The 60,948-nt window shown below is 50.8% G+C and overlaps 11 protein-coding genes across 12 annotated transcripts; 5 read left to right on the top strand and 6 right to left on the bottom strand.

The window, feature by feature from the left end:
* The first annotated feature begins 1,547 nt into the window (after positions 1 to 1,547).
* Positions 1,548 to 8,762, top strand: LOC100907910 (protein 5NUC). The gene is made up of 9 exons (XM_018641458.1): positions 1,548 to 1,706; positions 5,196 to 5,389; positions 5,939 to 6,076; positions 6,530 to 6,770; positions 6,873 to 7,061; positions 7,211 to 7,414; positions 7,571 to 7,993; positions 8,144 to 8,341; positions 8,459 to 8,762. Exons 2-9 carry the CDS (start codon positions 5,201 to 5,203, stop codon positions 8,647 to 8,649), a joined length of 1,773 nt encoding a protein of 590 aa, XP_018496974.1. The 5' UTR covers positions 1,548 to 1,706; positions 5,196 to 5,200; the 3' UTR covers positions 8,650 to 8,762.
* Positions 8,763 to 15,322: 6,560 nt separating this feature from the next.
* On the bottom strand, positions 15,323 to 18,191 carry PGAP3 (Per1-like protein PGAP3). Its single transcript, XM_003748515.1, has 7 exons — positions 18,011 to 18,191; positions 17,140 to 17,272; positions 16,840 to 16,992; positions 16,614 to 16,738; positions 16,355 to 16,491; positions 16,028 to 16,229; positions 15,323 to 15,924 (listed from the first exon to the last, which is right to left on the bottom strand). The coding sequence occupies exons 1-7, from the start codon at positions 18,172 to 18,174 to the stop codon at positions 15,771 to 15,773; spliced, it is 1,068 nt and encodes a 355-aa protein (XP_003748563.1). The 5' UTR covers positions 18,175 to 18,191; the 3' UTR covers positions 15,323 to 15,770.
* Positions 18,192 to 19,897: 1,706 nt separating this feature from the next.
* On the top strand, positions 19,898 to 21,393 carry LOC100908050 (SNARE-associated protein Snapin). Of its 2 annotated transcripts, XM_003748483.1 has the most exons (4): positions 19,898 to 20,023; positions 20,611 to 20,756; positions 20,848 to 20,921; positions 21,032 to 21,393. In XM_003748483.1, the coding sequence occupies exons 2-4, from the start codon at positions 20,634 to 20,636 to the stop codon at positions 21,201 to 21,203; spliced, it is 369 nt and encodes a 122-aa protein (XP_003748531.1). In that variant the 5' UTR covers positions 19,898 to 20,023; positions 20,611 to 20,633; the 3' UTR covers positions 21,204 to 21,393. The 2 variants fall into 2 exon arrangements, with proteins under 2 accessions (XP_003748531.1, XP_018496979.1); XM_018641463.1 differs by lacking the exon at positions 19,898 to 20,023 and having other exon boundaries at positions 20,408 to 20,756.
* A 3-nt stretch (positions 21,394 to 21,396) lies between these two features.
* On the bottom strand, positions 21,397 to 24,904 carry LOC100901422 (aladin). The gene is made up of 10 exons (XM_003748516.2): positions 24,830 to 24,904; positions 24,255 to 24,421; positions 23,831 to 24,118; positions 23,507 to 23,712; positions 23,234 to 23,432; positions 22,940 to 23,108; positions 22,680 to 22,848; positions 22,451 to 22,582; positions 22,192 to 22,270; positions 21,397 to 21,760 (listed from the first exon to the last, which is right to left on the bottom strand). The coding sequence occupies exons 2-10, from the start codon at positions 24,384 to 24,386 to the stop codon at positions 21,611 to 21,613; spliced, it is 1,524 nt and encodes a 507-aa protein (XP_003748564.1). The 5' UTR covers positions 24,387 to 24,421; positions 24,830 to 24,904; the 3' UTR covers positions 21,397 to 21,610.
* A 280-nt stretch (positions 24,905 to 25,184) lies between these two features.
* On the bottom strand, positions 25,185 to 29,678 carry Gpdh1 (Glycerol-3-phosphate dehydrogenase 1). The gene is made up of 8 exons (XM_003748485.2): positions 29,504 to 29,678; positions 27,316 to 27,481; positions 27,003 to 27,159; positions 26,825 to 26,931; positions 26,609 to 26,703; positions 26,288 to 26,523; positions 26,065 to 26,186; positions 25,185 to 25,960 (listed from the first exon to the last, which is right to left on the bottom strand). The coding sequence occupies exons 1-8, from the start codon at positions 29,539 to 29,541 to the stop codon at positions 25,826 to 25,828; spliced, it is 1,056 nt and encodes a 351-aa protein (XP_003748533.1). The 5' UTR covers positions 29,542 to 29,678; the 3' UTR covers positions 25,185 to 25,825.
* Positions 29,679 to 29,981: 303 nt separating this feature from the next.
* On the top strand, positions 29,982 to 32,828 carry APP-BP1 (Nedd8-activating enzyme E1 regulatory subunit APP-BP1). Its single transcript, XM_018641439.1, has 9 exons — positions 29,982 to 30,058; positions 30,475 to 30,618; positions 30,703 to 30,826; positions 30,929 to 31,136; positions 31,249 to 31,403; positions 31,520 to 31,594; positions 31,687 to 31,836; positions 31,929 to 32,473; positions 32,601 to 32,828. Exons 1-9 carry the CDS (start codon positions 29,982 to 29,984, stop codon positions 32,758 to 32,760), a joined length of 1,638 nt encoding a protein of 545 aa, XP_018496955.1. The 3' UTR covers positions 32,761 to 32,828.
* Positions 32,829 to 33,026: 198 nt separating this feature from the next.
* LOC100908189 (putative fatty acyl-CoA reductase CG5065) lies at positions 33,027 to 37,776 on the bottom strand. Its single transcript, XM_029112914.1, has 9 exons — positions 37,674 to 37,776; positions 35,650 to 35,881; positions 35,193 to 35,519; positions 34,819 to 35,058; positions 34,332 to 34,690; positions 34,287 to 34,301; positions 34,013 to 34,165; positions 33,781 to 33,888; positions 33,027 to 33,250 (listed from the first exon to the last, which is right to left on the bottom strand). The coding sequence occupies exons 2-9, from the start codon at positions 35,878 to 35,880 to the stop codon at positions 33,079 to 33,081; spliced, it is 1,605 nt and encodes a 534-aa protein (XP_028968747.1). The 5' UTR covers position 35,881; positions 37,674 to 37,776; the 3' UTR covers positions 33,027 to 33,078.
* Positions 37,777 to 38,737: 961 nt separating this feature from the next.
* Vha13 (V-type proton ATPase subunit Vha13) lies at positions 38,738 to 40,097 on the bottom strand. Its single transcript, XM_003748487.2, has 3 exons — positions 39,895 to 40,097; positions 39,455 to 39,559; positions 38,738 to 39,177 (listed from the first exon to the last, which is right to left on the bottom strand). Exons 1-3 carry the CDS (start codon positions 39,955 to 39,957, stop codon positions 38,983 to 38,985), a joined length of 363 nt encoding a protein of 120 aa, XP_003748535.1. The 5' UTR covers positions 39,958 to 40,097; the 3' UTR covers positions 38,738 to 38,982.
* A 482-nt stretch (positions 40,098 to 40,579) lies between these two features.
* Positions 40,580 to 43,433, top strand: LOC100908476 (tyrosyl-DNA phosphodiesterase 2). Its single transcript, XM_003748486.1, has 9 exons — positions 40,580 to 40,638; positions 41,092 to 41,160; positions 41,581 to 41,772; positions 41,901 to 42,080; positions 42,166 to 42,263; positions 42,462 to 42,577; positions 42,689 to 42,862; positions 42,947 to 43,080; positions 43,228 to 43,433. Coding segments are annotated over exons 1-9 (1,122 nt in total). The 5' UTR covers positions 40,580 to 40,636; the 3' UTR covers positions 43,385 to 43,433.
* Positions 43,434 to 46,147: 2,714 nt separating this feature from the next.
* Positions 46,148 to 59,572, top strand: LOC100908756 (tyrosyl-DNA phosphodiesterase 2). The gene is made up of 8 exons (XM_003748488.2): positions 46,148 to 46,485; positions 46,644 to 46,823; positions 46,899 to 47,005; positions 47,204 to 47,319; positions 47,431 to 47,604; positions 47,682 to 47,815; positions 47,969 to 48,173; positions 59,544 to 59,572. Exons 2-7 carry the CDS (start codon positions 46,660 to 46,662, stop codon positions 48,123 to 48,125), a joined length of 852 nt encoding a protein of 283 aa, XP_003748536.1. The 5' UTR covers positions 46,148 to 46,485; positions 46,644 to 46,659; the 3' UTR covers positions 48,126 to 48,173; positions 59,544 to 59,572.
* On the bottom strand, positions 57,121 to 57,797 carry LOC108864934 (achaete-scute homolog 2-like). Its single transcript, XM_018641440.1, has 2 exons — positions 57,661 to 57,797; positions 57,121 to 57,553 (listed from the first exon to the last, which is right to left on the bottom strand). The coding sequence occupies exons 1-2, from the start codon at positions 57,795 to 57,797 to the stop codon at positions 57,121 to 57,123; spliced, it is 570 nt and encodes a 189-aa protein (XP_018496956.1).
* Positions 59,573 to 60,948: the final 1,376 nt, after the last annotated feature.

Raw genomic sequence — 60,948 nt, forward strand, 5'->3', positions numbered from 1 at the left:
AGCGTCTGAAATCGGGGTCCGTGGTCCACGTCGAGGCAGATGGCTCCTAGAGATCGGAGGACGATATTTTTCTGCGCATAGCCCCGAGCTTCACTTTTCGGGGGACTCACTGCCGGAAACTAGTACTGCCCAGAGAAGTGTGCTTGATTGTCCTTTCCCTCGAATATCTGGCTCGCGAACATCGTACAGCGGGCTTCATGAGTCAGCACTCCGATGTAATAGCCGCCGGTGATCGGTAGATAACGGTATGAAAGAACAGTGTTCCCCCGAGAGAGCGGGAGCTCATTTTTATGTTTTCGACGCGTTCCATCGACTTTCCATTTTTATCCGACAAACAGTAGTCGGGTGAAGTCACATGTGCATATACGATTTTTCGGAGAAGATTCGATGAGGTGAAGCTATTCGATCAAATGCTTGACTCATGCTCGCGCCGTTCACGGCGCCCGGGACGGTCGACGAAAATTTTGAATTTTTGGACGCGATCAATCGAAATCTCCCCCCTGTCCGAACATTTTTCTGGTGAAAAACCGGAAATGCCGCCCCTCGATAGTGCCGCCCGGGGCAGATCGCCCTCTCCGCCCCCCCCCCCGGAGCAAGCTACTGCTCGCGCCGTCGAGACCTCGTTGCCAGGGACAGAACACTAGACCGAGGGTTCAATTTGCGACCGGAATTAGCGCCAGGAAACCTCGGGAGGCCCAAGATGCAACTATGTCCTCGGGAGCTCCTCCGAGGAGCTTTGTCCTCCGAGCAGAGGACATTTCCAGGGGTACTCTGAACAGCGGACAAAACGAACAAAGAAGGACGCGTCTTCTCGTATCGCAACTCTAGTGACCGGTGATCCGGAATTTCTAGTATTGCATCAAACAAGGTGTTGACGTTAGGAGAACAGATGCCTCTCATGATCGGTGATCCGGAATCTTCGGTATTGGATCGAAGTGATTCTGAAGTTGGGAGTACAGAACTCCAGATGCCTCCGCGACCGCCAGATTCGAGAGAGAGGTCCAGCTGAGCCAATGAATGAGTGAATCTCAGCCAATCGTGATCTTGTTCCGATCGAATTCCACCGCAGTCCTGAGAAGGCCGGGGGCACTCAGATCGACGCGATTCCGACCTAACCCGTGAATTAGGTAGCATGCACGTATCCATTATTCGTCGCCAAACAACTCACAATCAGAGAGATGATTTCAGCATGGGCTGGCGTATCTTCAAGATGAGGAAAGTCCGAGCCGCTGCGAAGGACCACTCGCGAGGTAACCTTGGCGTGAATTCATTCACCATACGATGGAGCTAAAAAGGGCAGTATGCGCTATCGACCATCGGATGAAGATAGCTCACCAATTTCAGTACTGCTGATGGCTTTTTCAATCATCTGTCGGCATTAGGCAGAACAAAGAGAGTAGATTTATCAATCAAACTTATCAGGAAATTGTTTTAATTCAGTATCGGCGCTCAGCGCGAGATTCCCCTTTTCCAACAGCCCGTCTCTGCGTCCTCTCCCGCTCGGAGAGAGCGAGAGAAAAGTAAACGGCCGGCGTCAGAGCCCGGCCGGACAAAGAACTCCCGTATTTCTCGACTCGTTCGTGTGAAGACGAGACGTTCAGCCACAGCAACACACTAACCACCGACGGAGTTCGTGAATTGTTCGCTCCTCATCCAGGACACACCGCGTGAGCTGCGGATCTTTCTAGCGGACCGTGAAATCCAAGGTCAGTGCAAAAATCCGAACATCTCGTTTTCCTCGGTAGAGATGAGCCAAGATACTTTGGCTCCTTCTCGCGCGTATTCTGATCATCACTCCTAGGAGCGTGAACACCCCGCTGATCGCTTGTTTTTCGGGCATATAAGAGGCGAGCGCGGATTACGGACGATGCGCTGGGTAGGGTAATTCCCCATCAATCTCTAGATTGCGTTGCTGGAGACGGGATCAGTTTCCTCACTGGTGCGGACGTTTTGGACACAAAGGTTTTAATCTCCATCCAGGGAGGGCAGCTCGCAGGCTATAGACGGTCTTTCGAGTGCTCACCATCGAGACAAAACGCTCTCATGCCCATCCAGAGCGCTAGATTCATCCGGAGATCATCCTAACAAAGACCGAGTCTAATACATAGGGAAAGAGATTCGAACTTTGTTTCTTGCTCGGAGAAGTATCTTAACATAAGATCCATCCCGGCTCGATGCGTGAGATTGTGGAGTCAGCAGTATTTAGCAGTAGAGGGAACATTGAACTTTCTGTCTCAATCCGTACTCTTATCTACAAGAGGATATCGAGCTTGAACAGCAGGTAAATGGCGCGGCTTGAATGGCGAATAATGAGAGTGAGCTCCCAGAAGTCAGAGCGATATCCCTCCAGAAGATGCGGGCGGAGGAGCAGTTCCAATACCAAAACATCGGATTCTGGCGGATAGCCCGCGCAAGACGGGCTCGGCGAGACACGGGATCCCATAGTATTTTTCTCTATTGGCCGTCACAAACATAACCGAGGCCAAGTTTTTTGCTGAAATGTCTGCTCGGTGAATCTAGATCAGCGCTCCATATTCATACGTACTGACCCACGCCCTGGAAGACGGAGCTTCCCGGCCGTCTCTTTCTCTGGTATCATCTTCGACATGCCGACAAAGGGCTTGTGTCAAATGAGCTCCACTTCGCGAGCGTTCCGCGTTTCCTGTCAGCGCTCGCTGTCAGTCTTCGTCGAGAGACGCTTACGTTCGAGCGGGCATCGCGTCGAATCGACGGCGACTGGCTCCAAGCGGAGACTTCACATAACATTTACCAGGACTCGTGACGAGAGCCTTACTATGTATACTCCGGAGAGACGTACAGCCGCGTCCGGTCAACGGCTGGAGTACCCCCGTCTGATTAATGTCGCCCCATGTCGGGAATCGATCAGATTCGGAAAAATCCGGAGCGAAGCACTTGACTCAACGAACGAATCTCTGCTCAACTTCGACAGTATAATTCGCCTCATTGTTGGATGTTTTTCATAAATTCTCCTCTCCGCTTCATCGATGCTCCTCGGAGAAATTCAGACACGTCGGGTCGTCTTGGCTTCGGAAATTCTCTGCGTCAGATAACTCCCTCATAGCGTCCGACGACGGACCGTGTTGAGGCAGCTGCTCGCGGAAGGCTCGGCTCGTGAGTGAGTGACATCCGGTCGCGCATGTGATCGCGCTCGTCTCGAAATGAGGTTTCTCGTGTCTCTACGCTCGACTACAACGCAGCAAACAAGGCTCCAATGTGCCGCGATTATGGAAAAACCTCAGACTCTGGAGAATATCCACTATGGATATTTCAGAAGCATTCCTATTCTCGCGATTTCCGCTTTCTTTTCGTCTATGAGCTCATTCAAAATGACTGCCGGGACGCGATACTCGTCGTTTGAAACGCGGATACTGGATCTGTCTGAAGAGTGAGTGAAGGAGACATTCTCTGATTCCGCGGTATTACAGCGTGGTCGATCGACTGCTGAGCGTCTGCCAACCCGGTTGGTGTTCCCTGTACTGGTCGAGACAAGAAGAATTGTGCTCCGGAGCTAATCGTCCCAGGGTGTTGATCACGCACTTTCGACACAGGATATATGCTCGCTAAAATTGTCTCGACTCGAGCGGTTGTATCTGATCTGCACAAGGTGTTTCCTCTGGAGCTCTTCCTGTTGTAAACACCTGTGATTCCCTCCTCGACTAAAACGATGCTCTATCTTTACGACGACAGATTGCTCCTCAGTGAGTCCTTCTCAATGGAACTTGGTCTGCTGAATGACCACAGCGCCCTTACTGTCAGTCGTCTGCCGGATTTGAGTGATGGAGTCGCGTAACTCGCTCGAAAGGATTGGCGAGCGTCAAGTGTGCCCCATAAATCGGCGCCGCTTATCTAATCGAAGCGCGACTAGAGTCCGAGCTCGGAAAATTCAATTCTCGAAGCCTTCTTGATGACAGACACCTGGTTCGGAAAGTCGCGTCCTACCGAAGCGGGCGAAATCCGATTTCTGGGTCTGCAATCGGCGTCGATGTGCTCGCGAATCAATTAAATCCAGAAATCTTTCTATGACAGAAAAAATCTTGTTTGACCAGTACTTTCGATGACGGAGCCCTTGTTCATATCTTCGGTTTTTGCAGCCTTAACGTATGGTAAAACTGGAATTATTTCTGTCATTCTGACCAGCGAGCCTCTCTCGCCTGGAAGTGTAAGCGCCGTTGAACTAGCGCGCAGCGTTGCATTGAGCTGTCATCGGGAGTGTAGGAGATTGTCCAAGTCTTGCATCGCGATCCGCATCGAGGGTCAAACGATGACAGCTAAAAGCGCAGCGCTGCATTCCTCTGCTTTCTCATCCCGTCTAGCCCATTTCTTCATTGACTCGCGACTTGCGATCATTGCCTGAGGGGGTCCCTCAATGTGAATCGAAAGTATCCAAGAGACGCAGATTATTAAAAGCTATCTATTCATGCGGCAGCTATCGGAAGAAGCCTCGAGTCGAGCGGTCGCCGCGTTTCAGCTACAGCACTCCGTCTTCGGGTCTTGCACTGTGGATGCTCGACCAGCGAACAAGAGACTCAATCCCGAACGTCTGCTGTCTGAGCGTTCTGGTCCCGATTCTGGTCGACTTGCACACCGAGGGCTGTTGACAAGACTGTCCAGTCTCTTTATCTCCACTCGTTGGCCACCCGTTATCGAGTTGCTTCATTGCTGCTAACATTGAAAATGTCCTCCCCGATTCGACCAATCGTGCCAACCACTGTTGCGCCTATTGACACGAATCTGATCTTCCGCGAACAGAACGCCTTTGTTTCTTCGATTCGCTCCGGACTGTGGACGTCTGTATTCTAAGGGGAGCACGGCATCATACTCATTTCCAGAAACTGAAACCCAAGAGTCATAGCGTTAAGGTAAGGTGGGTGATGTGGGAAGTTGAATCCAGGCTGGCATGGAGATCTCAAAAATGAGGGACTCGTCCCCCCAGGTGAATTAAGATCGTTCTACTAGTCTCGCTCGATCTAGAGTTTATCCAGAGTTTCGGGGAGTTCCCGGTATCTGATTCTGAGCCCGAAATATTGTGTCCATGCAGGGCCGTACCCCATAGAAGTTCAGGTCCTCAAAAATGCATCGAATTCCAAAGCACCGTTCCGGTTACGATGTAGCACGCCTGATGTGGAAGTCATCAATAATTGACCTGCGACTGATATCAGGCAATTCAATTTCAGGCAAGATGAAGCGCTTGTGGCTCATGGCCGCACTGGTCGCGGTGTCGTCTGGAGAAGACTTCAAGTTAACGATTCTGCATACGAACGACGTCCATGCACGAATAGACGAATTCGACGCCGCTGGAAGCCGGTGTACACCAGAGGCATCCTTGAAAGGATCTTGCTACGGCGGGATCGCTCGGCAGAAGTACATGGTAGAGTAAAACTCACGTCTCAGTGATGAATGACTGAATAGAGTGCCAATAAGCCATGTCGTCTTTATGAGCATCATCATCATCAGTGAGCTAGTGTGAGCAGTGAATAGCTGGAACGCTGTTCGCTTGTCGTTGAGTCGGCTCCCCGGATCGTTCCCTGTGTCACTTGTTTCTCGAAGCGATGCTACTTGATAGTCGACGGGAGACCGAGATGGAGCGCAGAAACGAAACCACAGATGTGGAGGCGATCTGAAAAAATACGGGGTTCATGCACAGGTTGGCGAGACCGGTTTTCAATCGAACGGAGTTCGCAGCTCCTTCCGTATGAAGCTTCCGCGATTCGACGTACACGAGACTTTGTTCGGTTCACCCCGTTTCGAAATGGAGTCGTCCGATCCGCGACCCCTGATACGAACACCGCTCCGATGGCTCTCCCAGGAGTACCGGAAATGAGCGCTCGCAATGATCAGAATTATTGACATAGGCGCTTGATGGTGGTTCCCGACATTGCTCTCTGGAGATAGAGTGCTATTATTTCCTTCCTTACAGGTCGATTCAATCAAGGCAGAGAATCCGAACACACTTTTCCTGAACGCTGGTGACTACTACCAGGGGACGATGTGGTTCTACCTGATGAAAGGTGCGATAATCGCCGATACAATAAAGTTCCTAAAACACGATGCCATGGTGAGTGCATTTGGCGGCAGAATTGAATTTCGTCTCCGAGCGGAATGTTGGGAATCCTCATAAAGTAGACACCCATTAATTCGCGATCCTGATTGTTCGTCGGATTCGATGATTCGCCTCCTGAGAACATCGATCCAGACTGCCCAAACTCCCTGTCACTTTACCGATGCTGCAAAGTGGAGCCTCGACGATTCAACATTTAGACAGTCTTTTCTCATGGACTGCGATGCGAGAGGGTTCTCGAGTCAATTTCTTCGAAGTCAAATCGAATGATGTCGCCTCTGATCTCCCCTCAATGCCCTCGAGGCTATTCGATACAGAAACGGCGACTGAGAGCGAGATCTTCGCTCAATTCTCTGCACGCGATGACTCCCAGAACACGCGAACCAACGGGATTCTACTGTGGCACGCGAAAATAATAATTGAGTAACCCGGGCCCGCTCTTATTATCAGACTCTAGGCAACCACGAGTTCGATGAAGGATCCACAGGACTATATCCGTTGTTGTATCGAGCCAAGGAGATCGGGACGCCTGTTCTTGGATGTAACGTGGATTTCTCGAAGAACCCGATACTTCGCAGCTTCCAGCCGCTACCATCGTTGATTGTCGAGCGAAGCGGAGTGAAAATCGGACTTATCGGATTCCTGACGCCGGATACAAACTTCCTCTCAAATGTTGGTCAGTCAACGGAGTGTATCAGGATATTCGGGTCCGCTGTTGGAAATTTCCCGACTTGGAATGATTCCCAGTATGGGCTCCTTGAAGAGCCGAAGTTATGTTTCTGATTCCCTCCAGATAACGGGACTATTCTCACCGATGAAATCGAGTGTATCGAAAAAGAGGCCAAGAAACTCCACGACCAGGGCGTGAAGATCATCATAGCCATGGGTCACTCTGGGTACCTGAAGGATCAAGAAATCGCGGCCAAGGTGCCACTCGTCCGAATGGTTGTCGGAGGCCATTCTCATACGTACTTATCTTCAGGTACTGCGGAAAAGAGCCGCCAGTCGCGTCTTGTTTTCCCTCATAACATACCATCACTCACTGTGGGCATCTCTGTCACGTACCCATATCCCCCCATATTTTCTTCTAAGTTCTGGCTCCGTCAGAATGAGTCAATCTCCAATTTTCAGTGGACCAGAAACAACTTGAGAAAGCCAAAGGTCCGTATCCCACCGTTGTGACCAGAGACGATGGGACGGACGCTCTTGTGGTGCAAGACTTTTGGTTGGGGAAGTACTTGGGATACATCAATGTCTCTTTCGACGAAGCGACCGGAGATGTGCGAAGTTGGCAGGGGGACTCTCCTCTTCTGCTCGACTTCACTGTTCCGAAAGGTAATTCGTAGAATATTTCCCGACTCCGTTGAATGCTGCCGAGGTCCTCTCTCCAGCCCCCGCGCCTCGGGCTTCGAAGACCCCCGACGGTGGTGCTAGAGCTAGACGGAGGCAATAGGGAGGAAGTAAGACTGCAGATAATCGTTTTAATTCCAGATGAAGAAGTGGAAAACTTCCTCAGAAGCAAACGATCGAGAGTCGATGAAGAATCTCTCCTCCTCATCGGGCGGGCGATGTACCCATTATCCGGTGAAAAGGATATTTGTCGCTATGGCGAATGCGCGCTGGGCAACCTACTCGCGGACGCTTTATATGAGTTCTTCCTCGTGAACAGCCACACTCCAGAGTTGGCGGCTGTGAAACCCATCGACATCGCGGTCGTCAACGGAGGGGGCATCCGAGGAAATGTCCCAGGAGGGAACATCACTTTCGGAGACATTGTCACTGTTTATCCTTTTGCGAACGCCGTGTGGGTCCTGCCCATGAGCGGGAAGAGGGTCAAGCAGATGTACGAGAATGCGCTACGGAAATACGACCCGACTCGGATGATTAGCAATGGCGGCTTTCTCCATTCATCGGGTGAGCCTTCGCAAGGTTCCTCGAACGTTTTCAGGAGCTCTCTTCTGTCGATCTGTAACTTCAATCTTCAGTAACGTTCGCTCCGGAGGCTGATTCGTGAATATTTTGTCGATTCGAGATTCACTGATCTAGCGATATTTCGATTCCAAGGCGTTCGTCTCGTTGCTGATGGCAGCAAGCCACCATACGAACGCGTCGTTTCCGTGAGAATCCTGAACTCATCAAACGGAGAATGGGAGGATCTGGACCCTAAGCGTGAATACAGAGTGGCCATGTCATCATACATCTCTCAAGGAGGCGACAATCATGATTTCAAATTTGTGCCGAACGAAAGGATCGACAAACTGAGTGAGTGATTTAATTTTTTCAACAGTTCGAGATGATAATGTGCACTAGAAGCTATCAATACGAGCACGTTTCGAGCTATTCGAAAACTCGATCTAATTTCGCGATCGTTCCTGACAGCGACAACTGACACGGATATCGCGGTGCAATATGTAAAAAATCGATCGCCATTACATCCAGTCGTAGATGAGCGGCTGCGGATCCTCACCAAGGAGGAAGAATCCAAGAACGGGGCAGCCTCGCTTCATGGATCTCTCACCCTAATAATTCTAGTCGGGTCCGCTCTATATCGGGCGACTTCCCTCTTGTGAATAACTGCATGGAAGATATGAGCGACCTTCACGGGCCGATGAGAGTCTCGCCTCCCGAGCTCGATATATTTTGTGTATATTTTGTTCGAAAAAAGTAAAATACGGGGAATCTTATCAAGCAATTCAGAGTCTTCCGGTGATCACAGTGGACCCTCTCGACAGATTCGGCTGGTCAATGGGGCCGCTTACCCGGGCTGAATTTTTCCCTTCTTCTCGTAGGTTTCCGACTGCATTTCGTGAAGCAGCAGATTCGTAGCTAGATTCGTAGATGCTCACGAAGCGCATCAGTGATGCGCCGGAAGATCAGTAGTCGTTTCTCTATATCAGCTTTCGGAACTCACGCCTTCAAAGCGCACAGGACTCATATGAAAGGGGGAACTCCGGTGGGGGTCACACTCTCAAAACCGGAGCGCGTCGAGCCGAGACAACCGGAGCCGAATAACCCGTTGTCATTGTTCAGATGCGGGTGAAATCGACGAGCTGAGGTTCCGTCGATAATCCTACGTAGATGCGGGTCGGAACCGGATGCCGAAAACTGAGTAAGTCGAAGCTGTCGCCGGTCCGCGGATGTCAGACCGATCTGAGCCGATGGAGTCGGCGGGCGAAAATCGAAACCTTTCCGAATCCCCCGCAGGTTTTGAATCTCTCGCGAAGTCGCGACCCGTCTCGTATCCTGTTGTGACTTGCAACACTTATTCATAAATCTGAGCTATGGTTCGATGCACGGCGTACTCCGCGGTATCCTCGTTCATGACGCAATACGAATCAGCGCCAAATCACAATGCACCTCGTAAGAGGGCAAGTCAATATGCACGCTCCTGTCGGCGAGTCCTGTGGGGTCGAGGCCTTCCGGGTCGATGTGAACGTGAACCGGACCGATCGAGCCTTGTATGGTCGGGGAAGTTCCGTCGCCCTGGTCTCTGCTCGAGCCGTCAGACTTCCTCTTTCTCACTGAAGACTCAAGCGGAAATTCACGCGTCGGCGCTTCTCAGTCGAAATCCCCGCGTTGATTTCCCACTCGCGACTTGAACATCTGCCATGTGCAGGAAATAACGCAGAACTCAAACTCCCGCTTCGGCGGGATTCGGTCACCGGTCTCGACGATTATTGCTTCCAGAAGTGTCGGTCGGTCGGTCGACGGATGCTGTGCCCTCACCATGCTGAGAACGTCCGCTGAGCAGGCACTACCGATATAAGCCATGCGAGAGTGGTTGCTGCCCCTGAGAGCATCGGGCGAAATCGAGATAGGGTCTTGTACCGCAACTATGCGATATGCTATACTCGTATGTGTGGTGTCTCTTGGAGTCGTCACCGTCGCCCAGAATTTCCCGCAGCAAGCGAGTGCTTTCTACCCTCAGCAACTATCGCAGTTCAGCCAGCAACAAATCGTGCAAGTCTCACAGCAGCAGCAACAGAATTACCTTGGTTTGCTCCAACCCCCTCGTAGAGGATTCTTCGGCAGAATCAAAGACTGGTTGGTCAGCTTCAAAGGCAAGGAGAACCCAGATCCCAACGACGGAGAAGAAAATCTCAAAAATCAACTACTTCCGACGATGAGACCCTCAGATGACTCAGAGGACCCGAACCAATCTGAAGTGGAAGCATACCGGCCGGGCCATCCGAGGTTGACGAGACGGAGGATTCTCTCGAGAGTAATTCTACGGCGCAGGAAACCACCGCTACGTCGATACCAGATCGAGAAAGATCTCGCAGAAGAAGACCGAGAAATCAGGTTGGACCATCGAAGATTCGACAAGGAACTCCGGCGAGAGAGACTCTATTATCTACGGAACAAGGATCCAAGGGACCCCAACAGTGTACTCCGGGCCATTCCGGACCCTCGGCGTCAGAGACAGTATGGAGTGGCTCCCTCAAAATTGTACAGGAGACCAATGCCCCAGCTCGACTTTGCGTCCAAGCTGACGGGATATCAGGGTGATCGAGTTTTTCCTACAGGCTTGGAAGAGTATTGATCGACAATAGGAGAACTTTAATATATATGTTTAGAGGGAGAGGCATTATATAAATTTGATTTCATCGGAAAGCCGTGCTGTAATCTTTCACATGACTGGCTCCCGCGCTTCTTTCGGATATCATGGACCCATGGCGTATTCTGCGCCAGATGGAGAGTCGACCCATGTCTCGGGGGCAGAGCTTCGAGTTGACGGGTCTCGTCGGCGAAGTCTCTCCGAGTAGAGCAGTGAGCTCACCGATCTGAGGCGCAGCCCTGCAACCTGAAGGGGGGCTCCATTTACGAAACAGCAGACTGAGATTCGATTTCGGCAGACACAGCAGTCCTAAGGCTTCCGATTATTCTGCATGTAGCAGGGTGATCGGTGGGATCGCAGCGGCTCCGAGGCTCCGGACTTACGAACGCCACACGCGCTCTGGGTGTCCTCACTTCATACGTACATTCGAATCCCACTTTGAAGAAACGTCTCGCGATCCCCCGCTGATCCCAGGCGAATTCGCCAAGTCTTCGCTTCGCCCCGCTCAGAACTCAATTCCTCACCCACGATGATCGTCCTCTCGGAATAAACGTGAGTCCGCAGAATTCGGTTGCTAGCCGTCACGCGGTTCGCTCTCTGTCTCCGGTCCGGAAACATCGGGAGAGGGTTCGAAAGAGGTTGTGAATCGTGTTGACCGATGTTCCCAAGGTTGACTTTTATGATCGATATGAATAAAGCTGATCGCGGGTGCGAAAGGGCTGAACTAGCTCGTTCCGGTAGCGAAAGGCTGCGAAGGTGTTTGTCGGCTGGATGACGATATTCCGTCTCTCCATCGTCGGATGAACCGATGTTCGGGGTGAATTTACTCTCCGAGTCTCCAATAATTTGAACCGGAAGTAGAAGATCGAGGGAAACCTTCTCGACCATCAGGGCGCTCAGGTTGCATTGAGCTTCCGCAACGCTGGGAGACTGACAGCACGCACGACGAAGACCTTCTCGGATACCCTCGCGAGCAGGTATAAAAGATCTCGTCAAATTTTCTTACTCTGGTTCCTCAGGCTCGATCCCTGAAACGGTGGCACAATGCGATCCTTGTTCCTCGTCTCCGTAGCAATAGCGATCGCGAGCGCAAACGGCGTGAGCGGGCAGAACATTTCGCAGCAAGTTCCGCCGCAACAGCCACTCGGACCGGTTCAGCAAGGAGCTCAAACCAGGCAAGAGCCCCCCCAGCAGCATGCGCCGGTCGCGCAGGGGCAACCGGATACGCCGAAGGTGTCAGTGCAGCAAATAGTTCAGCATCAGCCACAACAACAGCAGTTTCTGCCGCAGCGGCCCATGATTGAGAGTCAACAACCGCCACAACAATTGCCGCAACAATTCCAGCAACCCCCGAACTTGCAGATGCCACAGCTGGGTCAAGGTCATTTTCAACAGATTCCCAATGGACGGCAGCAACAATTCCTGGCAGGGGCCCCCCCTCTCCGATTCCCAATGATGCCCCAGCCGGGCCCGACGATGATGGCTGGGAGCAATAACGCTGTCTTTGCTCCCAACTACAACATGCAATATGTCGGTGGCCCGTCGACCATTGCCATGGCTGCGAACCCTCCGATGTACGATTTGCGGAACATCAATGTCAAGGAAGTCAGCGCTCTGGTCGACAACGGCCAGCTCCCGAGCATCGATATTCTGGCCGCCTTATTCGCCGAGCACGCTGAAATGCCCAAGGAACTGCGAGAGCTCAAGATCCATCTCCTGGATCGCATCATAAAACACAAAGGTCTGCTCATGAAAGCGCTCGAAACGAAGCTCGACGCACTCATGAAGGAAATAGCCGACGCGGTCGCAGGAAACGACGAAGAAAAAGGCGCGGAGGAAGTCAAAGACGATAGTCACTTGCTCCAGAAAGTCCCAAAGCTGCCTCTCGTCGTCGGCTATGATCCGTTTTTGCAGAAGCCCAAGCCCAGTTTTTTCGGTAGGACTGCGAATTGGTTCGCCAGGTTGATCGGCAGGAAGCAGCCTCCGGAAACGAACGTAGGGAACTACTTGGACAACCAACGAGGGGCTCATAACTCGTTCGCACGTAACGGAGCCGGCTGGGGTCGATCAACGGTTTACTACCCACCCTTGAAGTACTCCTCACACTTAGTGCCACTGTCCTCTGGAGCTCTCGACTTAAAATCGTACGATTTTCGTCCTTACAAAGCAGGCCACCCCAGAATAACGAGGAAGCGTTTCCTCACGCGAATCATCGTGCGAGACAAGGATCGTGCTCTCAAACGTGGCCCTATGAAGAGACGTTTGAGACGGAAACCTTGAGAAGAATATCTCTATAATTTAATGATGAGTAATATATAATGAAGAATTTCGTGCTCTCAAACGTGGCCCTATGAAGAGACGTTTGGGACGGAAACCTTGAGAAGAATATCTCTTTAATTTAATTATGAGTAATATATAATGAAGAATCAAATTGCAATAAAACTCCGCTGAATTCCGCGAGACTCAAGGATTCCCATTTCGGACAGGAACCGCTCAATTCATTCGACCGATTTGCCAGAAGAATTCTCCAGCTTGCGTGAGTTTCCCAGCTCGCGAAAAAACCCAGATGCAGCTGCTCCCAGAGCAAACATACGACGCTAGCCGTGAGGGCGCTTCGCGCCACACCGGCCGTTAGCCTGATTGCTTGAGCGTAAGGATAAAAGGTCTTCAAGAGTTCATGGAAAAGACGAAAGATTGTCTCAAGTTTGTATTGACCTGTCGACCCGGGAGCTAGTGGGCTGCAGCTTCAGTGTCCTCAAATAATACCTGAGCACATTGAGGCGCTTCAGCATCGCGGGTATAGAGTCCTCCGAGCGTATGGTAGACTTGGCCGTGGACTACTATACAGATTGTAGTACTACTATATTGAGATCTGGATGCGGTGATCGGCATGCTCTCCGAAGGCTGGTACAGATGGAGTAGAGAATCCTTGCTTGATACTGGCGATTGAATGTAGCCTGTGAGCTCGCACCAGTGGAGCTGAGGTGAGTGATGACATCATAGTATAGCGGCTTGACATTTCGTAAAAAATAATGATTTCTGGACAAACACATTATTTTCACGGGAAACATGCAGAAATCGGATCAGAAAACGCTCCGAGACGCTGGGACCGCGGTCTTCCCCGTTCGAGAGCACGGTGTTTGTTGACTTTGAACTGATTCTCAAGCGCTTGAGAGCGAGCGAAGCCGCCCATCACCTACGAGAGCAACCCCGTCGGTCTCGGACAAAGAGTCTGAATCAACAAGAGAGACAATTAGAGTGGGTTGTATATCGCGGATTATGACTCGGCGCGGAACTCTGCTAGGCGCCTAAATACACGAGCGCTACGCAGTCGTCATTCGAAACTTCACCGCGATCCGAATTCGGAACAACAAAGTAGAAAGCAAGTCGCGATATCGATTGACTAGGCCAGGTCGAGACCCAATATCCGCGAGGGAGAGGGCCGTCTTCGGGCTGGCGCTCTCTGAAGAACAATCTTGCTCGATTGTGGTCGCTCCGGTTGGTTGCACCCATCCCGCATTGAGGTCGAGCTCTTCCTGGCGGACGAAATCTCCAGCAGTCCAGAACTCTCATTATCTCACCCGCATCTCGAGTTTGGCGGTATCCATCAATAATTTTGCGTGGTCGCATGAAGTTCTCTCTATCCGAGGAAGCGACCTCTGGCGGCACGTGGTTTCTAAGACAATGCTGCTGTCAGCACACTTCATCGCAGTCTCGTGAGGTGACGAGGTCAGGCCCGTGAAGGGATCGTGGATCACCCGCAGCACGGAAAGAGTGAAGGTTTCCCTGATCGCCCGGCTCTCCCAAGGCGTCGAAGCTCTCCTCATGCTCGAAATCCGTCTGTTCGTCTAGTTCAGTACTCCTTGGATTTTTCCTCGGAATTTCCGGAGCCGCGAAGATTCTGGGGGAAAAAGGCCCATCGGCCCGGATCGTCACCATTCGACGCCGTGAGGCCTTCGATGAGCCGAAGAGCCACCTGAAGGATAGCCTAGGCCTGACATGTTCGTGCTCTTCCCCCGCATCATTTACATAGTACTGATTCTACGCTTCGAGCCCCGCTTCGAAAAAATGATTCCATGCTGGGTTCTGCTCCAGTGCTTCTTATTCCAAGACTCTATTGCCGCTCTGAAAGAAGCTGTTGTGAACCTAGTCGTCACGCTAGCCCTTCTCAACTCGAGTGTTCTTCGTTCCCGGTTACTCCAAGGAGATCCCGCGCAGAACTTGCATGCTTTCTGAGGATCGAATGGTATCTCGAGACCCTAGCAAGTATCCCGATTGATTAGCATCTCGAAAGAGATTACGCCGCGAAGATATCAGATTCCTTCAAATAAATGATGATATTTTTGAATGCCTCTTAGATCGGTCCGATACAGCGAATCATTGAAATGTTGCATCGATTCCAGACCGTTGGAGTCCGCTCCGCCAAACATATCCGCCTCCACGGTCGAGTATAGACTGGACGTTGGATATACGGCCGCGGATACACCGTCGGAAGCTCGGGCGGTGCTGCTCCGGGGACTGAATCTGAGACTCGAGCCGCGAACTTCCAAAAGCGAAACAGCCTCCGCTTTGGAACTGTGCACAAACCCCCCATATTCGATATGACGCTTGAATCCCGCCAAACCTCTCCCGGGACGATTGAGAGCTCGTATCGAATCGAAATAAGAGCGACTCTAGTGCTTCGGTATATACACAAGCTACTCTTCATTTATTGAGCACCTGTCCATCGCTGGCACTTTGACAAATGATATGACTCCATACGGAAACTGACCCTGGCTTTTGGGTCGCTCAGGACGATAAGCACATCGTCGCCGATTGGCTGATCGAGATACTCCGATTTTTCCGCTCCGAGATGAATGACCGGTATTGATTCTCGGCACGCCATGAAGTCTTGGAGCCTCGCCTCAAGTGCTATGAGTTCATGGGAGCTTCCGAGATTGAGAGCTAGGAGCTGCTCCTTATTGGAGATTGATATAGTTTTTGCATTATTGGCCAATAAGCTGTGATGAGCACCATGTGCTGCCGCTGGTGTTCAAGAGCGAGAATCTCACTTTTAGAGTCTTTGCATAGCATGGACGCGAGAACTTTGATTCGCTGGTCCTCCCGACCCTCATGCGGAGTCACTGACTAAATTCACTCGATAAGAAAACTGTCGTCCCTATAGTTTAGAACGCTTAGCTCCTTCAGGATTTCCTTCAAACGGGCTAGTCCACGCCGGGCGAGGGTCCGTCGGCTCGGGGTTTCGCGAACCTTCATGCTCTCGAAGCGACAGTCGTCGATGAGAAATCTGCGGAAAGTGAGTTGTTCAATCGAATGATTTGGTCAAGTGGTTCGCATAGTTCATATTGAGCTACCCTGGTGCGCAAGAAGTGAAACGAAGGCACTCTCACCTGTACCAGACTAGCGGCAGGGGAGCGGTTCCCAGATGCCACAGTGAGTGCGCATCGAAAACGTACCACAACGGTGAAAAATCCAGGATTTCCAGCGACGACAGAATTAACAATGAAACCACTACAAACGCACACTTAGCGACATAGGGACGCCGTCGATTCGCCCAAGTCCACAATAACCACATTATAGAATTGATAATCCCTGAAAACGTATATCCATCGCTCACTGTTCTAGAACTGACATGGATGATCTGAACGAAACCTGACTCTCATCGAGCGATTCGAATTTCCGGGTTGAAACGCGATGGATGATTGAATTCCGCTCACCAATAACGATGTTGAGCCCGATGTGATACTGATGATCGAACTTCACATTCATCATGTAATACACATGATAGAGGAAGAAACAAGCGAACGGTACTTGGATGAATCGCAGCAGAGATTCGACTCTCTCGATGGTGACTCTGCGAAGGGAATAATGAATACGTGAGCCGAGTGAATCGTTTCCGCGTCAATCGAGAACGGATCTAAGACCCGATTCCGAACTGGGGAGTATCTGTGAAAGGTTCTCGGAAACTCATCCCACCTGGCGATTATGGCGTAGAGCGAGAACAGAACGATTGAGAACGCTCCAAAGTAGTCCATCGATTCAGTTAGGTAAATATCTCTTGAATGGAATGCCAGCGACCAGAACCAAGCGTTCATTGCGAGCTGTTCAAAGCAAACGATTAGCTGAAGGAATCGGGCTCACTCGATTGCTTCCGGTTGGAGACGAAAACTTCCTTCGGCTCTCCTCAACTAACGATACTCACGTAAGCCTGGCACTTCCAAAGTGCGTGAAATCGATTGTTCGATGAGATCCGTTTGTTGAATTCGCTCCACCCGTAGAAGTTGGCCAAGAGGTTCAAGAGAGAAAAAACCGCAGATGCCGGCTCTTGTAGTCCGAACCAACGGACGAACGGCCACTGAGGGGAGGGGGAATCGTTCATTCGAGAGAATGTGTCAACCCATGCGACATGCGAGTCTTGCCTCCTCCCAGAGCCAATCGCGAAAAAGACTAGACTCCGGCTCGGAGCTCTGGGGATCTAGGAGCTCTCAAACTCTGAACTCACTTTTCCCCGAAACTGAACACGCTCCTCGAAAGCTTCAAAATAATCTACGGCCTTCCACATACACTGATGGCCGCATTCATCCTCGCAGTCCCAGCCCAGCAATTGAAGATGCCAGGGTTGCGTCCGATGAAATCTGAGAGGGGATCGAAACAAAGCATTGTTACTTGACTCGACATGGCGGCATCGATCCGTAGAGCGGGGAGCTCCTATTCCGCCATAGATCGCATAATAATGGAACTCTCTGCGCAAACACAGGGACGCGATCACGCTCGTTCCGCCTGGTTGATTGACCTGCTGCGTTACGCCGCTAGTTTCAAACTACGAAACTCGGAGCAGGCCTCACGGAAACACTCAGGGCACAGACACGAAAATGACGTACTTGATCTTTCTGTGCGACTCATTCTAATACTCCGACCGAGCGGTGACACGAGCTGGGATCCAACACGATATCGGACACAAGATTGAACTGACACGTTTTCAATCTCCCGGCATAGGGCTCGCGGGAATTCATGATACCTTCGGCTTCCAGAATCGAATCGATTCTGCGGATCCGGCGCTCCAGGGTGGCTCCCCGTTTGACCGAAAGAATTCAACAAGGCTTCGTAGGTTGTAGCAAATACTAAGGTCGGACCAGCACAACGACGACTTGCTCCGGTCAAAATGCTCGCCTGTATATGTATGTGTTTTGAAGGAGACGTGAGCCAATGATGACTCAGCCAGAATTTCGATGCTCCAACAGAGCAGCAGAATTCCTCATTTTAATGCCCTCCGTAGAAACAGAAGTCTATGCGGAAATCGCGGAGTCGCGAATGAGCGAATATGCCACGCCATGTAGATGCGAGAACGAATCTCCGGCGTCAGTGAGACTAACCTGCTCAAATCGCTGTCCGTGCTGCAGTTACCGAAGAAACAGTGATGTATGCATGCCATGAAAATGTGCGATTGATCCCCGAATGAAGCTTCCACCACCTGCCCTGAGGAAACTATCAAGAGCCCAATGGCTAGGAGAAGCTTCCATGGCGACGACGTTGTCATCACGTTGCCAATTCCATTTCGATCTGAAAACGGAAGAGACCATGTACGCACGGAAGTCGTGTGCTCGAGACTCCGTCCTGCCCGTGCGGTCGTTCTAATGGATCTCGTCGAGCGAGGAAGCCGAAGATACCTATGTATATGCATCCGGGATGCTGCCGAGTGGAAGAGCTGGCTGTGGAACAGAAGCGGAAAAGCTCATATTCGTGGAAGTTCAGAGCCTCGATTTGATATTTTGTTTTTTTTGGTCTTTTCTGCCCTAGATTGCTGCATGCGGTCATAATCCAAATATTAGGGCTTCCACTGAGCGGTTCCTGGCGGCGTTGTTGGTGGAAAAGTAGAGTCTTTCCCTGGATTATCTGACGCGTTCATTCCTCCTCCTGGTATCTACTGTTGACGTTCAACAGTTAGCATTCATCTCCAGAAGAGGCGTCTCATTGAGGCGAAAGCTCCCGAAAAATCCTTACCTACCGGCTTGATATCATATCGAGCGTACCGGAGAACCGTGCTTGGAAACTATGCGAGGATCTGCGCCTTCTCCAGAAAAACAGGGGAAAATGATCGCGTTGACGGCATCGCTCTCGCTGTCACGCTCTTACATGACTGGTCCTCCCACTTAACGTTCGAAGAACGACGAAATCACCCGAGGGGAATCCCATTTGCGGGTAATATCGCGCTTTGCCACGATTCCTCGAGTAAAACCAAGATGCATGATTTTAACGAATGTCACCTTCAGCGTCGGACTGCAGCGTGGAAACACTCAATCGCCGGAACTCATTCGATTCATGGAGTTGCTCATGGTGTAAACGAGGGATTTCTCGGTGTCAATACTCCGTCGGGGATCTCGTGATTTCCGACAATCGGAAAATGAATCTTCGCGCTCCGCTCGGCTCAAGACGGAGGATTTTTCCACAAGGCCAACGATTCCGCCGTCAGAAAACGGAGATCGCGAACATCCTATTAGTCTAGGGGCGCGCTCCATCCGAACAGAGCTCTAGGTGATCCTGGAGAGGCGGACCGCGCGGATCGCGATCGATATCTTCTGGTCGCGCTCCTCTCTCCAGGAATCGTCTTGGCTCATGTGTATCCTGGATGAACTCGCGTGCAGATGCGGAATCTCATTTCGCGTCTGTATTCTGATTCTCGCATTGACTCTCCGGGAACGACCGATGTACACAAACGGCAGACGAAGTGAGAGGCCCCAACGTACACTTCGACGGGACTTCGGAGCGGAGCGGCCCTCGGCCGCTCGGAATCCGTGCTCCGCTTGTCCGACGAACGGAACCTAGCTTAGGGGGAGCGAGCGGGAACGGTGACCACCTACCGAGGTTTCCACTTCGAAGCGTGCTCGACAACTTGGCCTGCAGCAAAGCGGGGCCATAACACGGCTGCCCTTACTCTTACTGAGCGCGGGTAGCGCTCATCATCATCTCCTCCTCCGTGTTCTCTCTCCGCGCCGTCGCTGCCACGAACGAGCAGCAGCAGCAGCGCCTGCTTTCTCCGTTCTGTGAGAGGGTAGAATGCGGACAGAAATTCTGGAGGTACCGGGGCTTTGAGCATCGACGGAGGAGGGGAATTGCTTAATCGACTTCACTCTCGGGCGGATTCTCCTCAATCTTTCAGATCCGAGGGGACGAGTCCATTTCTCGTGCGACACAAGGATCTCGTCGCTGTTGGAGGGCAAGAGCAATATCAATCCGCGGCGGTTGGCAGGCTGGCTACACTCGTTGCACTTACGCTGAACTGACGGCCGAGATCATCCGTTTCCGGAAGGTTCACTGATGTCCTCAAGACTCCGTGCTTTCGCGCGATAATTGAAGACACTGCTGTTCGTAGTTCTTAGGAGGTGAATGTGAGTAGGGTCGGCTCCCCTGAATGCGATTTTCTGATGAAATTCGATATAAAGTCCACGATAGCGATCAGCTGATCGGCGCTCTGACAGGAGTCCGGCGAATCGAGTGCTGGAACTATCAAATCCCTGGCTAGCCAGATAAGTATCGGATGATATTCTATCGGATGATCAAGACTCTCCATCAAACCTCGAGTCGCGCTTCACTCATTCTCTTGGAGGTGCGGGGGTTCATCCGGCGCGAGGGTGTCCGATTAGGAGCCTCGATATCTTTGATATTCTTGATCTCCTACAGATAAGATATTTTTGGAACTTTGCTGCTCCCGCCGCTCGAGGTCTTGCTCTCCCGCTACAATGGCAGGATATGAGCGCAGATTCCTTACAAAGCGTCTGATGGATGCTCGTGCACCGGAAACGGCGTCTAGTGGTGCGACCATTCTTGAACGCGAACCGACTCCCCGTTGCGTGTGCTTAGCTCGCGAGTCCGGATGAGCTGAGCCCCGAGGAATATTTTCGGCGGAAGGCTCCACGGGCGGAGCGGCGGAATATCACGAAGAACTCACCGGAAATTCTGTCACTCCCTGCTACAGGTGAACATTTCATCTTAGTCACGATGAGTGGAAACGCTTCAAGTTCCGACCAAAGCAGTGAGAACATCGACGCTCTGACTGAGGGTCTCACTACTTTGTTGACGCCGTGCTTGGTTCAAATCGAGCAGCAAGTGTTAGAGACTCGGGTGAGTTAGTGGTTAGCTTCGGAAACACAAAATATTCGAGGTACATGTTACGCTGTCATTCCTGATCTAAGACGAATCTTTCTGGAATTAGAAATCTCAGCAGTTGTTGGGCGAGCAGATCGACCTCTTATCCGTTGAACTTCGCCGGATCACGGACAGCACACGGTTGGTTTCGTCTCTCTATGTGTGTGAATATGTCGCTCGGTCAACCCGCCTGGGGACGATCGTGTAACTTCGAGCCCTCCTGATTCTTTGTGTTCTTCATCTTTCCGCAGAGCATCTCCATTGATCGACTCATACATCAAGAAACTGCTCGCGGCTAAGCGGAAGATCATCGTCATCAATTCAGTCTTGCAAGCTACGCAAGAGAGGGCACATAAGTTGCAGGAGAACATCCGTAGGGACACTGTTAAATATCAAGTACAGTTGGACACCATGGCGTTGTGAAGTGATAAATCAGAACTTGTTCACTAGAAAATGTACAGATTACGTATAGGATGAGTTCCGAGGACTCGTGAAAATCCAGAGATTAGGAATCGAGACTTCCGCCAACCTACTGTGTCCTCCGACTGAGCAAGCGAGCAAGCAATACTCGATTTGATGAATGGCGAAGAGCGAACAACAATAAAGGCAGTTACCGCGTATATTCTTTATTCATTTATATACAGAAGGCTAAAATGTCCTCATTCGCGAATCAACTGCTGGACACCTTACGGGGCGAACTCGGATCATCCGGTATGGAATAACATGTCCATACCAATCACCGGGTACCTGTTCTTAAGTCACTAAGGAATGAGTGATCCATGGGTCCAGACTGAGTCCTACCACTATCAGCAACATCGACATCACCATACCTAATAATGAGCCCCAGTGCTTATCCGAGATTCGTCAGAGAAGTCCCCACTCAGCTCACTGACAGCGTTGCGACTCAAGACGACTGAGCGGTCTGCGGCAGATATTTCGAAGTGCATCTTTATGTGCTGCACGTGGCCATTGGACCAGCACTGAAAGGAAATTGCTCGCCATTTTATTACTTCCCTAACGCATATCCCGGATAATTGACAGCAACGAATTTCAGAGTGCGTTTTCATGATCATTTGTCGACCGATCTCATACACTGAAGCGGCAGCGTGGTTGATTCATATTGATATGTGGCATCTCTCCCCGGCGAAGAGCCGCAAAATTTTCTATATCGCATCCCCTCCGTATCGATGGTTCACAGCGATAACGCGCGGGGAGATAAAATGCCAGACTCAGTGTCCGCAAGTTTATAACCCTCGAAGTAGTTTTTCTCTCCGAGAGTTGATACACAAGTGGTCAACACTACTGCTAACCGTTCAGTGAAGAGATTCGACAACTCAGACCTTTTACAAAACTCATCACTAGAGCGGATTTCGAGAATTCATCCGATTCCTGGAGCAGGAAAAGCACCTACCACACTGAGTAGAGCTCCTTCGTCGTGCTCTTCGCAGAACTTCATGGCTTCCGGAATAGCGGGTCCTCTGATGTAGCCACTGGAAATAGGATTCGGATTTAGTTGGCCCGCAGACTACTCACAGCTCACGGAATTCTTCTCCTGACGAGTTTCCGATTCGAAACTTCCGGGAATCTCTTCGGTGCAGAGGCTGTGACTGCCATTGAATCGGAAGGCTAGAAGGAATCTGCATGAAATCGAGTCCGAGAGTACAACTCACAGTGGTTGTAAGTCGAACAGGGGTTTGATTTTCGTTTTGAAAACTGCGATGAGTCGCGTGTTTGCTTTAAAAGCGATCGCCAGCCGCTGGGAGTGCGGATCCCATTCCATGAGAGACGCCTCACCGGAGACCCTAAGGAACAAAAAGCGCGAAAAATGAACATATACCGTGAAGATTGGCTCTCGCGCCCGAGCGCGATAGGGAGCTCAGTTTCTCGCGCTTCTCTTACTTCTCGGGGTGTCCTTCTAGTTTTATAATCGGCCGAGGCTGTGGCACCGCGGCCATCGGTTCACCGACGGGGTTCAGGCTGACGTGGTAGACGACGGCTTTTCCTGCGACGGTGTACAGAAGATGACATCCATCGTAACTCCAGCAAGCCGCTGTGACAACTTGTGAGGCTGCAAAAAATATTTTTCTTCAGGTGAGATCGAGGTCCGCTGCAACGACGCCGGCCCTTGACAGCTTCCGTTAGGAGATACCGTAGCTTACCGTAACACTGGGCGTCCCATACGGGGTTGCCCTCCCAGATAGAGAAACCTCCGTTCGGAGATGGGGCAAATATCCGATAACCGTCCCGAGACCATCGGAGCAGATGAGCGGACGGCAGGAAGGAGAAGGTCGTCAATGCCACGATCTCTCCAGTCGCTGGACTTATCATCTATGAGGATGAATCAGTAGCAAATGAGAATAGAATATCGCAAGAGCGAGCAAGCATTCTATTTTCTTCCTGAATGGAAGAAACAGAGTTTTTGTGTCGGTGAGACTCGAAATCCCCTCACGTACCACTATGTCGCCGAATCTGGCCGAACAAGCCGCGAGAACATTGCCGTCCGGATGCCATGCGAGTGAGCTTATCAATCTGCCCGGGAGTAGGACCGAGGCTGAATGCATGGTTGGAGTCTTCACCGTGATCGCCGCAGGAATGTTCCACAGGACGAGACCTAACTCACCTCCGACGGCGATTTGACTCCCACTGAACGGTCTGTAATCGGGCGACATTATTTCTGGATCCCGAGAATCAGGATCGCTTATCGGCTGTGTCTACGCGACTCTGACCTGAACGCGACCGACGTTACTGCTTTCTGCTTCGGGTGTCTGAGCTCTGAACTCGTCGCGCAGTTCTTACTGTACAAGATGACCGAGTCATTTCGCAGCGCTATGGCTAGTTTCTTGGTTCCCGGATGCCAGGCCATTGCTCGCACGAAGCCCGAACTCCACATGCTCACCTCCGAGTATTTCGAGCAGATCTCGTCCGTGCTCAGCTGAGAAACATACGAAATGAGCTCGAACATTCGTTCCCTGCTTATCATGATTTTCGTCCAGGAGCATGAGAGCAGGAGCTTGCCAAGGCTCCTACTTGAGTCCTCTGTCCGAACTCACCTGCAGTTGAGGGAAGACCAATCCACGCAAAAAAGCGAAAACGTGGCCGGCGAAGTGGTAACTATTTAGAGCGCAGCGTGCCGGTAGGGCCAGGACTCTGAGCGGTTGCGTCTGCACTCCCGAGATGTGATCGAGGAGTCCGTAAACTCCGTGTTCACTGTACGATTCCCAGAGAAGAGCCAACTGGTCACTGGTGACAGGTCGTATAATATGCGCTTTCGCATTCAACGGTCCCGAACAGGGTCTATTGAGCTCGTCCTGCAGCCGGATGAGGGACATTTCGGGGAACTGAAATAATCGAGCGTCGACAATATCATCCCTCTTTTCCGCATGGGGACAAGAAACTCCGGGAGACCTCCAACCAGCCAACGATTGAATATGCTTCCGTCAACTTGAAGGGGTGGATTAATCGGAATCCACCTACCGAGTCTTTGTGGTAAGCTTGAAGAAGGTTCTCTGTCTCTTGCTCATTGTAAAATCGTCCCTCAGCTTCCTCGAGCGTCAACAGTCCTATTTTCGGTGCAGGTGGGAACTCGGCCAACGTATAAATCCGCATCTTCGGAGGATCCCAGACGGGCTTGGCGCCTTATACTGTAAGAGGGGAGGAACTTGCACTGAGCAAAGACTGGAACCGAGCGAGCAGCGACCGAGGAGATAATGGAAGACACCGAGCGCATGGGCTTCCGATGAGCATCTGTTGTCACAGTTCCTCCAGGCAAAAGAGGATCATCCTTGTGCTGCCATGACGACTCTGCGTTCTGCCGGTAACCAATCAGCCCAGAGCATTCCGTGATCTCGGAAAGACGTTGGCAAGCTCCTCGCTAGTCTATCACAAAATGAGACTTTCCCCACGGCCGTGTTCCCTATTCGGGCTCCAGCTGATATTTGAGTAAAATCACCGGCTCTTACTGCTTCCTAAGCTCGGGAATCGTTGGTTTGGAGCGCGCTCGCGAGGGTGGGGGAAGATTTGCTTTCTTTCCTCGTAGAGAGAAGTGTCACCTTGTGAATTCAGCTCGAAGGAGCTCGCGGTTCCAATCCTGTTTGCTGCCGGTGGCGCCAAGAATACGACAGACCACTAGAGCTCTCTCTCCTCTCGGGATTGTAAGCAATCGTCTCTACCCGCAGCAGCATGCTCGGTGTGAATCGAAACCAGCCGACGCATGTTTATCAACAGATTTTGCCACTGAGCGGCAAAATTCGAATTTCAGTGGTCGTCCGCCGACCCGGAGCTGCCAAACATATTTAGCGAACGTCAGTCAGCCGCTACGCGTTGACTTGTCCAAGCTAAGAGGCTTTTCGAGAAGGGAACGCAATGTTCTGCGGCCAGGAGTCTAACACTGAAACAGACGACGCCGTTCAAATTTCTGATCATTTATTAAGAGTCTCGTAGAAGAACAGTCATTCCGGAAGATAGCCGGCTAACATGAGCTGTCACGCAACAGCCGAGTTCACGGCCGTGTTTGAAATCGTCCTCCCTTCTTGATTGGAGCATTCGGAAACTTTTATTAAATTCTTGTCCTCGATGCAGAAAAACATCTCACTGCCTGCATGGGGCTTCCTTCAGATTCGCAACAACTCGAGTTACCAGGAACTCTGATAGTAGTCTCTAAAATGGTAACACCAGATGAAAAGCGTAACGTGGCGCCGCCTAAAATCAATTGAGCTTCCCCGTGCTCAGACCCGACTCCTTCATGGGTTACGCGATGCAGGCGAGCAATGCATTCAACGCATCCGTATGGATCGTCACTCCTATCATTGGTTGATTCACTATAGTATATTAATCGTGTCAATATTGTCCATGCTCTCTCAGCTATGGTTTCGTCAGAAGAGCATTGATAAGCGGCAGAAACTCGCCTATTCCTGTCCTAGCTATGGCCTATGATCTTTCGGCTCGGATCTCTTTCGAGGAATTCGTATAGCCAAGGGATCTCGGGATTAAGAAAATTCATTACAAGAACAGAGAACGCCAGTCAGGAAAATTGGCGCCGGAGAGCTTCACATGTGCTCAGGGTGGTTACGGATGCATTCTACCATTTTATCGGGAGCGATTTCCCCGATGCAGATACGATGGATTGCGACGAACAATGGGAACCTTTCGAGCTGATCATTGATTTTCAGCATTTCATACACCTGGAAGAAAGCCAGGTCAAGGTTGCTCTACCTCTCCAACGGTCCGTGAATGTTGAACTGATCTCTCAAGCTCGATGATCCCAATTGTCAGCGTGTGGTCTCACCTCGGCTGCGGTTTCAGGACCTTGGAGTTTCATTCCATTGAGCATCTCTTTCTCCAATTCCTCGATGGTTTTTTTCCCGCCTGCTTTAACGAAGGCCTCCGATACCCGGCGATTTCGGCCACCTACGATGAAGAAATTCCATCAGAGACCTCTTAATTTAAAGAGAGCTTCATCTGAGTCCATACCATAGGCGCAGAAAAATAGAGGCGGGGAAGAAGCTGACCATAACACGTCGTAACAAGATCAGCGACTCCGCAGCTCTCGAAGAAAGTATCCAGCTTCGCTCCGGGATAGTACTGGTTCGCAAAAGCGATCATTTCTTTCAATCCTAGCCGAATGACAGCGGCCTTCGTGTTATCGCCCAAGCCTAGGCCGTCAACGAATCCAGCACCACATGCGACGATGTTCTTGATTGAGCCGCACACCTCAATAGTCGAGATATCATCCGTGATTGTGATTCTGGAAGGAAACACGGAAGTGAGATTCGAGGGTAAAGATAGAGAGCTTTTCTACGCAAAGAAATTCTTTCATATGCTCCTCGTACCTGAAGAAATTTGTCTGCAACAATTTCTTGAGGACTGCACCTGTTTCCGGAGATTTCACACCGAGTGTCGCTTCGCAGAACTTCTCCGCGGCAACCTGTGAGAAGTTAGGGAGGTCCCGCTTACATTTTTTCGGTTTGCACCGAAAAGTAACTGTTCCATCTTCGAGACTCTAACGAATGTTTGGTAAATTCACCAACGCTCGGTATCCTACTCACTTCATTGGCCAAATTCGCGCCCATGAGAACCCCACATGGAATATTCAGGAGCTCCTTGATAACGTTCGAGATAAGCGTGATACCCTTGCCAGGGACAATATCGAAGCCTGAAATGGGGGAAATCTCAGTCGGATGTCCCTTTTTTTCTGTTTCAGATACAGACTTGTCGGAGGCTTACCTTTTATGAGGGAGACTCCAATGGCTGTATTCTTGATCTTCCCGACCAGCGGAGCGCAGGTGGGTTTAACGAATTTGTGAGGCAAAACGAAAATGATGATGTCTGCATCCTTGCAAGCCTCGACGACGTCGGGGATGGCCACCACATTGGTGGGAAACTGCAAAAAGGGTTCTGTTTTGGGAGAAGCTCCTCAGGCTTCCAGTCAACGATGGATCGCTCGCGGAAAGCCGCAGAATAATATAACAATGTAATGATAATGCTCATGATGCCTTGGGTCCGAACAGGTCTTCACGTCGCTTGGCCGTCATCTCACCTTGAATCCCGGGAGATACTTGACGTTCTCGTGTTGGGTGTTGATAATCTCGGTTAACTTCTTGCCATCCACAAGCTCTTCGTAGACGTGAATATTGACTGTCGGGTCGAAAAGGTCTGGCTGCGCGATTACGTTCGCGCCGACGATTCTAGCTATCACTGAGCCCCTGTGAAAACAGAATTTTCGTAGCACGAGGAATTGATTTCGAAGCAGGAGCCGCATTGGATTCACAACGTGATTCTCTCCCGAGCAATTCGCTGATCAAGCTGCACTCTGCATGACTCTAGCTCGCGGAAAATTCCTTGCAGAACGAGACAAACGTCGAAAAGACAGATTCAGGGAAACCGCAAAATTTTCGTCGGATCATGCTCCGTTCTAGCGTTCGCCAGCATCCAGGGTCGAACAAAGCAATGATTTCTGGTCTCATTATCTAGGAGACGGCTTGATCGCGTCTGCGTCTGGGGCAACCCCTTATCATCAACCGGATTCTGATTACGAGCGGCAAAGATAGAACCGAGTTCGAGAACCGCGACCAGGCCGACTTTTTACGTTCGGTCAACAATGAGCCGCAGACAAATCCTGAGATTGAATGAACTGACTTAGAGAGAAAGTGAAACGAAAAGGCTCAGAGCCTTCGGCACCCTTAAGGAATCGGTGTCTGAGAGGAGAAGCGTCCGACCGCGCGCTCTCATTAAACACGTGAAATGGCTTGCAGACGCGCGCTTTGCCTCAACCTCGCAAGTCGCAGTCTACTTCCGATCGAACTCGGGCCCCGTATGTCAAGAGGTCTTCGGAACGGGCCTTTCACGTACGAGAACGGTCCGCATCGTAGCATGGTCTCAACTCTCCGATGATATAGCAGACTTGCCGGGATTCATGATCATTCATAGCTTCTAGAAATCTGTTCGCCAGGGTCAGGTATTCACAGACCATCAAAGCATTTTCGATACCCCCAGCAGACCAGGGTGTGTTCCACAAACACCTCGCTACGCGACTGAATAAGAAAGTAACTATCCTCTACGAAAGATGGATACCGTCCCGAGCGACTTCTACGATCGTCGTATCGGAACATTGCCGCTAAGCCTTTAAATCGGAAACACCTCATGATCAATCTTCTTACTTCTAAGTACGCGGAGCGAAAAGGTCTAATGCGCGATTCTACCGCTTCTGATCGGATGGATTGAGATATTAAACGATAGCAGTGAGCCATGGCCTTGTAAGGAAGGGGAAAGTTGCTGTTTAGGCTTCCTACAGGTTTCTCTCGAGTCACAAGTCTGAACATTCAAACTTCGTTCCCGCTAGAGATCACTGAAGGGCGATTGTTCTCCAACGGAACTTCTGACTTGGAAGTTCAGAAGCTCTGTCGAGTGATAGCCCCCGAGTTCCGAGGTACCCCAAGATCAACTCTTTATCTATCGCATCGAGCCGCAATTCCATGAGTTCTCGTCGAAGCCGAGTAGACGATTACTGCAGCAGGTACAATGCGGGAAAGGGTTGTCCGAGCGATCACAATTTGAAGAGGCCTTTGTTAGTGCTGGCTGAGCCCTCGCAGAACAACTCATCGACCTCAACGTCGAGAGTGAAAGCTTCGGGGAGATCTTCCGGGAACACCCTTGTAACCAGCCGATCTTGCCGGCTGCAAGCGATGCCAGGTGAATTCTCGCAGATCCGACGTCTCATTAGAGTTCTTACTTAATATCATCGATGGCCTCAAGTCTCAAGCGATCATGACTCTCGATCTATCGAGGAAGGCTCCAGCTGGCGTGTTTCCTGTCTGAATCGATTGGTGTTCGTCGTCCTCCGGTCTTTCCATGAGGCCGGATAAGGACAGCACTCCACACAATTAGCCGGGAGATTTTCTTGATAGCGATATCCCTCGCCATCTACGCCGGTAATGCAAGTTTGACGATTGAACTCAAATTTTCCTCCGAAATGCGCATCAACGGAGCGCACTTGAAAAACCAGAGATGCAGACCAAGCAGAGAGAGCGAATTTCCAAGCAGTCCCGTGATATTTCAATGATTCACTTCCGTGCGAAAGACGGAAATCTACGCCTTCGCGCCGGCACGGACCGCTCCGATGACCGCGCGGATCGCTCCCCCTCGTGAGACGTTCTGGTCAGGAGCGCGCTCACAAATATCAGAGCGATCGGGGAGAATATACCGGTGCCATAGGACACTTGACCTACCAGTTGCCGGAGCCCACGATGGCTACTTTGTGAACCATGACCTTGCTGTGTAAGAACAAACGGTGAACAACCGAGGTGGGATGTCGTTGTTGCTGCGGTCGCAACCTACACCGGAGACAAACTAATGTTCTTGCCAGTCACATCCGCTCAACCTCCAAATGACATGTGGTGTTGCGAGATGTCCTCACCCAAGTCGCGAGAGTGTGATCGCTAAAGAAAGAGCGCCGAGAGGCTCATGAACGCATTGGGTGTAGCAACGGGCCACCAGCGGGTCTTCAGGCGTCTTTATTTTTCCGGGAGTTTCCTCAAGGGTAGAATAAGCCCTACAGACCCTCCAGGCGCTGAGGATTACAGATGAGATCTTGAGCAGGTGAAATCTATCGAGTTCAATCTGATTCTGATTTGTCGCTAGCCCCATCGATCGAATCGAAGCCGTAGCTCTCGGCCCATGGAGTTTCCCTATACCGGCTATAGCAAAATGGCGTCGACTAGAGGCAAGTTCGAAACCCGGTCTCCCGAAAATGAAAAGACGAAAAAATATGATCGTCAGCTCCGGTGAGTGAGATCTCTTGTTTGGAAAGTTTGGCTGGGCACCAGGCCATCTGAAGCTTGCGTTGGGAGGCTTATCGAACACGATTGACGGCGGGGTACCATTCGGAGAGCGATGAGAATTGTGACAACTCCTTTCGCTGGACCAGAAATCTCGAGCTTCCCTAATGTCCCGCGTTAACTCGAGGGCCCGGATAAACCCTCAAGATTCCGGATCCGGCCCTGAATCGTGAAGCTCTTCTTCCCACCGAGTGCGGTGTTTCTGTCGATCCGAATCTTCGAAGTTCAGTTACTGACAGGTTGTTCCCAACATTTGAGCTCTTGCGCGTATGGATCCTTTTCAGGCCCACGTGGACGTGAGGAATCGCGCTGACATTGTAATTCCGTTGTGGGAATCGATGATTAGCTGTTCCTATTTTCAGCTTGTGGGGCGATCACGGTCAGTCCTTCCTCGAGAACGCGCGAGTGTGTCTCATCAACGCCACGGCTACCGGCACTGAAATCCTGAAGGGTCTCGTCCTTCCCGGGATCGGTGCATTTACGATCGTCGATGGAAACAATGTCACGTGAGAGCTTATCCTCATGAGGATTTCTGTGATTTCTTGCCTCCACGAAAGACGATCCCGTTGACAGCCGGATTATCTTTCCAGGGGGGAAGACGTTGGGCGTAATTTCTTCCTACTCAAGCATTCCATCGGATCGAATAGAGGGAGCGCAGCCTGTCAACAGCTCCTCGAACTCAACCCACACGTGCGAGGGGATTACATAGATGAGGTATCTACCCTTCTCATCCTGCTGGGAATCGACTCGGCTTTCGCATCCTGCCTCGACCGACACAGGTTATTTTCTCACGACCTACTCCGTTGAATTTTCCAGTCGTGTGAAACTCTACTCGCCACCAACCCGTCGTATTTCACGACGTTCTCCGTGGTGATTGCCACTGGCATGCCCGAGTCAACAGTCCTGCAATTGAGCAAATTATTGCACGTTGCCAACGTGCCCCTACTTTTATGTAAATCATTCGGGCAGATAGGTTACATCAGGCTGCAAACTCCAGAGCATACAATCATCGAGTCTCATCCAGGTAGACACAGCCATCGATGTCTTTAAAATCGCTGCGGTCGAAATCCCGAGGAATCCCTTCGAATGCCATTCCGAATGACCTGAAGGAGAACATGTTCTCATCTGCACTTCAGATGACGGTTTCGATGACTTGCGATTGACCGATCCTTTTCCGGGACTGCGGAAGCACGTGGACTCGATCGATCTGGAGAGCTTGAGTCGCGCGGAACACGCTCACGTTCCTTACATCGTGATTTTATTGAAAGCCCTCGATCGATGGCGGGAAAAGGTTCGTGCAGAATAGTTCGAATGTTTTCTGTGCTGCGAGTAGACTCGGATCCCACTGCCAAAGAATACCGATGCAATTTATTACAATGATGATCATGATGAGTTTCTTATATTCAGCATGGACCCACCAGTTTACCGACGTACAGCGAGAAGAAGGATTTCGAATCGATCATCGAGAGCCTAAAATTTAAGGTGGGCTACGAATGTGTTTGCCGATGAGCTGAAGAATATGCCCCTATTCCGAGAGCCGAATTTTCGTATTCGATTGCCGAATCAACTTGCAGCATCACGAGGGAGATGACACTCCGCACGTCGAACCTTTAAATTTCGAAGAAGCTATCAAAGCGCGTGCTCGCACTCTACGAAAAACGGAGATCCCGGACAATGTGAAGAAGCTGTTCGAGGATAAGGAATGCGAGAACTTGAACCCCAAAGTCAGTCCCCCTAATCCCCACGATCAGCATAGTATCACGTCGATCCTAGAGAGCGTATCTCGTCGTAATCAATTCCGTCCGAATTTCCCCAGAGCAAACCTTTCTGGATCATGGTTCGAGCCCTAAGAGATTTCGTCGCAGTCAATGGAACGCTTCCTCTCCGTGGCTCCATCCCCGACATGACGTCCGATTCGGACAGCTACGTGAGGTTGGCAGGGGTGTACAAGACGGAAGCCGACAAGCACTGCGAAGACATCTGTAACCGCGTCAATGAAATCCTGACGGCGTTGGGAAAGCCCTTAGACATCGTGTGCGAGCCCGAAATCCATATTCTTTGCAGAAACTCCCACACACTGGACGTACTACGAACGCGGCCCATCTTCGAAGAATATGAGCGACCGAAGTCAAATCTAATAACCGACAGCCTCCGGAACAATTATCAACCCGAGGAGCCGGAGATCGTTTACTATGTGCTGCTCAGAGCTGTCGATAAGTTCTTCGAGTCGTTCAAGAGATACCCAGGATGCCTCACTCACTTGATGGAAACCGATATCTCTAAGCTCAAGAGTATCTACAGCAAACTCGTTCAAGAATGGGGCATAGGACCCTTTCCCAAAGACGACCTCATCCATGAAATGTGAGCGTTAGGGACATGCCTCCCCGTCCCAGTATAGCGCTGCGTTCACTCAGATAGGGTTAGGCACGAAACATGTTTCCGACGCTCCCCGAAGATCGCAGTATAAATGTCGTTTTTTTCGGAGTAGGTGTCGGTTCGGGGCTTCGGAGCTCCATACGATCGCGTCCGTTGTGGGCGGCTGCGCTGCACAGGAAGTCATCAAGGTGGTCACCCACCAATATGTTCCCATAAACAACACTTTCATATTCAACGGCATCCTGTGCACATCGACGACTTTCGACTTGTAGGAACATTCTATGCTCGAATCCGAGGTAGCGCACCCGTTGAAGCGGATTCTCCGCTGGTCCGCTGCAGAGGGAATAAACTATGTACCTATAATTTTGCGTTCAGGACTGATTTCTCTTTTCGCTTCTGGTTCCCCTTCACATCTCCCGATCCACTGCTCGATCGGTTGCGATGGAAGTTTTCCTCCAATCCGGAGCTCTGGATCGGAACGGCGGATGAACGAAATCTGCCATCGGATGGAAAACAAACACGGTCGGTCTCATTGAGTGAACGTTGCCCTTTTATTAATATACCAACAAACAAACAAACCATTGCGCCCGTTACTTGATGCTCTTCCTCGATTTGAGAGCGACGCGTAGTTGGATATAGTATCCGATGAGCCTCGATAGAATGTCCCAGGTGAAACGATTGAATTTAGTCGAGTATCTCATCATGAGTCGCAAAGTCCCAGCCAGCACGGTCATTTGCATCACCGTTCCTATCCACCAGATCCTGAAAGGTGGGAATCATTTTACCCGTGAACGTCGAACCCCAACCGAGATCAATGAGGCGTTGCCTCGAAGTGCGGGTGCCGAGAGTGAGGCGCGAATCAAGGGAAGGGGAGGATTTTCCTCCGTGGGAAATTTGGGCGACCAGAAGCGAGGATCTTTGGATTTAGGAAGCTTAGACGATTGAACAAGGCTAATGGATGCATCGAGAGATCGGAGAGGTATTCCTGGAGCTTTGCATCTAGAGTGCTGGACTTTTCTCCTTTTCTCCGGGTCGAGAGTTGACAGTGCGCAATACGCTCTCACCTTCCCTCGGCTTTCTGCTGGCCGGCCGTGCATGAGATCGACGTCCAAGAAGGACCTCTTTTCTCGGGGTATTTCTCGCTACCGATCGGCTTTCTTGACGCTTTAGAGTTAGTGTCGCTGTAAGCCCCATGCGATTCCCATCAGTGCAACAGTCAGGGGACGGGACATACGTCGGGACGTTCGCCACGGACACACATAGATCACCGCCACACCAAGTGTACCACTTACCTGTTGAGATTTCTACGGGCGGCCGGCAAGGTAGAGGGGTCCTCTTTCAGGACATACTTCCGAACGCCGAGGATATAACTCTCCAAGAATGGCAGCCAATCGATTGGTCTAAGAATCGAGGGAAAATGAGACACTTGACACCAGTACAATGGGACGAGTATTCCACGCGAAATTTGGACGAATCTGAGTTATACTGAGAAGACGATTCGATCGCTAAGAGCGAGATCCCCACCTGATATCGAAGTCGAAGTCTGCTTTGTCCTTGGGGTGCTCGATCTTCGTGAGCAACTTGTTCAGGTTGTCAATCGAGAACTCCCACTCGTGAGTGGTGAAGTACTCGAGAATGTGCATCGCACGATGAATTTTCCCATAAACTTCACCGAGGCTAGAATGAGAACGTCATGGCAGGGATGGGGGTGAAATGACCCGGTGTCGCAATGGTGAGAGGAGCGGCTAATATTCTGACTCATTTTAGACTAGCTGGCAAGAATATCAAATCCAGCCGCCGTTGCCGGGGGGGCCTCGTGGCGAGAGTGTCATGAATAACTTACAATGGTTTCCTTCCGAAGAGTACAGCAATCGAATCCACGATGAATCCGGGTATGGTGTGGTCGAAGAACATTGCGATATAGTTCGCGATCTTCGACTCCTTGAATGAACCGCCGGGATATCGCAGGATTTCCATTGATGGATTGGAAATTACCAAGGGCTTCGCGTATTCGAAGATCTGCCTCCATGTGAGCTGTCTCAGTGGACCCGTGGTGCAGTTGATGATGTACGGAGACACGAACTCTTGCAGAGAGCAGTAGTAAGCGGATGTCACCATCATTCGGGAGACCAGATCCACTGGATATACATCGGCAACGCTGTCCGGTCGGATGTACATCGTACGCATCACACCCTTGCCAGTCTGCGAATGGGGAAGGCGAAATTCATTAACTTCTCATCAGATCATGGCTTCATTCAGACTTCACTCGCTGGAAGTCCGACGGCGATCGTCCCCCAAAGCTCCCTATCGGAGGATTCGCTTTCGCTCACCGCTATAACGAATCCTGCAGGTCCGTTGTAGTTGTCAACCCAGCCGGGCAGCGGCTCTCGCCACGACGCGGTCACGATCGAGGGTCTGATTATCACAATTGGCAAACCTTTGCCTTCTTCGAGCAAGAGTCGTTCAGCGAGAGCTTTCGTGTAGTGGTAGGTCGTCGGACGGTTATCCATGATGTCAGTGAGACATTTCTTCGAAGTGTCTTCGTTCATCCATTCTGAAGCATCGATCACCTATGATGAACAATGAGATTAGTGCGACGATGCAGACGTAACGAATAGCGCTCTCCCTGCCTATCGGAATCGCGGGCTGACTCAAATATCTCTCCGGGAAGTCTCTGCGGAAGAAAAATGAAGTCGGTGCATACCTTCTGATAGGGGATCTTCTCCTCATAGATAGTCTCTCCAACGAAGTTCCTGTTGCAGAAGCAGTACGCAGTTGAAACGTGCACGAAAGCGGCGCAATTCCTGAGCTCATGACAGAGCTCGACGACTCTTCGGGTGCCAAGCACGTTGATATCGATCGCTTTCCGCAGAGGTTCGTCGAATCGAACCGAGGCGGCCGAGTGAAAGACGATTTGCACATTTTCCACCAGCATCTGTCTATCTTCGTCCGACAGCCCGAGTCCTTCGGCTAAAATGTCACCATCCACGGCTACAACCTTGTGTAGTTTGTTCCGGCTCGAGTCGAAGATCTAAGAAAGTTGCTCGGTGTTACTTGAACAACCCGGACAATGGACCCGAAATCCGCCGTGAAATAAAGCGCCAGCCCCACACCATAAATGTTGAAGAAAAGCAGTGGAGCGGAAATCGCTCTGTACTCACCGGAGCTTCGAACACTTTCTGCAAGCGCTGCTGAGAATCCTCGCCGTCCTTCTTCCGGATGAGACAGTACACCTTGTCGACTCCATGGCAAGACCGAACGATTTTTTCCAAAAGAACTTTACCGAGGAAGCCAGAAGCCCCGGTGATGAATACTGATTTTCCGCGGAAGAAATTTTGCATCGGCGTGTCCTCGGAGCTCAACTCGGTCATCGCGCCTTTTGCTCTGGCCATTCTGCAATTTTCTAATGCGTGAGTTTTAGTCTGTAGGTCGATCACCAGAATGACGGCTCATTCCGCTTCTCCCCGGCAACGCTCGAGAACCGAAAATCGGTCCAAGTGGAATCCGGTACCGATACCGTAAAGAACTTCGCTCAATGAAACTAGGTATTTTTCGCCCCGGACCAGTCTGAAGGTTCTCGATCGCGAGTATGACGCTTCTAGAGCGGTTTGACCGACTTGATCGGAAGAGGGTCCATGACCGCGAAGCACACTTTCCGATCGTTTCTGTGCTGGCGCGTCGCCGGCCTTCACCCCGGTCAGGGTCAGTTCCGTAAGTGAAATCGTTTCCTGGGATCTTGGTGAAGTTCCTCAGAAATCACGATTAACGGTCCCGGCGACGCGCGAGTACCGCACCGTTTGAGTTGATTTCTTCTCATTTTCTCCGGGATGGGAGCGACCAGAGACGATCTCCGAGCTCGATAAGCCGACCCATGAGTTGGTCGAGGGCACCCGAATGAGCTCAGGGAGTGTTTCTCTACTTCAGCAGGCTAAATATTTATAAAGATCGCGAATCTCGCGAACACCATGAATTGCCGCTTTGTGAATTCGGCGATTCCCGTTCAAACGTTTCCGCTTTGAGACAGCGACGACGCCAGGCACTTCCCGAGAATTCTCGCTGCGTGCTTGGATGCCCGAAAAGCAAAACGAGGAAAATTCGCGAGACCTCTTGTTAACGAAAAGAGGAGAGAAAACTCAAGAAGAAGACAAACAATTACGTCGAGTGAAGGGACGCACTAAAGCCACAGAAGTTTCGACAGTAGACGTCACAAGGTGAGGCAAGATCCGCCTCAGAATGTAAGCAGATCCGTTTGACTCACGGAATGGTCACCTTGATTTCCATCAGTGTCCCAACGAGTTTTTTGATGCTACCGACCAGCGTTCGAGGAATTGAGAAAGCCTCCCAGGTTCGCAGCAGCCAGGTTTCGAAGCTGGGGTATCGACTTCAATTGCTCATGAAAAATGTGCGGAACTTCCAAGCCATTGCAACAAACGGTGACTCACAGACTAGGAGCGAGCTAGCGAGCGAGCTGGCGATCGAGTTTCACTCGAAGTCACACTTCAGGAATTCCGCGGAAACCTCGGGGACACTTCCTGGCCTGAATCAAGCTCCCAAATGATAGAGGTCGTTCCCCTTCAGAAGTTCGATGAATCACGGACGCGTTAGTGATGACGACTCAAAATGCCCCAGAATAGACGGAAGACAGTATTCGCAATGGAAAGTTCCGTATACAAAAATATTTGCACGGAAGCTGCGAGACCTACCAACGAGACTGAAAGAGCAGAATTTGTCTGCAGATTCCGTATCCGGCTCTTAGCTCTCGATACTGACGGTGACCCACCCAGTGAGGCCGTAAGCTCGGTTGCCGAGCGAACGCTCGAGCAGGATTGAACGCCGATGTGGGGACCCCGCCTCTTGTTTTCATTAGCCCAGAGCCCAGCACCTCAACCGGCCGAATCGGAACCCATCAGAATCTGACCTGCATCTCGGCATCACCCCGAGCAATTAGAAGGCTTTTCGAGGAAAGGGGACGAAACTTGTTCGGCGCGTATCAATCGAGACCCTCAGCGTATCTCGTGAGTCGTACGAACCGTTAAGTGGAACACGGAATATCCTTACGTCTTCCGAGGGGACAAAACACTTGTCACATGCAGTAGCACAGTCACCAGTTTCATCCACAGCTCCGACGGGGCTGAACCCAGAGATCGCCGATTCTCAAGTTCAAAGCTCTCTGCAAAGAACCTACCTGCGGAAGGCTTCGAAGCCACCTGTTCGGGAAGATGGCTGTCTTCGAAACACTGCTGATGCTGCGGAATGAGGTTGCTTCCAGTGAGTGCCACGATCCACGCGAAATTGGGTCACTCAGGGTCTCATCTTGGTAGAAGACTTCGGCAGAGAGCGCATGTGGAAAGAAGAAATGACTCCAAGCGCCCACTGGCGGCGAACCGGCGTACCGCTGAAGTCTTGTAAATAGAGCCCTTCCGTCTGAAGATCAGCCGACGCTTGTTCCGTTCACCAGAAGAATGCGAGATGAACGGTAGGGAACGGGCAAGAGTCGACCCGACATACAGGGTGCTCGTTTCGGGTCTCGAAACGTTGGGGGATCTGACTTCGGTTGCACACTCCGTCGACGCGACTCGACTGAATTTAGACGGACCGACCGGTTTCCTGATCAATATTTCCTCTCAGACCAATCGTTCGCTTTTCTCAGTCATCAAATTTTGTGTAGGTCGATTATTGTACGCTCTCAACTGCTCAGTTCGAGCACGAAGAGATCCGCGGAGGCTCCGCAAGCCCAGCTCCTCGAGGGGTTCGACTCAAGCGCGGTTCAACGGATCATGCTCCTGAAAACGCGAACCTCGGCAAGGGCATCCGTAAAGAAGCGAACGTCATATCAATAAAGCTTTGGGTTTGACCGAGGCCAAAAAGGGAACGGATGTGGAGGCGGCTCGTTGGGGTAGAACAAGTCGAGAAGGACGAATGGGTTCTTTCTGAAAGTTCCACTCGATGCAGCAGCGGGACGGATCCGACAGGTTCGCAGGTGCTCAGTTATGCCTCCAAAGGCCGTTTCCGTACTTCCACTCGAGTCACATGAATCTAATAAGGTGAATTGACAGACCACCGCGCCGCTCGAAGAGGTGATGTGGCAGGAGTCTCGGAACAATTGATATCTGTTTCTCGTTACTGCTCAAAGGGTACTGGAGCAAATAAGTCGGTCACCTTTTGATCTCATGAATCCATGACCATGAATCATCTTTGATTCCCCTGCTCCCCGGCTATCCCGATCCCTGATGGAATGAGGAGTACTAGTTTCATAACATAATAGAACTTTATTACAACATCAGTCAGCAGACCCTCGAATCTCTTGTTCGAAAAAAAAACATTCAGAACTGGTCCGTAATCGATACGAAACTACGAGAGTCCGCCACGCAAACACTCTGGAATGATCAATTTCTTTCATAGAATTTCTCGGAACTTCTCTACGTCCTCTTGACTCTCTCCGCACAGAACATAGCCCGATCTTTACTGGAGAAGCGTGGTATACCGGAGCCAGTTTATGCCCCAGTGGCGATTTTCAGATTCTTATGCACGTGAGCCTCTATGTCGTAGACGAGGCCGAGGAGACCCTTGATAACTTCGTCCTTGTTTTTCGCTACGAGCTGATTCACCTCGAGTATTTGACGTTGAGTGTCAGCCTCAATTCGTTTCTGAACATCGTCTCGCGATCCCATGTGGGACGCTTCGTACGCCTGAAATGGAATATCAGTTGATCATCGGAACTCAGAGCACTCCAATAAAGGAGAAATCGCATGAGGTTCGCGAGCTCCGACAGAATCCGTTCCATGCATGGAGCCAGAGGAAGAGGCCGTTCGGATGCCTACGGACGTAGCGTCAGGTGATGCAGCCGAGCAAGTCGGAGCAATCCCTCGAGAGTCATAGAAATTTCATATAGGCAGTCCTACGCCAGGTCCACTTCCATGTTCCGTATCGTTCACGTCTCCTTCGAAAATCGTCGAATGGACTCACCCTAAATGCGGACTCCTTCTCGTGGCGGTACTTGTCAATTTCAGACTGTGCTTCGTCTTTGGCTTGCTTGAGACGACGGGCCTTGCGCTTGCGAGCCTCGGCGACCTGGAAATATGAAGATTCTATGAAGGATGGGAGTCTGGAGCCATGGGGTCAGACTCAGAAGATCCGTCCTGCCTCGGACGACAGCGCGCTCCATTGGAGACGGACGCACGGATTGTTCAGGAGTCAGAACGAGACTTGGAATCGGAAAAGAGATAGAAGAGGAACAGTCTCCGCGGAACGAAACTCCGAAGCGCGCGAGAACATAATTCTCGACTCGAAAACCCACGACTCTAGAGTCATGCTCGCTCCTCACGTCGGGAGCCTCTTCCGAAGAGCGAAAGATCGAGCCTGCTTTCTACAGAAAAATAAACGGGAGGAACCTTCCTTCTACGAACCTTATCGGACGCCCGTCTTTCAGCAGCCAGGAGCTGTTGTACGCCTTGTGAGTTCTGATTCATGATGAGAGTTGAAGTGTTCTGAACGGATCCCGGAGCGAGTTGAACACCAACTGCAGCGAACGTCTCGAATCACGAGACTCAAGTCAGCGGTCAGCTGACCAGATGACGGAGGAGCCGCTGTTTTAGCGGAGTGTGCCTCTCACGTGAATCGGAGGAGGATCTTTTCTCTGCGGAATCCTGAACATATTGAAACGACTTGCTCGAAGTGCCTCTTTTATAGGTCTGGCGAGAGATTTGTCCGCAAGTTATCGAGGTTTCTCCGAAATCCGAGATATCGAATGAGCAGACGCTTCTTTCGGCGCGGAACTCGAATGATACGATGTGCGCCGCGGTCGGTTCCTCTCTGGTAGCTCCCCTGATCCCTCGGCACGTGTGAACTTTCCTCTTGACAGTTGATGTACTCTTTAGAACGCGATCGGTGTGTGTGTGCTTGTCATGCTGGGAGGCATTGAGAAACCTGGCGATTGCGAAGTTATAGAGCTCTCCGACGAAGATTCCAATTCGGAACCATCTCCGAAATCCAGAGGGTGACGAAAATAACATTTCCGAAGAGATTTATATTGCACTGTTTATTCTACGGTCAGGATATTAATTTCCCTTGTTCAACAGGATCAAGCGTGAATGTTCATCTGATAGAGAAGAAAGTTCCAAAGGCGAGAAAAAGCTACGCTGTGATCCGATGTAAGTGTACGCCAGCGCAGTATAAGATTGGCCTCTCGGAGCCTGAGAACAAGTATTGAACATTTCCAAGGGAGGTCAAATCGATGAGACGCAAAACAAATCCACCTCATGTCGGAAGTTTCTTCCGTCAACCGCTGGCTGTCAATTTCCTCGGAAGGAGTTGGTCCTTCGTATTTCGAATGAATCTTCGCTGCGCTGTCGCTACATCTCGAACGTTGAGCTTCCGGACATCTATTCCGTTCGAGACTCGGGCGTCAACGATTCGAACTTCCTAGCTCCGGCTACCAGATCGGACTCTGGTGATTACCGAGAATCCGATGCTGATTGCGATTACTTTAATCTAGTTTAGCAGGTCAGCTCTGAGTGATCGAGTTTTCTCAGAACTTCTGTGATACGAAGGTTCATCTCAATTCCCGACGGAAGCGGTCATGCAGAGTTTTTCTTCCTCCGTAGGAACATGTCGGAGAGCGAGCCAGACAACGGGCGCGGGGACAGGACGTCGAGCGATGAAGAGAACGAGAGGTTGGTACTCCTCCGATCGATTTTAGGTACGTGCCATCAATCGTATACGATGGGTAGTAGGACTCCGATTCCGTCCTTCCGCGGAATCTCTCGAGACCGTGTCTTCCTCGAAACATTCAGTCTACGACATCATTCTGAGCGTGTACGAATTCAGCTAGCCCAGACATTCTCCGCGGCCTGAGAGTCTTCGAATGGGTGATGGCTCACAGGGTTCCACGAATATTCTCTCCCGTGTTCGTGATCGTAGCCCGCCGAGAGTCCGAACCTTTATTCGACATGCTCCGCGAGTTATCCATGGTCGATAGCCTCGAATCCCTCTCTGCAAAACATCTAGTTCTCCCCTGGGTGATCTAATGATTCCCAGGGAGGATCCTTGCCCCGGAAATCGATCCCTTTTCACCTGAGATATAACCTTTGCAGCGGCGGACTACCGGAGAACTTCCCTCCAGTGGAGGTGTGTCTCGAGAGATGTCGCAAATTCGTGGAGCTCACCAACACAAACGAGGCCTTGGCCCAGTTTTTCTTGCAAGATCGTGATTGGGACCTCGAGCGTTCTGTTGCCGACTATTTCCAGGAGAACGAGGAACGAAATGCACCCTCGTCGTCCTCCTCGTGAGTCTGCGGGTTCTCGTGGGTTTGGCTCTCCCATCAGACGACTGTAGCTTTTCAAATCTCCAGGGAGACGCCGACGAAGACCATGATCTTTAGGAGACTCATCTCCCTTCCCGGTTTCATTCAAGCGCTGTGAAATCCGAGATGCCTCCCAAGCGAGCATCAGGAGACGTCGTCGAGCTTTCGAGCGACAGCGATACGGAAGAGGAGTCTGATGATCTTCTCAAGATCGTCTCATGGAATATCGACGGTCTGGACCAGAAAAACCGAGATCTCCGGACCAAGAATGTCTGTGCCACAGTAAAGAAGTGAGCTTTCCTCCGAATAAGATGTTTGGTCGGTCGGTGAAGAATGAATATTTCATGTTAGCGTCGCCCGAATTCATCCCCGCAGGGCCGCTGCAGACATTGTAATGCTGCAAGAAGTAGTTCCTGAAACGTTGCGTCTCATTGATGAAACGCTCTCCAAGGAATACCATCTCGTACATTCGGGTATTGCTTTACTCCTATGCAGAATAATCAATTCATACCCTTCGAAGCTACCGATTTATGCTAAGAATCAATCAAGATGAAGTCGACCGATATCTATGGCTTTATCGATTTGAAATTCCATCTATGGGAATTTGACATGATTACCGTAGTCTGAGAGTTTCAATTCCGAATTCCTGTCAATCGGTGTGACAATTCTAGGCGTGGCCGAATATTTCACCGCGATGTTATTCCACCGAAAACGAGTCAGCTTCGTGCAGGACAAAGTGTTCGAATTCTCCAATAGCGTCATGGGCCGGAAGTTGCAGGCCGCGGAGGTGAGCAGTCGATCCGATGCTACGTGATCCCATCGAGAGCCCGAGCGAGTGAATTCGGCTTTTGGCTCGCTCAACAGTATTTCGAACTGAAACATATGCGATTATCCCCAGGTGTCTTTCAAAAACGCGCACAAATTGTTCATCCTTAACACGCATCTCGAGAGTACAGGAGAGTTCTCGGATGCGCGGAGGGTACAACTGCAGAAATGCTTCAGGAATCTCAACAAGATTTCTGACGGATACTCGGCGGTGCTAGCAGGCGATCTCAATCTTCGCGACAAGGAGGTTCGTTCTTCCTTCGGTCGAATCCCGCTTGGCGGAATGGGATCTTCACCTTTCGGGTTGACTCTGATGCCGCGTCTCTTCCAGCTCGACGGAATAGGCGGGATTCCCGCTGGTATATGTGATATGTGGGAGAGACTGGGTTCAAGACCGGAAGCAAAATACACCTGGGACATGACTAGGAACGACAACCTACTGTGGAATGCGCGATTCAAACCTCGGTAACCCTTCGCACCCTCCCCTGCAGACAAAAGTCGCAAGAAAGACTAAATTGGATGCTGGATGATCTATCGTACCAGGGACCACGGGGTTGTGCATGCTCCCCCAGTCCTCATAGGCTTGAATTCATTCGATTTTGTTATTTCAAGGTGTCGTTTCGACCGCATGTACTTCAAAGAATCCCTGGCTCAACCCCGGGCATTGAAGCCTGTATATTTCGGTCTCATCGGCCTGGAGCGGATTCTACCCCATCGATGTTTCCCCAGCGATCATTGGGGACTATACGCGCATTTTAAGCTTCAATGACGATTTACGACTCTGCGTTTCTGAAAAAATTCTCACCATTCCACTACGGGTCATCATACGATAATGGGGTTTTGGTTAATAAGGTCGATCTCTCGTTTTTAACAAAAAAGGAATAAAGATTGGTTCAATGGATCCATAGTGAGATTCTTCATCGAAAGATGGGCACAGAAGCCATGGCTGTATGTTTTCCAGACGCTCGCATTTTTTGCGGCGAGGATGACAGGTTTCATCATCCACTGATACACGAGGACAACTCCTTCTCCTCCGTTCGTCCAGTCCCCGCTCGCCGTAAGGGAAACGTCTTTCACATGGTTTCCCGAATGATGCGACTCGAATCGAGGAGAGAGCGTTCTACCAGTAGCGGAAATACCGATGCTTTCCATGTCCGAATTATCGTATCGTCAATCGGGAGCAGAAGAAGCTCGCTGAGGCTCCGCGCTGGCACCGAATCGAGGAAGGCGGAATGTCCTCATAGATTCGGTGATGCTAATTGCTCGAGCGATGGTGCTATCTGCAATCGAATGAAATAGAGCCGCGAGCCCCCGCGCCTCAAGAATCCACAGGAGAAGTTTTTGTGCATCATCATTCGCGGCGCATGGACGCGACGTGGACATGTAATCCAGATTTTAGACCCCTCAGTGTACCCTGATCAGAGATGTTCAACTTGCAAAAATGATGAACCGAGGCCAAGCAAGAACGATTATTTGCATGCCCGTTTCTAAGTCCTTCTCCCGACAGAATGTCCGCCGTCCCTACATCTCGAACGTGGAGCCTCCGCACTTCGCACATCTGTCCCGTTCGGGACTCGGGCGACAACGATTTGAACTTCCTTGTTCCGGCTACCAGACTGAACTCTGGTGATTACCGAGAATCCGATGCTGATTGCAGACACTATAATCTGGTTTAGCAGGTACTCCGTATTCTGAGTGATCAAGTTTGCTCAGAACTTCTGTGATACTTCTGATCTCAATTCCCGATTGGAGCGGTCATGCTGAGTTTTTCTTCCTCCGTAGGAATTCGTCGGAGAGCGAGCCAGACAACGGGCGCGGGGACACGACGTCAAGCGATGAAGAGAACGAGAGGTCGCTACTCCTCCGATCGATTTTAGGTACGTGCGATCAATCGTATACGATAGGTAGCAGGACTTGAGACCATTTCTTCCTCAAAACATTCAGTCTCCGGCATCATTCTGAGCGTGTACGAATTCAGCTAACCCAGACATTCTCCGCGGCCTGAGAGTTTTCGTACGGGTGATGGCTCACAGGGTTCCACGAGTATTCTCTCCCGTGTTCGTGATCGTAGGCCGCCGAGAGTCCGAACCTTTATTCGACATGCTCCGCGAGTTATCCATGGACGATAGCCTCGAATCCCTCTCTGCAAAATATCTAGTTCTCCCTTGGGTGATCTAATGATTCCCAGGGAGGATCCTTGCCCCGGAAATCGATCCCTCTTAACCTGAGATATAACCTTTGCAGCGGCGGACTACCGGAGAACTTCCCTCCAGTGGAGGTGTGTCTCGAGAGATGTCGCAAATTCGTGGAGCTCACCAACACAAACGAGGCCTTGGCCCAGTTTTTCTTGCAAGATCGTGATTGGGACCTCGAGCGTTCTGTTGCCGACTATTTCCAGGAGAACGAGGAACGAAATGCACCCTCGTCGTCCTCCACGTGAGTCTGCGGGTTCTCGTGGGTTTGTCCTCCCCCATCAGAAAACTGTAGCTTTTCAAATCCCCAGGACGAACCCGACGAAGACCATGATTTTCAGGAGACTTGTAGTGTATGTTATAATAAGAATGACAGCGATTTGAATCTACCGCGTAAAACATAGCGTCATCTAACACTAACACTATCTGTATGTACTACAGTAGCGAACAAAAATTTCCGGACAGGAGGACGAAGCCGATTGGTTGATTCAAAACAGCAGAGCCCGCCATTAAATAACTGACGATAGACGCGCTCACTACCTCCCACCACTACTCGTCTCTCGTGTCTCATAAGTTACCGTTAACGGTCAACACTTCATCGACTTCTCACTTTTGAATCGCCAACTCGTTGATGAGTCACCGCTCATCAGACGATTCCCATGCCGTGTTGGGCATATTTGTGTCGACATCGATCTATGACGAACTGTGTAGCTTGGCGGGGATGAGATTTCCATTATCTGTGAATCGTATCTGAGATCGCCATCCTCACTCTTGCTCTGGGACGCTCCATAAGGATGCGGAGGATTAGCTATCACAGAATCGATTGCGATAATTGCCGCTGAATAGCTCGCATGCAATAGCTATTATGAACCCAAGAATGGGCCCTCACATACGCTGTCGTTCGGCGTTCGGCAGTAGGCAAGCAGTATGGCGCTCGGGCTGCCGTAAGGAGAGAGTAAGTGGTGATATGGGCACATCGATATTTGTCGATATGCTCTCAGATCGCTAGATGAGAAGTTGACTCAAACTTCAAACTCAGACGGAGATTTCTGGGGCCGCTGAACACCAAGGTCTTTCTTCCCCAATAATTCGGGGCCTGCGAGATGTCAAGGGTTCGAAATGGCGGGAATCTGCCGCATGCTTGGAAATCATCCGATCCTTGAACCAGAATGAACAACGGATAATTGTAGTGTCGAAGGTTCGAGGCAATCATATGTCAGCTGTCAATCGTTGAGAGCGGTTGTGTTCGATAGAGACTTCGGAGAGGGGAGCGAGGGGACCGTCGCGGAATGATACACGGTGCCTCGCTTACTGATATAAGAGAGCTACAATAAACAGTCGGGGCTCCCGATCACCAGGACCACGGGTGTGTTCATCAGGATACTACAATAATCCACGCCGAAACAACTCAAGAGTGTTGTTGGAGACTGGAGACCGAATTCGGTGGGAATCCGTCGTCTCCGAAGCCGATGCCGCGATTGTTTATCTAGCGAGCAGCGAACGTTCGAAGATCGGAAAATGAAAAAAAACTTTAGCCTCGTGGAGCCTCCGAGACAGACGACGCAGCCGACTTTCAGTCGAACGGAGGATCCGCAAACGCTTCAGTTCATCCACGTCGCTCGGAGCGCGAAGTTCACGCCTCCGTCCCTAGCCCGTTCTAGTCCGCGTGAACACAACAGTGAGTACGAAGGGAGTAGCATGGCGGCATGGGAATCCCATGTACGTTTGTCTCTCCTTGTGCAAGTCTGCGACGAAATCGCGGTCTGTCCGGTTTTCGTTGTGAGGCCGGTATCTTTAACCTTACAAGACCTATCTTGATTCACGGTTTCATTCCAGCACTGTGAAAACCGAGATGCCTTCCGAGCGAGCTCCAGGAGACGTCGTCGGGCTTTCAAGCGACAGCGATACGGGAAAGGAGTCCGATGATCTTCTCAAGATCGTTTCGTGGAATATCAACGGTCGGGAACAGAACAACCGAAACTACCGGACCGAGGAAATCTGTTCCTTAGTCAAGCAGTGAGCTTTCCTCCGAGTACGATGTTTAGTATGTCGGTGAATATTTCATGTCAGCGTCGTCCGAATTCATTGCAGCTCGGTCGCTGCAGACATTGTAATGCTGCAAGAAGTTGTTCCACCATCTTTGCGTCTCATTGAGAAAAGGTGCTCCAAGGACTACCACCTCGTACATTCACATTCGGGTATTGCTTTACTCCTATGCAGAATAATCAATTCATACCCTTCCAAGCTACCGATTTATGCCAAAAATCAATCAAGATGAAGTCGACCGATATCTATGGCTTTATCGATTTGAAATTCCATCTGTGGGAATTTGACATGATTACCGTAGTCTGAGAGTTTCAATTCCGAATTCTTGTCAATCGGTGCGACAATTCTAGGCGAGGCCGAAGATTTCACCGCGATGTTATTCCGCCGAGAACGAGTGAGCTTGATGAAGCACGAAGTATTCGAATTCCCCAAGAGCGTCATGGGCCGGAAGTTGCAGGCCGCGGAGGTGAGCAGTCGTTCTGATGCTACGTAACCCCGTCGAGAGCCCGAGTGAGTGAATTCGGCATTTGGCTCGCTCAACAGTATCTCGAACTGGAACACATGCGATTTGCCCCAGGTGTCTTTCAAAAACGCGCATAAATTGTTCATCTTCAACACGCATCTCGAGAGTACAAGAAAATTCTCGGAGACGCGGAGGGAACAACTGCAGGAATGCTTCAGGAAGCTCAACAAGATTCCTGACGAATATTCGGCGGTGCTAGCAGGCGATCTCAATCTTCGCGACAGGGAGGTTCGTTTTTTCTTCGGTCGATTGGCGGAATAAGATCTTCACCTTTCGGGTTGACTCTGATGCCGTGTCTCTTCCAGCTCGACGGAATAGGCGGGATTCCCGCTGGTATATGTGATGTCTGGGTGCACGATGGTGCCAGACCGGAATCGGAATACACCTGGGACATGGTCACCAACGACAATGTACAGTGGAATTCTCCATCAAAACCTCGGTAACCCTTCGCACCCTCTCCTGCAGACAAAAGTCGCAAGAAAGACTGGATTGGATGCTTGAGGATCTATTCCAGTCTTTCCAGGGACCACGGAGTTGTGCATGCTCCCCCAGTCCTCATGGGCTCGAACTCATTCGATTTTGTTATTTCAAGGTGTCGTTACGACCGCATTTACTTCAAAGAATCCCTGGCTCAACGCCGGGCATTGAAGCCTGTATATTTCAGTTTCCTCGGTCTACAGCGGATCACACCCCCACAATGTTTCCCCAGCGATCATTGGGGACTACGCGCGCATTTTAAGCTTCAATGACGATTCACGATTCTGTGTTTCTGAAAGAAAGCCTCACCATTCCACTACGTTTCATAGTACGATAACGGGCTTCTGGTTATGGAGCCCGATCTCTCCTTTTTATCAATGAAGGAATAAAGATTGGTTCAATGGATCCATAGTGAGATTCTTCATTGAAAGATGGGCACAGAAGCCATGGCTGTATGTTCTCCAGACGCTCGCGTTTTTTGCGGCGAGGATGACAGGTTTCATCATCCACTGATACACGAGGACAACTCCTTCTCCTCCGTTCGTCCAGTCCCCGCTCGCCGTAAGGGAAACGTCTTTCACAAGGTTTCCCGAATGATGCGACTCGAATCGAGGAGAGAGCGTTCTACCAGTAGCGGAAACACCCATGCTTTCCATGTCCGAATCATCGTATTGTCAATCGGGAGCAGACGAGGCTCGCTGAGGCTCCGCGCAGGCATCGAATCGAGGAAGGCGGAATGTCCTCGGAGATTCGGTGATGCGAATGGCTCGAGCGATGGTGCTATCTGCAATCGAATGAAATAGAGCCGCGAGCCCCCGTGCCTCAAGAATCCGCAGGAGAAATTTTTGCGCATCGTCATTCACGGCGCATGGACGCGACATGGACATGCATTCTAGATCCCTCAGTGTACTCTGATCAGAGATGTTCAACTTGTAAAAATGATGAACTGAGGCCGAGTCAGAACGATTATCAGCATGCCCGTTTCAAAGACCTTCTCCCGATGGGATGTCCGCTTTCTGGCAGAGAAAGGTCCCCGTACATGGGACGTCTGGTGATACGTCGATAGAATTCCCTCGATGGTCCATTACGGAATCGATTGGGATCTCTGGGCTGATGCAGTTCGAGAGAGAAATTCAGGAGCTATTCTTCCCGAGCTAGGTTGCCCTCCCGGGGATGAGCGGTACCCCATGCCACTGACGGATCACCCGCCAGATTCCTCATATCCGAGCTCGAACGATTGAGAGAGATACACATGATTCAGTGCTGCGCGTTACGAGTGCCGATGAGCCGAGCAACTTACAACAATATGTCAAGGAACACTCATTAAAATTGGTCCGGAGCTCAAGCTGCAATAATATCGATGCAAATCCGCTCGTGGTCTAAGAGGGAAGGTGTGATTCATATTTTCTATCCGATTGCTTGTACAACGACGGCCATTCGCGTGCCGAACTCGATTAAATGTCAGAATCTTCCGAGTCTATGATCGGTTTGAGGTGTGTCACAAGCACTGCTCGATGTCCGAGGCTTGCCCCGCTTGTCAGAAAAAGTGCCCGAGGCCTTAGGAGAATCGAAAACTTTTTTTGTTTCAGTGCTGATTCACTCAGTGATTGCGGTATGAATCCACGAATCGCTTTTCCCTTCAAATAGCCGTGTTCTCGAAAATCCACGCCCCAGATTCGCCGAGAACGATATCCGCCGCCAGTCATCGATGTCTCATTTATGCACCGGGAGTGAAAGTCAATCAGCTCGTACGCCAGAGGATGGTGGGACATTAGAGATAACAGCCTGAGTGGCTGATTGTCTGAAAGTTTTCCAGCGTATTGAGCGTCTGCCGACTCGAAGCCCGTCACATGAGGTCACGAGATTGACCCCTGTATGTAGCAAATCCAAGACCTGTCGGTGGTCCTTGGCAGACGGAGACAACGGCAGCGAGTTCCCGTGAAATAATCCGCACCGATTATAGATTTGGCTAGCTATCCTCCGAAGCGCAGTAGACGAATTTTTCAAATCATGACAATTTTTCGCTTAATTCCTCACGCGTTCAACATTTGATTAAGTGACGCCTTCCACGGAAGCAGTGCCGAATTAATCTCAGAGCAGCGCCAGCGTATTGCTCTTGAAGTCTGACTCTGTCTCATCGGATCGCACTGCGAAGTCTTCGGAAAATAGGCGGAAAGAAATGCATCCGCTCGGTATGACTTTCATCACAGGAGCAATGGGAGTCACTTCTGTCATCGATGACCGTTGGTGGTACCGAGTGAGGCTTCTCAGTGGAATGACGTGGAGGAGTTAAAAGGATATCTATCGTCGGCGGAGTGCAACAAAAACTCTCCCAATAATGAGCGGAGCAATATCTCACTGGTGAGCGGCTATCGGGCGCGTGGCAGGGCGCGACGCCATCTACAATACTGAGGACGTAGTTAAGTAAGAAGTTGTCACCCAATCTGCTTATCAAGCCAATTTACTGTCAGCTTGCAGTTAAATAGCTCGGGTCATTAAAGTTCTTCTTCTCGCTAAGTACGAGGTTCTCGGAGCATTTCGGGTGCTGGTCGAGGTGTCCCATCCCACGCGCACTACCAGCCGAAGCAGCGTGCGGCGTGTGCCGCCGGCGCTGAATGAGTGGAAGGTGGACGCTATGTATTTTAATGCCAATATAGGCAATATGGGCTCATCGAGCGCGCGCGGTACGGAATGCCCCCTCCCATCGTTCCCTAAGCTGACCGATTCGCTTTGACAGCGGAGTTGTTGCACAGAAAGCGCACCCATCGAAATTTCGACGGGGAGATATATCTATCCATAGCCGCTCGATTCGATCAGTCTGTCAGTGAGTGAGACCGAACGTACGTCACTCATCGTAAAGAGTTATAAAAATAAGATCCGCCCCTGCGTTTATCTATCTGCGCGGATCCGTGTGCGTTATAAATGACCAGCATACGGCTCGCTTTGCTTTGTGTGTGCGCTCGTTCGTTCGCTCGCTAATATAATTCAGATTTGATGATGATGATCATTATTGTTCTTCTTCCCGATGCTGCATCGGCGCTAATTTGCCGAATATTTATCTAATCGGCCACCGCACCTACAAAGCCTGCAGCAGTTTTCGCGAGAACGGAGGATTCTGCGGAGCCGAATGCTTTGTCAGCGAGCAGATGTATTGTCAGCACCAAGGAGTCGCCCCGATGCGAATCGGTCAATATTCCTGCGCTGAAACTTCCAACGCTGATCGGAGTTCGTTTGATGTCGAATGAGCCGATCTTTCCAGAAATCGCTCCTCGGACGCGGATGCAATCTGCGGCCCGATTTCCGCTCGACCAGTCGAATCAAATCTCAAGTATTCTAATATTCCAAGACACTTCGATGATAGCAAACGGGCTCTCGAGAGTCGGAGAAAAAGAGCCAAACAACATAGCCCAACGTATGCTCGACACTTTAGAGAGGCGTCGATTTCTTCAAAGCTGTGAGGTGTTAGAAAAAAATATATTGGCGTGTGGACACCTTCAGCCGTCTGGAGAGGCTCGATAGCCGAGAATTAAGTTAATACTACTCGCTAAGTGCGAGGAACGATCTTAAGTTTTACAACCTCTGTTTCTTCGTACACTTCCTCGGACATACGAAATTGTTTGGTTGAGTGTAGTGCGACCGCGCATATACGACTCACCGACCCGCGTTCCGGTGTCCATGCAAACATCGTCCGGTGTTCTTTCGTGAAGAAGGACGCCGTTCCACGCTCACCGCTCCACCGTCTCCGGAGGACTAGACGACAGTGAAGCGTCACCCTTCGCTCCGCCCATTGACGACAAACCCCCATTTACGCTTATTTATTATCTGCAAATATATTTAATAAGAAGATTAATTGTTGATCTTGTTTCGAAGCGTACACTGAGCGGATATGACGCGCCATTCGGTTGTTTCTCCCTGCTTTCTTGTGTATTTTTTCTCCGCTGGCGCCGCTTTCGGAGCTCAGGGAGATGGTCTACGGCAACGTTGAGCGGAGTAGTCAATGAGGCATAGATGTTCAATCGACGTACATACCAAGAAAATTCATCGAGTTCTCTGTACTCTCCGAAAGGCAGAAGCCTCTGAGTTGGAACTCTTTCCCGCGGAGAAGTCGCGGGAAAGCCACTCGGAGCAATGAAGGGCTTCTCTACTGAGAATGGAGTACCCTCGGTCCCACCCATTGCTCTGACTGAAGGAGGAGAGAAAAAACTTAAAGCGGCGAATCCGTAACCGCAGCATTCTCCGCTGAACGTCCCTGAGAGAAGAGGAGCTCTTGCCTCCCTCCCCGCTGGGAGCTCCTTATTTTTCCGTATGTTGTCCGTGGAAAAAACCGCTGAATGTTAAGCATTCGTTTCGGAACTGATAGATATCTCCGATGGAAGGACGGACCGCAAGCTCGCCCTTCCGTCGAATCGCCGACTTCCTAAATAGGTGCTCTACCGAGAACCAACCCAAGGGGAATGACGAAAGCAATCGAAGTCTTGTCCGAGTCGTATCAACGCCCTTACCGAAAAGAACGGGAGAAGGGGAGGTACAGGGAACTTACAGAATAGCACGTACAAGTGATAACACACCGAATAATAGCCGACCAGGCGAGCAATCGATTTTTATCCACTGAGCACCTTGTTGATCAGTTGTGATGAAGAAGCTCCATCGTTGTGTTTGGCGAAGATCTGATCTTGATTACGAGAATGCGTGAACAATCCCAAGTGCCAATGAAAGCTTTCAGATCGTTCTCTTTCATTCCTGGCAGAGATCCCTCACTCAGACATCTGGCAACTTTTTGGCTCATTCGCACATTTTGTCTCCCTATTGAAACGGGGCGATCCCTATTTTTCTTCTGAATTCAGATCGCTCGTATCACGTCAACGCTCTCATCTCTCTCTCTCTATGAGTTCAGGCCGCTACTTGCCATACCCAGTAGATTCCTCGATGTTGACGCAACCTCTAAACCGCTTGGACAATCCTTCGAGGTTCGAAGCAAGGCCGTTTCACCCGTCTCACCGAAGCTCAAAACCCGCATAGATTCTGCCGCTCACGAGAAGAAGCGGCAGTGGCAGCAGAGACGACATTGGGCCGATCGGCGGCGCGGTGGAGCGACGATAATGCTCGCAACGTATAAATGGCGATGTAGTAGGTATCCACTACGAGATGGGTGGGATTCGGGCGCCGCGACCGCCGAAAACAAATACGCGCACCCATTTGTAAGTGTTTCCTATTGGACTATGGGTGGCCGGTCGGAACAGTTTCTGTCAGTAATTTTCTACCTCGTAAATAAAGCCGAAGCGTATTTAGCGTCGAAGAGCGCCATTTAGCAAATGGACCTCACGGACTTGAGACGTGAGTGCCATTGTTTATTCGGATGCGTGTCTTGGTCTATGTCAGTCTATGTGAATTTCTCCGCCGGCCGGCTCGCTCGCACTTTGATTTGTTGATGGCGATGTGTCTCGTTCGAAAGCAGAAACCACTCGAACATTAGTTCCGATGAGCTTCCTCTCGAACCGTATCGTCTCCCACGATACCGTGACCTCTCAACAGCGTTTAAGTATTCGCGCAAGATTGATCGTGTCCCTATCGTTTGTGGTCGGAGTATCACCACATGATCATGCGTTGACCAGCAGACCAGCGACGCGTCGTCGGCTGCCGTCTTCGACTGGCCAGCCCGCCTACCGTACATGCGGACATCCGAGAAATTGGGACTCGCGGGAATGCCGATATAATCAACCAATGCAATGTGTCGGCAAGGAACGAGGAATTCGCATTAGGTGCTGAACGCGAAATAATCTCGGGTTAAAAAACTCTCAAAACACCAGACTTTCCGTCCCAGCTAGGAGTCGGAGGACTGATGATCAGCTGGGGCTCTAAGAAAAGTTGTACAAATTACCATGAGTTCCCAATGATGGGTCTGGTCGTATGCGACTCCGAATGATCCACCCGCTATCGCACGAAGATCAAATAATTGAAGAGCTTCGGAAAGTCAAGGAAAGAATCTTTGACCGCTCACTTTAAATATCGCGTGTGTTCCACACGCTCGTCAGTCGGACAGTCGCGTTTGTTTGCCTGTATCGACCGAATTGAGACATCCTTGCTGCTGCTGCTGCCGCGGCGGCTACCGTTCTTGTCATCGGTGTCTGTCACGTCACGTTCCTCGCCTAATGAGTGAGTTCTACGTTTCGTAGATTTTATGATTTGGTGACCGCCGAGCCAAGCTACCATAGACGGGTGCTAGGTGTGATACCTTTTTCTCATTTTCATAGAGTTCCCATTAACACCTCTCAAAGCCTCTGCATATTTTGCTCGTCTAAGCAATCGTTGTCGTCGTCGCTTTCACGGAATGGAGCCACAGCGGCGTCCAATGGACAATGGTGCGGTTTAATCAACGACAATATTCCTTCCTGAAGCCATTCACCTCAATGGAACGTCGACTTCTACAACGAGCGCGTACGGGGAACAAAAAAAAGGAGAATCGACAAGCGCCCCGAGAAACTGAATTGTTTCTGTGGCGAGATTCTGAATTTGGAATGGGTGGCTGAGCCATCCCGATAGTCTCGCGCTCAACACACAAGGTGGAGGGGGGTGGAATCTCCCGATAGGATTTCAGATTCATGTTCTCCGCATTTGTTGTCATTCGTCGCCTGAAGGAAGGGACAGGGCACCCGGAGGGCGAGGAAGCCATTCTCGAGCCCGAAGAGCTCCCCTCGCGAAAACTTCTCGCATGTCGGTGCTCTTCGATGGACCATCGCTAAGTCTGTCGGAGGCTGTGAAGAAGATTTGAAGATCGAACAAGATTTTCAAGCGGGTTAATCAAACTATTAGTTTTTTTGTCGGGAGACGAAGAAGTTCGGCAAGCTGATCCGCTCCGACTTCGGCAAATACTGAGCCGAGTGAAATCTCTCGCTAAGAGCGCTACCATCATCACCGCGATCAGCAGCGATTGCAGTAGCGGCTAAAGCATTACCACCGAAGGCATCAGAAGCTACAGCCAGGAGTAGCGGTGGGAGAAGCAGAAGAAAGCCAAAAATTTCTTTCAGAATTTTCTGATCGCCGATGGGGATACTCCGCGCTCGGGCCGTTCAGCGCTGGGCTTCTGAACGGGGAGGCGTTCCATTGAAGGATGTCTCTTATGATTTATGATTTTAGCCGAATGAATTCGCTCCCCCGGACACAGGGGATTCCGGCGCGGAATTACAATGAAAAAAAGTAGACGAAGAGAAGCATGGATGAGGGACGGGGGGCGCATACGTCGCAGTCAGAAACATGGAATTTCCGTGCTCTGCGAGGTCGTAACTCTTTCAGGACCGAGCCGTCGATGCTATTTCGCCACTCCGGTCGTTAGAGCGGTCTCGACTCTCTTGGAATCTGTGGTAGAGCCGCGAGCTTAAAAAAAGCGAGCAGATCCGAGCGTGAGGAAAGCTCACGTGAGCCGATGAAGCGATTCCATCATTCGCTTTCCCGATGATAATAATCGACGTTTCAAGTTGATTCTCAAAAATCGGTGATGATACCGTGGCGCGGCTGCTCTCGAACGATTGACGAAAAACGCGACAGGCAGAGCAGACGGAGCGAAAAACGAAATGAAAAGAATCCACCCAGCGTTTGTGAGCACCTCATTGAACAGACGAGGCATCTGCGCGAATCAGAACGCACCGAGGGTATTCATAACGATGCGGTGACGGGCACGAAACCAGAACTGGGTTTTCACTAGGTGAGGTTTCCTTTCACGCAATCGACGGAGAGGTCCTACCCCACGTTCGGAGCCAGCAGCAGAGGTTTCACTCAAACCACGCGCAGTTCTGTTTAGCGCGTCAGACGATGAACCTAACGGTGACGATCTCTATGCCAGGAGCGATGCTGATAATAATTAGAAGATTTCCAGACGTTCTCAGACATCCCGTATGCACTGACGACGTGACTTACTCCTCGCACGAGTAATACGGGAAGAGTCGAAACTCGGCCGTATCGAAGGGTGTCACGGAGTCGCACAGGCGCTGCGAGTCCCCTGAGCATGAATCGGTTCCCGAGCGTAGGCCGTCAAACTCCATCAGCCGTCACTCCCACGCTTTCAGGACGAATGTTCAGACTTCGGGTTTAGGGAAGCCGGCGCGAGCGTATTGATCCTGGCGCCGGCATTCGCTATCTATGGCGTTGCTGGATTTTCTCAGAGTCCTAATGATCATAAGATATGATCACGTTCGGGACTGAATCTGTACCTTCGCATACTCAAAATTCAGGGACTGATAACGTCACTGCTTCGACGGACAGGTTCATCGTAGCGTAACTCATCCGTTTCCTCCTAGTCCTCCGGAGAGAGACTTGCCGACTCTACCTCGAATCGATCATCGAGTGGGAAATCCAGTCACACACAGGGGAACTCGATAATCTCTCGAGAAGGTGCCGCAAGAAGAAGATTCCCCTACTTCCCTCAAAAATTGTGGTAGTCCACCCCCTGAGCATTGGAGCCATGAAACTCTTCAATTCTCAACGACATGTCCCTCTTCAGGGGACATCGTTCTGATCAGAACATCGTTCCGAGTTCCTGGATTACCTTTCGGTTTATTCAGAGAAAATTGAATCCTGGATGGTTTGATGAATGGTGACGGTGAAGCAAGAACCGTGACTACACCTCTGGAGCACGGAATCATGCTCCTCCAGGATGCTCCGTCGAAGGCGGCTTCACGGCAACGACCGTGAGTCGCTTATTCTCTTCATCGACCCGGGTTGCCGATCATTGTTGGAAAAAGGTAACCTTCATCGGCCCCGCAGCTACCGTCGATTCCCCCTCGGCTGACTAACCGCAGATGCCTCTCGAAAAGAAAACTCCACGAAGTATCGAACATCGAATGCTTGTATTAAGTGCAACTCTTTCTCTCCCTTCGATATTATGTACGTTCCCCTATTCTCCATGTCTTCCATATACCCTCTATTTCTCCAGCACTCATCTTATTCGGTGCGGCTGCTGCTCCAACTTTCGCTTAGACTCTGTCCGTGGACTATTTATATGTATACACGCAATATGTACAGAAGTGCTCGACTGGTCGGTACGCTCCGTCGGGTCCGTGACTCCGTAGTGCCTCATAAAAATCGATCGGAGCTCGAACCGGTTCTGGTTGAACGTGCGTTCGCTCGACGTGGGCTCGGCTTTCTTTAGCTGCTCACTCGCTCGCTCTTCGCGCAGGTGGACTCTACATGAATCGATTCTCGAATCAGAGCGTCGTATCAATCGAGGGACTAGATTTTCTGAGCGCGAAGCTTTAGAATCTCAAGTTTAGATGATCAGAAGTGGAACCAGTCCTGCTGATATACGGGCACGCTCGGCATTGCATCGTTCGAGGTGTTCAAACTATGCGGGCTCTGGGGGGAGGTTGTCGGTGATAACGAGAAGGTGCTCGGCGAAGTCGTGGGCGACTCATAGACGCTCGATTGTAGGGTGGAAGACGGGAACGAGTTCGAAGAGGAGAATTCCGCTGGTGGTCCGACCGGTTGTCTCGTCATCTGGTCCGCGCTCTGGATCACACACTGCAGTTGACGGATATATTTGGCAGCGAGTCTCAAGGTCTCAACTTTCGACATCTTCTTGTTCCCTTTCTCGATGGGAATCTTTTGTCGAAGCACGACGAACCCGTGGTTCACTTGGCGGACTCTATTCCGTTCGCGTTCGTTCCTCCGCAAGACGGTATCGGTATAGCCGGGCGGAACGTTTGCGTACCTGAAGAAAATTATCGACTTTGACCTATGATCTCTTTTGCCCACTCGGAATGTCTCCCGCTCCGCTTGGAGAGGGATCCTTCTGCTCTACTCGATCCAGACACTGACCTTCTCAGACTGTTCCGGCCTCTTGGAGTTTCCACATGATGATGCATGCTGTTCCCAGCTGCCGTCATACCGGCGGTGTTGAAGTGGCTGCTTATTCCATTCATTGCCGCATTCACATCGAACAAAGAATCATCCATCTTGTGACCACGAGATGCGCTACAACGACTGACTTCAGAAGCACGTTCAGAAGCTTTTACAATTTCCACGGTGAGGGTTTTCGATGAAACTCTCTCCACGTCAGCGGCACGAGACTTCTGCGGTGTCCCGCCTTCACCGTGAGGTTCAGCCCATGGATTGACTCCGCTTCAGCTGGTTGGCTGCACGCACGCGACGCGAGGCCCAGACCAGAACCGCGACTCAAGATCTGGTTACGTAACGTGGTCAGATCTGAAGATACCGAAGAGCATGTGGGATGAACCCCCGTGTCTCGTTTCCCCAGCCGGCCACCGAGTGTTTCTTAAATGAGTATCTGTGGTTGACAAGTATGGTCTGTCGGATCGCGGGAATGACGAGGGGAACACATGAATTGCTTTTCTCTTTCACGAAGACGGGCGCATGGCTGATAAATCCTGTTGTTCTCGCAATTCACGTCTGTCTTCCCCATCAGGAGACCGGATCATCAATTTGCGATACATTGCGGTATGAAGAAGCGTTCCCGTATGCGATTATCGGCTAAACTGACCGATGACAACGTGAATTCTCAACATCGGAAGGCAATTTGTTCTTCTCCGGTGTGGATCTGCGGACTCCCCCTACAATAATACAGGGACGACTCTTCACCGACGAAGAACGAATGTCTCGTTTATTCTCGGTTATCACATGGACATTCTTACTATATACTTCCATCGGGAAGGCGAGGAGAGACCTTGCATCTATGAGCTCGGAATTCAGACAGGAAGCGGTTTCAGCATATGCAATGAATGTACCCAAGTACCATGGATTCTATCTTGAATATTCTAGGGGGGGGGGGAAATTAATGAAGAGGCAGTCTATAACATTCGAGAAGTATACCTAACGAATGGACACCTTCTGGGCCCGAAGACTGAGGGAGAGCGGTGTTGAAGTCAGGCAGGTTCGGAGGGCTCGGAAAATAGACGAGCCGGCTCTCGATTAGAGTATTTAAAGTATGCGCGAACGGAAAGTGCATGAAATTCCCGAGGAAGGATTTCGGTGAGCAAGCTACACATGCGAAACGGGGGAGAACCACTCTCATGAGCGTGTTGATCACTATGGTAGAATCAGCCTTCACGCTCACGGGGCCAGAGACACGCGATCGAAGCTGATTGAGGGACCCATTCGAGCTACTGGGAGCCAAGGCTCCGATAAATCGTTCGGGGAAAATCAATCCCAAGTCGAGAATATGGAGGATGCTCCCCATCAGCGTTCGGAAAGTAATTCCACGCACGCCCAATTATTCCGGCTCCGACAATCAATCGATCGAATTCAGTATGAGATTGCAGAAACGATCCACCCTTGAAACCCAGTCAGGATGGGGAGATCATCTGAGATTCGTAAGATAATTCGCTGAGAGAAGAAGCCGGAGATCTTCCAAGATTGGATTCTTGGGGGAGCCTTCCGGCCGATCTCGAGCTCTTTCAGGGAGGAAAGTCTGGAAGTCTCCGCCCCCGAAATTCATTCTCATTCAATGGAAACTCTCGAGACTTTGCCAAAAAATTGTCTCGGTAGCCATCGACTGAGGTCCGTGGCGCCTGTCAAATCACGGATCTTCGGAACCCGTTCGGAAATCCTCTTCGCGCACCGGCAACAAACATACTGACGGCATCCGCGGTAGCGGTCGCACGATTTTTTAGGGCGAGTCGGCGTGCTCAGGTTTTCTTTAGTTTTTGCTCGTTGACGGTTCAATGCGCCGGAGAGTCGGTCAGGCCGCGCATACTACTGCATTTATACTACTTCCGACCTCAAACAGATCACTTACCGCTCCGGGAGTTCCGGCTGTGTGGCAGATCTGTGTGCGTATGATCGGTGTCGCACCACGTTGTAATCTATGCCGCGCAGTCAACTGGAGCCCGAAGACCAGACTTCGGTTCCGGCTCCGCGGACTGGCGCGCGTTCCCCACAAGTCTCTCCTTCTATCGAGCGACGAAGCCGCGGTAGCTCGTGGCATCAAGTAAACTCTACCCGAGTTGTAGCGGGAATATATTCGACTCCGTATCTTTGTGAAGGCAAATGTTTCTCCTCGAAATTCCCCGCATCGGAATTCGAGGGGTGATATGGTGGGAAGTCGAGATTCTTGAAGAAATATATCATATATTATGTTGAGAATGGCCATCATATGTAATTTCTCCTAATGCTCTCGTACAAAGTTCACAGGTGGCCGACTAATAAAATAGTGATCGATTGGGTGCCCTATTGATGGATCATGTGGCGCTAAGGAGAAGAGGGGTTCTTTGAATGAGTTCATAAATCCCAGTCCGCAACGTACACGCGGTCTGAGCAAATACTAACAATGGGCGCCCATGGGTGGTCCCGTTCGAAAGTCTCCGTCGCGCACAATCCGCTCGGGGGACGTACCCTCCGATTAAGAACGAGTGCGGACGAGACACGCGTCTTGAAATATGTTATTAAAGAGTTGCTCTCGAGGCCCGGCCTGTCGATACGGAGTTCCAGACCTCAGATCATTTTCAAAATATTTCGATGGTTTCCCTCTGACTTACTGTATCGAGTCCCTCCGGTCGTTTCAAGGGTGAATAATCTATTCGACGCTTGTAGACGTACTGCCGAGTCAACACTAGTGAGAAGACATTATTTTTCTTACGCAGGTGTTCATTTACGGTCTCGCGCCGGTCGCGCACCTTGTCGTCGTGGACTTCTTTTTGAAAGAATCTCGTCGCGCGTAAACTTTGTGGACCAAGGAGTCTGAGCATATTTTTCATTTATTAATTGAGATATAAAACTTTCGCTGATAATCTGCCCCTGACAAGTGTGAATAATGCCTACCGAGAACCACACGCGAATGCGGACGTCGTCGAGCCCTAGCTTAACTTGAGTTCCATGGGGGCTGGTTCTTCCGATGACAACACGGTCTGGGCGTGCTGCGAGTCCTGTGCCGTGGCCAGACAATGAGCTCGTCGAAGATTTTCTCGTCGTACAAATGGTTCCCATTTCCCCCAGCCCAAGGGTCGACTAGGAAAACTCCGACTGCAGTCGAGATTCGCGGCACAGTAACGATAAACCTTCGAGAACGATCGAAACAATGAAGCGGATCCACATCGGTGTTCTACCGTGGAGTTCTCACTCGCTCCACCCTTCCCTTAGCCCGAGGTGATG

The sequence above is a fragment of the Galendromus occidentalis genome, unplaced genomic scaffold (genome assembly GCF_000255335.2).
Source record: "Galendromus occidentalis unplaced genomic scaffold, Mocc_1.1 scf7180000077533, whole genome shotgun sequence".
In the NCBI taxonomy this organism is placed as follows: domain Eukaryota; kingdom Metazoa; phylum Arthropoda; class Arachnida; order Mesostigmata; family Phytoseiidae; genus Galendromus; species Galendromus occidentalis.

Excerpts from the sequence above, each read along its gene's own strand:
- LOC100908476 (XM_003748486.1), top strand. Across the intron at positions 41,161-41,580 it reads AGCGATGAAGAGAACGAGAG|CGGCGGACTACCGGAGAACT; the intron begins GTTGGTACTCCT and ends TAACCTTTGCAG. Across the intron at positions 42,578-42,688 it reads GGAAGTTGCAGGCCGCGGAG|GTGTCTTTCAAAAACGCGCA; the intron begins GTGAGCAGTCGA and ends GATTATCCCCAG.
- LOC100908189 (XM_029112914.1), bottom strand. The coding sequence starts at position 35,880 with ATGGCCAGAGCAAAAGGCGCGATGACCGAGTTGAGCTCCGAGGACACG. Across the intron at positions 35,520-35,649 it reads AGAAAGTGTTCGAAGCTCCG|ATCTTCGACTCGAGCCGGAA; the intron begins GTGAGTACAGAG and ends CAACTTTCTTAG. Across the intron at positions 33,251-33,780 it reads GCCCGTAGAAATCTCAACAG|GATCTGGTGGATAGGAACGG; the intron begins GTAAGTGGTACA and ends CCCACCTTTCAG.
- LOC100907910 (XM_018641458.1), top strand. The coding sequence starts at position 5,201 with ATGAAGCGCTTGTGGCTCATGGCCGCACTGGTCGCGGTGTCGTCTGGA. Across the intron at positions 6,077-6,529 it reads TCCTAAAACACGATGCCATG|ACTCTAGGCAACCACGAGTT; the intron begins GTGAGTGCATTT and ends TCTTATTATCAG. Across the intron at positions 6,771-6,872 it reads TGTTGGTCAGTCAACGGAGT|ATAACGGGACTATTCTCACC; the intron begins GTATCAGGATAT and ends GATTCCCTCCAG.
- PGAP3 (XM_003748515.1), bottom strand. The coding sequence starts at position 18,174 with ATGACAACGTCGTCGCCATGGAAGCTTCTCCTAGCCATTGGGCTCTTG. Across the intron at positions 17,273-18,010 it reads ACGGACAGCGATTTGAGCAG|ATTTCATCGGACGCAACCCT; the intron begins GTTAGTCTCACT and ends ATCCCCTCTCAG. Across the intron at positions 16,230-16,354 it reads CGGGCTCAACATCGTTATTG|GGATTATCAATTCTATAATG; the intron begins GTGAGCGGAATT and ends ATACGTTTTCAG.
- LOC108864934 (XM_018641440.1), bottom strand. The coding sequence starts at position 57,797 with ATGGATGATTCTTTGTTCGATGTGAATGCGGCAATGAATGGAATAAGC. Across the intron at positions 57,554-57,660 it reads GGCCGGAACAGTCTGAGAAG|GTACGCAAACGTTCCGCCCG; the intron begins GTCAGTGTCTGG and ends AATTTTCTTCAG.
- Vha13 (XM_003748487.2), bottom strand. The coding sequence starts at position 39,957 with ATGAATCAGAACTCACAAGGCGTACAACAGCTCCTGGCTGCTGAAAGA. Across the intron at positions 39,560-39,894 it reads AAAGACGGGCGTCCGATAAG|GTCGCCGAGGCTCGCAAGCG; the intron begins GTTCGTAGAAGG and ends TCATATTTCCAG. Across the intron at positions 39,178-39,454 it reads AGAAGGAGTCCGCATTTAGG|GCGTACGAAGCGTCCCACAT; the intron begins GTGAGTCCATTC and ends ATTCCATTTCAG.
- APP-BP1 (XM_018641439.1), top strand. The coding sequence starts at position 29,982 with ATGGCGTCGACTAGAGGCAAGTTCGAAACCCGGTCTCCCGAAAATGAA. Across the intron at positions 30,059-30,474 it reads AAATATGATCGTCAGCTCCG|CTTGTGGGGCGATCACGGTC; the intron begins GTGAGTGAGATC and ends TCCTATTTTCAG. Across the intron at positions 31,595-31,686 it reads TCGAGAGCCTAAAATTTAAG|CATCACGAGGGAGATGACAC; the intron begins GTGGGCTACGAA and ends ATCAACTTGCAG.
- LOC100908756 (XM_003748488.2), top strand. The coding sequence starts at position 46,660 with ATGCCTTCCGAGCGAGCTCCAGGAGACGTCGTCGGGCTTTCAAGCGAC. Across the intron at positions 47,006-47,203 it reads CCTCGTACATTCACATTCGG|GCGAGGCCGAAGATTTCACC; the intron begins GTATTGCTTTAC and ends CGACAATTCTAG. Across the intron at positions 47,816-47,968 it reads AATTCTCCATCAAAACCTCG|GTGTCGTTACGACCGCATTT; the intron begins GTAACCCTTCGC and ends TGTTATTTCAAG.
- Gpdh1 (XM_003748485.2), bottom strand. The coding sequence starts at position 29,541 with ATGGTTCACAAAGTAGCCATCGTGGGCTCCGGCAACTG. Across the intron at positions 26,932-27,002 it reads TGGAGTCTCCCTCATAAAAG|GCTTCGATATTGTCCCTGGC; the intron begins GTAAGCCTCCGA and ends CCCCCATTTCAG. Across the intron at positions 26,524-26,608 it reads TTGCAGACAAATTTCTTCAG|AATCACAATCACGGATGATA; the intron begins GTACGAGGAGCA and ends GTTTCCTTCCAG.
- LOC100901422 (XM_003748516.2), bottom strand. The coding sequence starts at position 24,386 with ATGCGGATTTATACGTTGGCCGAGTTCCCACCTGCACCGAAAATAGGA. Across the intron at positions 23,713-23,830 it reads TGGTCTTCCCTCAACTGCAG|CTGAGCACGGACGAGATCTG; the intron begins GTGAGTTCGGAC and ends TATGTTTCTCAG. Across the intron at positions 21,761-22,191 it reads AAGGAGCTCTACTCAGTGTG|TGCTGGTCCAATGGCCACGT; the intron begins GTAGGTGCTTTT and ends ATTTCCTTTCAG.
- LOC100908050 (XM_003748483.1), top strand. The coding sequence starts at position 20,634 with ATGAGTGGAAACGCTTCAAGTTCCGACCAAAGCAGTGAGAACATCGAC. Across the intron at positions 20,757-20,847 it reads AGCAAGTGTTAGAGACTCGG|AAATCTCAGCAGTTGTTGGG; the intron begins GTGAGTTAGTGG and ends TTCTGGAATTAG. Across the intron at positions 20,922-21,031 it reads CGGATCACGGACAGCACACG|AGCATCTCCATTGATCGACT; the intron begins GTTGGTTTCGTC and ends ATCTTTCCGCAG.